General features: G+C 45.1%; 1 long non-coding RNA gene across 4 annotated transcripts; it reads left to right on the top strand.

The window, feature by feature from the left end:
• The first annotated feature begins 14319 nt into the window (after positions 1-14319).
• LOC114228015 (uncharacterized) lies at positions 14320-31994 on the top strand. 4 transcript variants are annotated; one of them, XR_008556216.1, is made up of 5 exons: positions 18590-18695; positions 23015-23141; positions 23841-24295; positions 30517-30660; positions 31692-31994. It is a non-coding gene; the product is annotated as an uncharacterized LOC114228015 (long non-coding RNA). The 4 variants fall into 4 exon arrangements; XR_008556215.1 differs by lacking the exon at positions 18590-18695 and adding an exon at positions 27684-27915 and having other exon boundaries at positions 22655-23141; XR_003614100.2 differs by lacking the exons at positions 18590-18695; positions 23015-23141 and adding an exon at positions 14320-14430.
• The last annotated feature ends 40095 nt before the right edge of the window (positions 31995-72089 follow it).

Raw genomic sequence — 72089 nt, forward strand, 5'->3', positions numbered from 1 at the left:
TCTGGAACAAGCAGGCTTGGCCCCTTTCTGTTAGCACGAGTTTCTCCCATGAGGAGAGTTAGATTCCTGACAGGCTCTTGTGTATCTGAATCTCATGATGGATGCAGCCACACTCCTACTATTCTGGTCACTGATGCTGCAAACCTGTTCTCCTGAGGCTTATTGGGCAAACTCCACATCTCAATGGATGGACAAGTCTCCCGACAAGAAGGTCCAGGAGCCTCTTTGAAAATAACTTAAAAATTTTATTGAAAAATAAAAGAGACAGAACCAGAAACAAGGAGGCATCGATCGGACTATCGGGCCTCAGAGGGAGGATAGGGGAGGGTGGGGGGAGGGGGGAGAGATCAACCAAAGGACTTGTGTGCATGCATATGAGCCTATCCAATGGTTAAGTTCAACAGGGGGTTGGGGCATCCGTGGGGAGGGGTGTGGGATGGGAATGGGGGGATGAAGACAAATATGTGACACCTTAATCAATAAAGAAATTTAAAAAAAAGAAGAAAAGAAAAATAAAAGAGAACATAAAGATAAGTATGAAGCTTAATAAATCATGTTGACATCTGTTATTAACATTAACCATGTTAAGAAACAGAATATTGTAAGGCCTCAGCTATCCCTATGTCATCCCATCACATCATCCATCCTCCCCACTCAAAGTAGCCACTGTCCCAACTTTTATGATAATCGCTTATTTGCTTTACTTTATACTCTATATTGGTTTGCTAGGGCTGTCATATTGAATTTCCACAAACTGTGGGGCTTTAAACAAGAGAAATTTATTTTCTCACAGATTTGGAGAGCAGAAGTCTGAAATGAAGGTGCTAGCAGAGCCATATTCCCTCTGAAGACTCTGGGAAATTTCTCCTTGTCTCTTTCTAGCTTCCAGCAGCTCCTGGCATTCTTTGGCATTCCTCAGCTTGTAGACATATCACTGCAATCTCCACCTCTGTCTTCATATGGCCGTCCCCCTGTGAGTCTCCCTATGGCTTTCTTAGGACACTAGTCATTGGATTCAGGGTTCACCCTAATCCAGGATGACCTCATCTTAATATTTTTCAAAGACCCTATTTCCAAATAAAGGTGACATTTACAGGTTCCAGAGAGACATTAATTTGGGGAGGGAGGGCACTATTCAACCCAGTATATACTCTTAACACTTAAGTACATATGCATCCCTGAGTACCCAGCTCCACTTTGCCTGTTGTTGAACTTTATAAAATGGAATCAGAGAGTATGTATTTTTTTGCATCTGGTTTCTTTGACTCAACATTTAGTCTTACAATATTTCACAGTGATATTTATTACATGGAGCTGAAGTATGCTTGTTTTCATTGTTTCATGATATTCTGTTCTATGAATATACCTTATTTATCCAGTCTACTCCTAATAAATAGTTGGGTTTTCCAAGTCTGGGTTTAATAGGAATATGTTCTATATATATTCTCTTTCATGTCACCTGGTATATATGCTCATGGGTATCTGCTGGTTGTATACCTGCAGGCTGAATAATGGCTCCCAAAGATATCAAGTTCTAATCCTTGGAACCAGTAAATGTCACCTTATTTAGGAAAAGGGTCTTGCAGATGTGATTAAGTTAAGGATCTTGAGATGGGAGGGCACTCTGTATTTTCTAAGAAAGCCCTAAATGCAATCAACAAGTGTCCTTATAAGAGGGAGATTTGACACAGAGAGGCAGAGGCAATGGGACACGTAGCAGAAATTAGAGTGATGTGGCCACAGTCAAGTTATGCCAGCAGCCACCAGAAGCTGGAAAAGTCAAGGAACTGATTCTCTCCTAGAGCCTCCAGAGGAAATGGGCCCTGCTGTCACCTTGATTTGGGCCCTGTAATACCGACCTCTGGCCTCTTAAAATGGGAGACAATAAATTTATATTGTATTAAGCCACCAAGTTTGTAGTAATTTTGCAGTTACAGTGGAATAGGAAATATTCATGGGTATGCATATTTTCAAAGTTAGCACATAATGCTTAACAATTTTCTTAAATGGTTATAGTTCTTTACACCATCAATATAGAGGAGTCACTGTTACCCATGTCCTGGGAGTGGCGTGGAAGGACCTAAGATGCAATTAAGTTACTCTGTGCAGGCTGTAAAGGTTTCAAGCCAGACACCTGCTCAGCATTTCATCTACATCGTTCTGAGACTGTTAGCTGTTGTGGAAATGAGAGTGCTAGTAGGGTTCCTGGCATTCGACCTCTGGCAGTGGTGAGCTATCCTGTCTGAAGTGAAGGACTGAGTAGGCACAGGAGCTAGAGCTGGTGTCCACGTGGCAAAACCAGTTCATAGCATTTAGCCAAAGCAGAAATTCAAGGATTTAGCTTTGTTAATTTAGAAGGTGAACTATGCTTCACCAACACAAAAGGTGATCTCTAAATTGCTCGGCTCAAGCAGTTAGTAGCTTTCCCTCTATTTGGTACATGTAAATGACTAAATGCATATCTGACAAGAAGTACCAGAGGATCTAAGAACAAATGCTCAGTCAAGGAGAGGGCAGCACGGAGTTAGCTCAGCAGCCACTCTACATTAGAAGATATAAATAACCAGAGAAGCTCCCCTAAGGGAAACAATACCTTAGCAGGAGGGAACTTGGCAGAAAAACAAGGTGGTAGTTAAGATGGTTTGGTCAGGATAATTTAGAGAAAAGAAAAACAAGAGAAAATGTATCAAAACAGAAGTTAATGCAGAGTTTCACAGACGTTAGTGTTCCACGTGAAATTCAGGTTTGGGCTACAGAAACAACAGAGGAAGAGGCCACACATGTAGGAAGAAGAATAGTTCAAAGCTGAAGTAGGTCAGGATGACACTTTTTAAAGAAAAGGATTTAAACTCTAGGTAAGTAGTTGCTGCCCAGAATAAATGATCCATCCAAAGAGCATGGTCAAAGACAAGGTAATCAAAAATGAGGCTTGCAGGTCAGAGGGCAGGTCTGAGACACAAATAGAACATGGCCAGCAATTCTTGAGCCTCTTGGGGATCTGCAGGGTGGCCTGCAGCAGTTCTTGAGGGTGATAGGGTGGTAAGAAAAGTAAAGATTTGGGGAGTACACAGACTTGAGCTCAGAAGCCAGCTCTACTATTTACAAGCTGTGTGACCATGTGCAAGTGATACAGCCTTTCTGAGCTTTAGTTCCTCATCCATAATTCAAGAACAATGATATTATAGGTTTGTCATTATGATTAAACTAGCGTTCCCATTGCAGGAAAAATCCTGCAATAGGATTTCCTGCTGCACTCTACCCCGCCTCCGCTCCGCCCTTGTCGCCCGCCCCGCCTTCTCCGCCAGCCCGCCTGCTTTTCCCTTCGCCCCCGGCCCTGACTTCGCTCCTCCCTTCTCCTTCCCCCCTCCCCCCGCCCGGCTTGCTTGCTTCTTCGAAGCTTTACTCCCTTCTGCATCTCTTGGCTTCTTTCGAGGCTGTCTTGATATGCAAATTAGCCGCCATCTTTGTTGGGGCAATTTGCATACTCGTCCTGATTGGCTGGTGGGCGTGGCTTGGCTGGTGGGCGTGGCTTAGGTGTAGCGAAGGTGCGGTCAATTTGCATATTTGTCTATTATTAGATTAGATGAGACAAGGTGTGCAGAGTGTCTCCTAGTGCCTTAACAAATGCGGGGAGTCCTCCTCTATACCACTTCTTTCTTGCCCATTTTCCTCCTTGATACATAGCAAGTCAACATCCTGGGACCAGTGAAGACTACAGCTTAGTGGTCAGGCAGATATCCACTATTCCTCTTGGGGACACTAATTTTCAAGTCCACAACAGCCAGATTTATTTCAGATCTCATTCCCTGGTGGGCTGGGAATTCTGATTTTTATTCTCTCACCCTATTCAGAAAAAAAATTACAAATTTGCCATGAATAAATAAAATCCAAAGATTGAGGGCTTCAATGACCCACTCAACATCAGCTAGAAGGGCAGGAAAGGCCGGCTCTGACAGTGGGTAAGTCAGGAGGAGCTTAAAAGTTCTTTTAAAGTACCAAGCATGGCAGGATTTATTTAGAATTGTGTTCAGAATCTTTGACAACATGAAATTGCCAGAATAGCAGATAGAGAAAGCTGAATGGATGACAACAACCTATAATCATGCCCTTTTTGCCATCTGTGACGTGTTCAGCCAGTACTTAGAAGTGCTCAGTGATGTGCTTTTGGATGATATTTTTGCCCAGCTGTACTGGTGTGTGTGCAGCAAGACAATGAGCAGTTAGCACGATCTGGTACAAACTGCTTAGAGAACGTTGTTATCCTGAATGGGGAAAATTTTACCCTAGAAATCTGGGATAAAACTCATAACTGCACACTTGGATATCTTCAAAACTACAATCCCACATGCACTTTTGACATGGCATCCCACTTCTGGAGAAACTGTTCCGCTGCCTTCACCTCCTGTGAGTGAAAACAGTTGGATACAATATCGCAGAAATCTGCAGATATCCATGATTCTATTCAACCAAGACCTGCGGATACTAGACAGCAAGCAACATTGGCTTCTGTCTCTACTGTGAATGAAGAAGCCAACAAAATTAAACCTTCAGCAAAATATCTCTTATGTGAAATTACGCAATTTGACTTGATTCCTGAACTTCGTGCTGTTCTTAGAAGATTTTGTTTTTTCTGCGAATCGGAGTAGTTTTTCAGATATCACAACCACCTGAACAAGAACTGGAATAAACAAGCAATGATGGGAACTCAGTATACATCCCTCTGTCTTTAACGGGGCCCTGGAGCTGAGCTTCCCTACCTGAAAAAATGGTTTCTCTGAATTTCAGTGTCTAAGGGTTACTGACTGGGAAAGTGCTTAGAACTGGAACTCAGTCTTGCAACGCTCCTATCCCTCTCAGTGGTGGACCCTGTGTGTCATGTTGAGCAGAAAGCCCATTTCCACAGTGTCAGCCATGCTCACAGGTCCTTCCCTGTCCTCTGTGGCAAGGAGAGCCCCACGTATTTTTGGCAGGTGTGGAGGTGAAACTTCTCCAAAGAACTATAGATGTAAAGATTTGAACTTCTGTAGGAAGTACAACTCAGGAGAGTTGTATTTTAAAGGATAAAATGTTTGTAATTGGGGAGTGGGGGAAGGAGAAATTATTGTTCATGGTAAAAGATATTTAGCAACTATGGTATTCTTATTCTGAAATTTTTGCACTCAGGCTACCTGAGACACAGGTCTGTAGTATAAAAATCTTAAACATGATATAGTTCTTCTTGCACTGTTTTATTTCTTTATTTTCTTATTCACTTGCTAAATACCCATACTATTCTGTCAAATGCACTAAAAATTTGGGTTGAACTTTTTGTCTTTTTTATTTTGTGGGGATTTTAGTGTTGCCCTTTTCGGGGGGTTGGTAACTTTGAAGGTTTAACATGCCCAGAGGTTGTTGTGGCTCAACAACAACAACAACAACAACATCATAAGGGTAGAAAAGATCCCTACTGACATGACCTCCTGTAATATACTTCTCTTAGGTTTTTAAAGATGAGCCATTAAAATAGGATGATCCTTGGACTGAACTTGAATCACTGCAAAATGAATCTAGGTTGCTGTCACTTTTTCTTATGGGTGGCGGGGCCTGATGTAGATTTTATTCTATGCACAGAACTTAATGTTGAATATATTAAAATAACTCTGGCATGGTTTGGGGATGTTAGATGTACTGGAAATGTATTCATACTGTGAATTGTACTCTGATGGTTAAAAATGACAATATTGTCAAGCATTCCGTATTAACAGTGGATGTAGAAATTTTTTCAGATGGATAAAATGTACTACTATTATATGGCACAGATGTAAAGTTTTCTATGTAAAAAATTCTGTACAACTTTCGGTACAATATTGATTCTCATCTGGCATATTCTAATCAGGTTATAAGTCAATAAAGTTTTTGGATTATTTAAAATAAATAAATCAATAAAAAATAAAGTACCAAGCAGTGTCTAAAAGTGAAGTGATGGGCATTTAGGCAGCTGAGAACCTCGTTCGGTGACCCAGGGACCTTAGCTAATTAGGAGAAGACCACCCAGACAGTTATATCTGACCAAGAGGTGTTTCCAAAAGATGGACAGTTTCTTTCTTCTTAAAGTCATGTATACCTCCAGCAGGTCCTGTTTATTCTGCAGCTTCTAAGTAATATAAAAAAAAATTTGCTGGATATCCCAACTTCTATTAGCAATTTGAACCAGGAGAAGTGGGAAGGAGAAACATAGTTATCTGTGGCATAAGAGTTGAAGTTCTAGACAAAACAAGAGCAGTTAAGATCACTCTCCATCTCCTGTTCCAACAGGTAACTTTCTTCATGTTTCTTATCTGAGTAAAGAACGAGTTCAGCAATTCCTGACTGAGGCTCTTCAACCTCCCAGCTGCTAGGCCCACATCTCACCCCCTGGAAGGATCTCAGAACTCCACCTACACTGACCAATTTCCCAAAAAAGAAGTAACACAAGGACCAAAACCCTGAAAACAGAAATATTGAAGAAAACATATTGCAGAAAGTTAATTTGTTTGGCATCTTGTTAGCTCTCTTCTGAGTGTAATACGGGAGGCTGTTAATTGCTTGATTTACTGTAATAGTCATTCTGCCTACAGCAATAAATAAAGTTAATTAATATAAGGTAACTCGCTGCCAGGGAGGCTAGTAATTACCAGAAAATTAAAGAGAAATTCTCTTTGTGGTAGCTTTAAAAAGGAAAAAAAAAAATCCACAATTTATTATCCTCCTTCTTACGTATCAATCTTCTTTTAAGAAAGTTTTGCCTTAGGCTTTCTGTAGAAATACCTTGGGTTCTATCATTTGTGTTCTTGTTTTTGTTTTTCTTTATCTTCCCTTCATCAAGATGGCTGCACATGGATCAAAAAGGAGTAAATGGAGTATCTTCACCTCCGGCTGCCGTGGGAAGCTGAAATGGTGTTAGAGCATGTGGGCAACCCGATGGAGCCTCCTCGCTGTAGACGGTCTTTGTTGTCAGAAGGGATCCATCCACCAGGAGAATATCTTGCTCTGACCTCCAACACATTTTTGTTTAGTTCTCCTTCACCAGGGCTCTTTCTTAGAACTTTGAAGTGGCATGCTCTAATGGAAGCAAGGATGGTCTGTGGAGTTGAAGACTTATGTTTATACTTAATAACTCAGAAAATTTTAAAATATTTCTTAAACATCATGAACACTCAGTATCCTATTCTTTGAAACTAGAGGCCCAATGCACGAAATTCACGCAAGAGTAGGCCTTCGCAGCTATGGCAGCTGCCTGGATCCGTCCCTCGCAGCCAAGGTGGCTGCCTCCATCCCACAGCTGCAGTCTCGGCTTCGTCCAGAAGGATGTCTGGAAGGACATCTGGTCTAATTAGCATATTATGCTTTTATTATTATAGATAGGAAACAACACTTTTTGCATAAGATTTATTTGGGGATTATATGAGATTGTTTCTGAAAAATATGAGCTTCTCTTCCTCCAGCTTATTCTTATATCTTTTCTTTTAAAAAAAAGTATGACAATTTTTCTTTGTTTTCCTTTGTGAGCTGGGTGCTGGATATTTTACTGACAAATTTGTTTCTCCCTTTGTTAAATATCCAGCATATATCATGTATACCAACCACATGTGACATCTTATCTTTGTTATCCTGAATTTTCCTTTTCCCAGTTTTTTCATTTGAATATTTTAAATTTTATTTAACCTTTTTGCATATATTTATGGCATCATCTTAAATTCTTTTTAGATGAAGAGTTTATGAATAAACACATGTGCACACATAAAAAATGTAACATACACATGTGTATGCTTAATGTATAGATGGTGTTAGTTATATTCAGCACTGTTCTCTTTTTCTTGAAACCATACACAGCACAGTATTGTTCCATAAGTGTCTTGGCTCCCAGCCAAAATCCTAAATCTCCTCAGATATGAATAGATTTTAATCTCAAATATTTGTTGAATTGAATTAAATCACATAGTTTGGTTATTTCCTTAATTTACAACAACTTATGTCCCAATCCTAAAATTACATAAGCCTGCCCACAAAATGTGAGATATATGGCTTGCAGAGCTAAAGTTCTTTCCAATAATAGTAGCACTCTTTTTTTTCCCCTTTGTGAAGTAATTACTATAACCCTTTGTAAAAAGTAGAAATCCACTTTTTTACACAACCAGGTTTTGGCAAGGCAATCTGTGTTGAATGAATCACTAGCTAAAACTTCAGCGGCAATATGGGTAAGATGAGTATTTTTGAGGAAAATGTAGGACAGTTCATCTACATATCCTACATGAATGTGACTAGTCACATAATATAGCTCAATAAAGACACACTGTAATACTTGAATATTGCAAATTAGGGCCACCATTCTTGAATCCTTGACACTGTACATGTTAAGCATTCTTCTATTAACAGCTCTCCTATTCCTCCAGCCATGAAGTTAAGTACTCAGAGAATTCACTCCTCCATTGTCCATCAGAGCCAATCTCTGATTAGGCCTCTAAAGCCAACAGTAGACTATTTGTTGAAGGCATGTGTAAACGCACTAAAAATTTTCCTCTTCAGTTAAGTGACCATGAGACTATAGGTTTAGGTTTAGAGTGGGGTGACAGTATGACAAGAGTAGATACACAAAAAATTAAGAGAGTGCTATACGAAAATTACATGTGTATGTAATAACTACTTGTTGAAGATCTCTTATGTGCCACCTCTACTTGACATTGGAGTCTTGTAGGCATATTGAACTATATGATTTGATGGATTTCAGATAATATCCAATTTATGATAGGCAGCTCAGATCACATGTCACTTATGTCCAATGGTCAGTTTCTAGCAAGCTAAGAACTGTTTCCTAAAAAGAAAGGAAATTCTCTGCTGAAGAAACATGGCATTGATACAAAATCCTAGGTGCCAAACTTGAGACTTTGTTCTCAAGTCTTGCTACAGGACCTATAAAGCATCTCAATGTATCTCTGACACTTTCATCATCTTGGATCTTCAGGACCACAATGCCCAGGCAACAGTGCTACTTACACTATAACTCAAAGTTGATAACCTGGCGATCATCTAAGATTGTCAAGCAATATATAAATGAGAGCAATATATCCAAATAATGTATCTGTTGTCTCCAAAATCCACAGAGACCTCCCTCTCAAAAATAGGAGAAGCAAAGACAACAACTTGTTCCTCACTATAAGGGTATATTTCACATGGAAGGCCCCTACATTTTCATGAAATCTGTTTCCTTCCCTCTGACATACATATATATCTTTTTTTGGTTAACTCTGAATAAGGACTGTAAGAGTATTAACCCTGCTGGGTAAAAGCAAACTCATATTTTTGTCTTGTTTTATTTTTCTTATAGAAATAGAAAAATAATAATTTTCCAGATGCATAGGATTATATCATACTCATAGTTTGTATGATTTGTTCAAAAATAGAAACATCTGGAACAGCAGCTGCAACTGGAGTCACCACTTAATTGAGTCACCACCGTCACATTCTCTAAAACTCAAGCTATCATTTTTCTACACTGAATATAGTAAACAGGGAGTTAAATGAGGATATGAGAGGAAACACTGCATATTAGTCAACTATTGGCTGCAATAATGCTGGATAATGTCTTATTCCAAAACATGGTTTGATTGAAACTCAGCTGGTGAGGCTGGTCTCTAGTCTCTAGGACCTAGGCTCCAGGCTCTAGCCTCTGACCTCCACCTCTAGGCTGCAGATTGATTTCAGGTTTCCCTTGCATGTTCTCCACCTTTTCCTTAAGCTAGCAACTGTCTGGGGTATGTCCTCTTCTTGGTGATTTATAGGACCAAAGTGCTAATCTAAATTATGAAAGCATAGTTCATTGGACACATTCCACTGGCTGAAGAAAGCCATATATGGCCAAACCCAAAAGTAGTGATTCAGTGACATATACTCCTTCCCAAGGGGAAGGAGAGTGTAGTGAATATTTGCTGAGCAATTATCCAATCTATCATATCACCCCTGCATATTCCAATCTTTAATGATGGTCCTACTTTTTTATAATTCCTGCAAGGTCGTGGCATTACTTATCGCCTGCTAGTTGAAGAAATAGCAAACTTTTTCAACATAATGGCCTTTACTCCATGACAAGGGCATGCTGAAAAGTGACTCAAGTTATAAGTGTTGAGAGTAGGAGAAAAGGTGAGGATGAGCTTCTAGAAGAATTATCTTCTTCTTACAAGATCATTCTTTCAAGTAAAGTCATTACAGGATCTTCAGTCAAGGCAGGAACATCCTAATTAGACAAGAAAAGAGAGGACTGTTTTGACTATCAAATGATGCTTTGAGGGACTTGGGGGTCAATGTACTTTAAATTATCTGATTCTTATATATCCCAATGCAAGTTTTAGAATGTTACTCTTTCCCAATAAATGCCTTAGCTTTAATCTGAGAAACAATGAATCTATGAATGCAATGGATATTATGCTTGATACTGACAGAATCAGATTTTGAGCCTGGTTTTGGTTGTCTCAACCTTAAATATGTAAGAAATCAAAGTATTTTGCACACTTACATAAAGTTCCTGGTTTTCAGCCCATTGCTTACTTGTAGAATTTAGGAGTTTGATTAATTCATTCTCTTTCTTTTGTCTTGCAGCACTAATTGAAAAATTTTTCCCCTTGCCGAAACCAGTTTGGCTCAGTGGATAGAGCGTCGGTCTGCGGACTGAAAGGTCCCGGGTTCGATTCCGGTCAAGGGCATGTACCTTGGTTGCGGGCACATCCCCAGTAGGGGGTGTGCAGGAGGCAGCTGATCGATGTTTCTCTCTCATTGATGTTTCTAACTGTCTATCCCTCTCTCTTCCTCTCTGTAAAAAAATCAATAAAATATATATAAAAAAAAAAAAAGAAAAAAAAAGAAAAATTTTTCCCACCCAATGGTGATTGATTTCTTCTTGCTTTTCAGATTGTTCCATGTAACTGGCCACTTGATGGACACATTATTATAGATGACCACAGATGATAATTTGATAAGCAGTTTTATCATGACAGGCCACTGTCAGAATTCCATCTTATTATGGAATTTGTATACTGTCAACTAATTGTTAGCACCAATTCAATGCCAACAGGAATCCCCAATTTGGGATGTGGTGAAAAAGAAAACTTTATTTAGTGCCAACAGCTCAATGGTAATACAGCATAGCTGTGGAAATAGCATTATTGTGGAACAGCTCCAGAGTGCAGATGCGAAAATAGCAAGGCCCTGAGGCTGCCCTGGACTCAGGCAACCCTAGGGCCAACCCTCTCTTCAGCTAGGCAACTCTGCCCCACCATGAGCCTCTCCATGATGGTCCATCTGCCCTGCTCCAGGCCATCTTTTTCCTCACCAGTCTATTCTGCTCCATGCTGCTGATTGGCTTTGAGGAGACATCTTTGGTGTTTCACCTACAGCCTGGAAAATGCAGCCTCCAGTTTTTGGTAGAAAGTACCCTCCCCAGCCAGAGGGGTGCTGGCTTATTATAGACAGAAGTCCCACTTCTGGTCCCTGATTGGTCAGAATAGAACTACTCTGATTGGTCAGAGCTGCACAACTCCCATTGGATGTGGGAAAGCCTCAGTTCTATTGGTTGAAATAGACTCCAGGAACTCCTTTAAAAGTGCTGGCTCTCAAGGCAGAAATGCAATGCAGGCAGCTTACTGCTGAGACTTCTCCAGGAATTCAGTTTGCATGAGAGGCTCTTATGTAGAGATGGCTGTTAGACTCTGCTTTTTAAATATTTGAGCCCAGTTAGCCACTAAGAGCCCTTCTTAGTAGGTGTCTTTTCTTTTTTCAGGGGTCACAATACTAATAGCCCTCAAATTTAATAAGACCAGATAATCACTACCAGGCCCACCCTTTATCTCCCAGAAGGATCTGTTTTCATTGATTAGTTCTCATACCAATTTTTGCATCAGTCATGGTTCTTAATTGCAAGCAACAGAAACCAACTTTGGTTAGTTTAACGGAAAAAAATAATTGATCAAAAGGAAATTGAGTCGTTTACAAAAATCTCTGTGAGAGTTAGAAAACCAGAATTGATGTCTACAAAGGCAGGAATGCAGCCCCGAATTACATCACAGAGCTAATCAGGGGAAACACCCAGTAGCCACCTCTGGGCACTAGATGCTGTAGGTGGTCTCACGTTTTACCACAGAAATTGGACACAAGTCACAAATGCCACTGTCACCCTTGCACACAGATGTGACTGCTGCTGCTCCTGCTATTGTACCACTCTACCCAAAACAGGTTCTGCACAGTCCTTTTTTCCTTTTTAGCCAGTTTACAGTATGTGTGTCTGACTGATGGAGTGAGGACATATATCTCTACTCAACTTGAAAAGTTCTAGAATATTGGTTATACAATAGCAGGCAGTTTCTCCCTCTGAGTATGGTAACGTCCCCCAATATTTGAAAGGGGATCAGTTATTGTGTGGCCAAAACAAATGTTCATTAAACTGAGACACAGGAGTCCTGCGAAAGAAAAGAAACATTTTATTGGATTGTCTGCATGTGTTTTGGGTGACATACTTCCTTTTTTCTCCAAAAAGTGTAGTCTATTCCTTTGCCAATCTGTGTGTGTATGTGTGTGTGTGTGTGTGTGTGTGTGTGTGTGTGAGAGAGAGAGAGAGAGAGAGAGAGAGAGAGAGAGAGAGAGAGAATCCTTGGAAACCTATCTTTGAATAATGTCACACACACACACACACACACACACACACACACACACTTAGATGCACTTAGATGTTTTAGAATACCTGCAATTGGCACAATTGGCACTACAATGGGCTTGATGTTCCCAATGTTCTTGTTTGGCTTATAAAAGCCAAACCAAAAGAGACATCTCATCAACCCTGGACAAAATGCACCTGGTACTTTCCTGGCGAGGCTGGGCCTGGGAATAGCTCTGGGGAGGAGGCAAACCACAAAAGCCTGGAATTTGTAAATTGCTGAGTCTGGAGGCTTGGTTGGTGATGATAGATCTCAATCAGGGACAAGACACAGCTCATAAGTACATGCCATGCTTGCCATATGCCAAACGTTTTCAGGGCTCAGACACCTCTCCATGAGTCAGAGATCCTGACAGTCGACAACTGATACAAATTGGTTTAGCAAAAGGGAATGACAGCTCTTAATGACCCCATTCCAGAGCCTTGTTGAAATGGCCTCTAATCATCCTGCCAGTGTGTGAGGGAGCTTTGATAAGTGGCTTGTGTGATACCGGCCATGCGACAACTGCTCTCAGCCAATGGGAGGGCGGTGGCGAGAGTCAGAACAAACAATGCATGAGAAAAGCATGTGGAGAATTTAGTAGGGTAGAGCGTGGGCTAGAAGAGACACTGGGATTGAGGTTGTATACCAGGTGCTACCTGGCATCCTCATCCCTTGAGCCATTCTACTCACTGGGAAACATTCCCAGACTAATTATAACATGGCTGTCAAGCCATTTCCCTGGACCTGCGACCCAAGACAGGGTTGGCTGGATGAGCACTGTGGGTTCTCACCCATAAGAGGCAATTTATAGATGGTTCTTGGCCTCTTTCATATGAACACTTGCAAAAAAAAAATGTAAAATACAAGGAGGGAGTTCATGCTCACCCTATGATCTGACCTACCATCAAATTGAATTTGTTACTCTGACCTCCCTCTTTATCCAGATGCCACTATTACATGTACTCCTCCATTCCTGGCACCTCCCCTCAAAAATTACCACCACCACCACCACCCCACCACCACCACCACCACCACCACTACCACCACCACCACCCCTCTCAGTGCATGCCTGCTTCAGTTCTATAAGAGAAAACCAGGAAGGGAGGTGAAACTAATTTTTGGGACTGTGGATGATCCAGGTCCTAAAGGTTCTTGAGAAATATTTTGACACTCTGGGAGATGCAAACTCAATAACACGTTCAAAAATCTTCACTGTTGCCATGTACTCTGAGAAAACTTCAGGCCATTCTTTAAATATTAGTCTTAACAACTGTCAGTAATGGCATTCCATGTTGCTTAAACCCAATCATCTTCTGTTCATTGTTAATCTTCACCATCTTTCTCCCCTTTCTATGTCTTTCTCTTCTATCTTTATCTCCTCTCCTCCCTTTTCCCCCTCCTCTTCCACCCTCACCTCCTTTCATTTTCTCCTTTCTTCTTCTCTCTTTCTCTCCTCACCTCTCTTCCACAAGCCCCTCCTCCACCCAAATCAAGCCTCTCTTCCCTTCAAGGCCAAGTTCTGAGCTGCCTGCTCTGACTGGAGTGAACCAGGACACTGAGTTCCAATCTGTTGCTTAGCACCAAGGTTGCTTAGATACATCTCTCAGTGACAAATGGCCTTTGGCTTTGACTACTTATGCATGTAAGCTATGCATTGAGCATCTCTGTTCAGAGGGACATCAGGCCAGAACCAACTTTCACAATTTCCTTTTGAGCTACCTGTGTGATGGTAAGAGTGGGGGTTGTTTTAAAGGAAAAGAGACCTGAAGTTTTTTATGCTGAACTATAGGAAGAATTTAGCTGCAATAAAGGACCCACCATAGAGTGAGGAAAGAAACAAAATCACCTGGTGAACACAGCTCTAGGCTGTCTTTATGCCAGTTTATGAATGAGTCAAAGGAAGTGCAGCCAGGATCCATAGAGACAAAGAATTTCTATTTTCTGCCAGTAGGAATCATCTCCTGTACTTATGATTTCTATTTGTAAGAGAAAAAGTGTTGAGGAGTGTGTGTGACAGAGAATAAGGGGTATGTTGAAAGGGGATGAGGAGAGAGAAAGGAAGACATTAAAAAGGACTTTTTGACAAAGCAAAGTAAAAATTTAGGGTCTCTTTGTATAAAGACACCAAGGCAATAGACTTGATGCCTAGTGTTTGGAGAGGCCATTGTTCCATATCATTCTGGATCTGTTTGGCAGTGACTGCTCCCACCACCCTGTTCTCATGTCCAGGCCTCACTTGGGTCTAGAATCCTTTATTCAATCTCTGTGTTCCATCTTGTCAGAGACTATGGTTGGGGATGAGAGGGACAGGGGAGCAGTGGGTGTGATTGGAATCATGTGCAAGGTTCAGGGAGGGCCAGACCAAACATGAGAATCAGCCACCGATGCTGGATGGGGAGGCAGGACAAACAAGCTCAGGGATCCAGTTCTGTGGGAGAGAAGAGCAGAAGGCTAGATGCGGCCAAAGGGAGTGAGAGATGGAAGAGTGGGAGAGAGGTGATGGATGGCCTGTGTCATTGGATGAGGGGAAAGGTGATATCCAATGTGGCTGGCAGAGGTAGGATGGTGGGGAGGAGCAGACTTCATTCATTTAGGGACATTACTACAGATGCCCACTTTTCCTACTGCTCCACCTGCTTGCTGAAGCATTTTTCCTTCTTTGCTAAGCAGTGATCATTACTGTCTTTTCCAAGCTAATATGTCCTTGTTGTGCACCTACTCTGCACACAAAGTCTCATATGTAGAGAACATACAAAAGGCACAGCCCCTGCCTGGTTGAGAGCTAGGCAGAGGGACAAGATCTACAGGAATGTACTAATGAGCTCACAGAAGAGGGGTGGGGTAGGCTAGGAAGAGAGAAAGAGAGAATTGGAGTGGACTTAGGAAGAAAAAAGGAGAGTTTTCGTGATGTGGCACTAAGAACTCACTGTTCTGGGCCTTGGATCGCATATCTGTAAATGGGAAAGTGGGATCACTATGTGACTTCAGAGCCCCCAGCAGAGTTCGGGTTCTGTGGTTCTAAGATGAGACCATACCCAGTATGTTTTGAGTTAGAAAGTGAGCCCGCAGACTTCACAGCATTACTTATGGTCCCTGCCCTCCTGAACCCTCTCTTTGCTCCTGTACTAAGTGTGGAGGATTATTCCCAGTGACAAACAGGCTTGGGAGAGAGATGTGTATAGAGGAGGAGAAAGCTGAGGTGACTTTTGTCAATATAGACAGGGGTTCTAGGCACCCTCCTCCCATGCTGCATATCCTCGGGTCAGACAGTATCTAGAAACTGTGGTGCGTGTCTACTTGTGTCAAACCATAGCCCTACTAGTGGCCAGCCAGGGGCCGAGCTCTCCCCGCTCCCTGTGTCTCCTATGTGAAGTCCCTAATGTACACTGTGCATCAACCCACGTGAGGCAGGAGACAAATCACCTGGCTAGAGACAAGATGATTGGTTACTCATTGCAGTCTCTCTGAAGTATGACTTTTGTGGCAGCCAGGTGAGGGGACTGGGGAATTGGGCTTCCAAGGTGGGATGGCTCTTGATTTTCATGAAGTACTCAGGATGGAAACTACACCTTCCATGTTTCCTGTGGCTACTGTCATTTGACCCAGTTTCAGTATTAGCACATTGCTGAAGTTGGATGCCCTGCTTTCTCAACAGGGTTACAGACCTGGAAAATGATTCCCAACCTGAGAGAAAGCTAAGGCTTGGAATGGAGAACTCTTTGCCCACATCACCTCACTGGTTAGAGGAATCAGAGAGACCTGGGCTCAGTCAGACTTCTGGTCCTTCAAACCAGTTCTGCACTCTGTCCATTCTACTGACTCTCACGAGGTCTGGGTTCCAAGACCCTTGGCAGTAGGCAGGGACTGATGGAAATGCTTAGGCATAATTGGGATTTCAGTGGGTCTGAATAATAAAGGTTAAGGGTATATGGATACGCCTCATCCAAATGGGTGCACTAGCGCCTCATCTCTCACATGTTGTGAGACCCTCTTTCTTTTCTGATCCTGGACATTAGCTCTTTGGTAGAAAACCAAATAAATGTTTTTGTTGGAATCGGAGACTTCTTGTTTCTCCCTTGGACTCTGCAGAGGTCTGTCGATTAGGGCACAAGCTTAGCAGAAGAGGAGAGGCATTTCAAAATACTCTTGTACTAAAGGTCTATGTAACCTTGAATAAGTCCCATCGCCTGCCTGGTTTCCTTACCTTTGAAATGTCAAGATACATCATCTAAGGGGCTACATGTTAAAAATACACATCCCCAGGGTCCTCCCAGGATATGTAGAGTCTGATGTCTGGGGCTGTGGTCCAGGAATCCGTGTTTATACCAGCTGCTCAGGTGATTCTGATGAGCATCCTGGTGTGCAAACTGCACTATGCATGACCCCCGAAGCAACTTCCAGCCTCACCTTTTATGTGTAGGCTGGTGTGAGGAAATATTTCTCAAAACTGAGAGGTTTATAGCCTTCGAATGTCCTCATCTAGAACAGAAGTAGGAGAAAGAAAAGCAGCAGATTTAAAGGTGGAAATTCCCACCATGGCCAGTTTGGCTCAGTTAGTTGGCCCGTGTTCGTATGCACCAAAGGTCCGTCGTGCATTTGGTTCCCGGTCAGGGCAAATAACCAGGTTGTGGGTTTGATTCCTGCCCCGTTGGGATGCATGCGAGAGGCAACCGATCGATGTATCTCTCTCACATCAATGCTTCTCTCTCTCCCTTCCTCTCTAAAAATCAATAAAATAATCTATAATAATAAAAGTGTAATATGCTAATTAGACCAGATGTCCTTCTGGACCACCTTCCCAATGAAGCTGGGGCTAAGAGGGAAGCCCGAGTCCCAGGTGCCAGAGGGAAGCCAGTGCCTGGCAGCCAGGGGAAGGAAGGCCTACTCTTGCAAGAATTTCGTGCATCGGGCCTCTAGTAGTAATAATAATAATAATAATAATAATAATAATAATAATAAATGAATTAAATAAAGGTGAAAATGTCCTGGGGCCCTATTTTTCCTTTCTAAGGTTCCTGTGGAATTCCATAGACTACTTCATGGCACTGAGTCTTCCCTTCTGAACCAGGTTGTCTGAATCCGTTTTGCTATTTGTCGTCATGTCCCTTGTATTTTTTCCCTTTAACCTTTGGCAAAGTCTTGTACAAAGGTGTCAGCCTTGTTGGGTCATGACTTGTCCAAACCATGCTGGGTCTTCAAAGGGAAGGACTAACCCCCTCCTCTTCACCCCACCCTCTGGCTGAGGTCATAGTCATGTGACTATGGGACACTCGAAGAATGTGACATTCAGCTCTCAGAAGCAAAACTGAATAGCTAGCTGTACTCCACCCCAAAGAGATTGTTCTTTCAATGTTTGCCTTGAGGGTCATGAAGTTTATTTTCATTTCTAAAGTGGCTTTTCCTTAGAACATTCTGGAGGGTGGATGGGGAAGATAATCAGATAGTCTGCACATTTCTGAGGGGACACTGTCAGCACAGCTGTATTTGAAGATTGCCTGGGACCTTGAAAGAGTCTTGCGGATCTGTAGCTGGTGGATGGGACCCAGGCCCCTGGAAGTGAGCCTTTCTCAGAGCACAATTCAAAAGAGCAGTGCCTCACGGAGGCCGGTACACCTCTGCTTTGCAAGGCCGGACTAGGAGGCTGCTCTGTGCCTCACTGTGGTTTCCTCTGTCCCTACCCAGGACACCGTGTTCCAGATTTCTCCAGAGAATGTGATGTATTGGAGAACGAAGAGCCGATGTCTCTGATGAGAAGGCAAATAGTAGCCATGGGAAGACTGGTTCCCCTCGGCCCATGAGTGCAATCTGCTAGTTGTGCCGGGCCGGCTGTGCCAGGAACACACCGAGCCAGCCCACCAGCCAGAGCTGCCGGAGCCCTTCTGTAGGAATGACCCCATCAGAGGAAGGGCGGGATTTTGAGGTTTGGGGTTGCCAATGGCTAACACTACAGCTTTAACTCTTCTTGCATGACCTCTGGGGCAGTGACGCAAAGAGGTAATTGGACAGTTCCTCTCAGCTCTTCTTCTTGGTCCTGAGAAGGTGGCTTTCCTGATTGGGGGTCAGGGGAAGGCCCTGAGTTGACTTGGCCTGTGACTCCCCTTTTGGAGGGAGCGTAGTCCTAGGAAGGTCACAGCTACCATTCTCTTGTGGGCTACCACCTGTGATGGTGCGTGTGCTTGGTGTGTACACATGTGCTCACACAGTGGACGCCCGTGGGGCAGCGGTGCCAGGTGGCACTATCCGCCCCTAGTGAGACAGGCCCGCCTTCTCTTCAGAGTGTGTCCCTCCTCTATCATTCACATCAAATGTCCCAGGCCTTGACTCCACAACACCTTCCTTCCACAGATGAAGCCGCTGATGCAGGCAGCCCCTCCAGCCAGCACTCTGCAGCCTGCAGCCTTGCGCTGAGTTCCGTCCTGAGAAATGAGAGGCAGAAAAGGGCCCTTCATGTCCCATGTCCCACAGGCAGCCCCTAGGACCTCCATAGGCTCTCTCCACATCAAAGCTGTTCTTTTGTTAAGGAAAAGGTCCAGGGCCCCGCTGGCCCCAGCTTCTCAGTGACTGTATTTGCTTGTTTCCTTAATAAGGACCTGGACTGCGTAGCACCCAGAAAGGTCAGGGCGCCTTCAAACTCATTCCCGTCCTGCCCATGGAGGGGGCAGCGCCAACCCGTGGGAAGGCTGCTGCTTTCTGCTCAGTGCCACCTGGAAGGAACAAACCCTCATTAGGAGGCTGCCCCCTGCTGACCCCGCGCTGGACTCCCATCTGGAAAGAGGATCCCTTCCTCCCGTCCTCTCCCCTCTCTCATCTTCCCTCCTGCTTTCCTGTTCTCATCGCCTCTTGTCCTTGCCTTTATTGGGGCTCTCTTGTCCTTATTTTCGGCATACCTTCTCCTGGCTCCTGACCTGGACCGCCTTACACACGCTAATGAGAAACTCTGCAAATCCTGCAGCCCGCCTCCCAGGAAGTGACAGTCAGCGCCACTGAATGCTCACCTCAGGGGCGAAGGCACAGGGCAGCGGGAAGCAGAGGGGCCCAGCGGATATTTTCCTCCTGCTGTGAATGTTTTCCCTTCTGACCTTCTAGCCTCTCACTTATTGCTCACATGCTTCTCTCCCGAGCCCGCAGCTGGTCCTCGGCTCCCCCACCGGTTTCCGTGGTGCTCCTGTGTGTGAGCAGCTTTGCAGCATGCGGGTGATTGAGAGGTTTGGCCGCCAGCTGCCAAGCAGGCATTCTTGCCTGGCTTTCCCATTTCTCTCGTCCCCTGGCCCAGCCGCCAGGTATGGAAACAACAGTGCCCTGGGTTTACACAGAGCCTCTCATCCAAGAAATCTCACTACGGTCTTGCCAGCCCATCTGATTACACTCATTTTTCTGGATGAGGAAAGTGTCTTTTCTGGAAGGGAAGTCGATTGCCAAAGGCTGTTGTAACCACCCTGGGGAAGGGCTGCAGAATTGGCCAGCAGCTCCCCCTCTGGTGTCTGGCCACCTGCTGGCCCTACCCTACCTTTGGGGGTGACGGGGGGAGGGGGTTAGGAAACCAGGACATAGGACAAAAGGCCCTGCCAGAGCAGGAATCCAGCCTTAAAAATGGGGGTGAAGTAAGATTAGGCACCTCCCTACATATCAGTCCCTCGTCTTTCTAGTTAAGTAACAGATAACAAGGACCTGTCACAAACTCCCGAGGCCCCATCCTCAGGATACTTAATTTCTGTAATCTGCTCCTTCTCCCGATTGTTACTCTTCTGTGACTCTGACCAGAGCCTTCCTGGCCCTTTTATAGGAGCATAAATGCTTCTCAGATTGCCTCCCAGCCACCTGGCCTCCTGCCTCATGCTGAGTCCGGAGGTCTCGTTGTTTGGGGTGAAGCAAAGGAACGAGTAGGAAGAGAAATGGACAGAAGAGGATGGGGAGATGCCAGAGGGAAGAAGGGACAAGACAATAAGGAGAAACAGAAGGAGGGGCCACGGAAGGAGAAGAGGTAGATTTGCTGTATTTGCAAAAATGACTTGAGTGTCTATTCTATGCAGGAATTCTAGACACTGTATTGGTCTGCTTGGGCTGCCATAAAAAAGTAGCACAGACTGGGCAGCTTAAACAAAGAAATTCAATTTCTCACAGTTCTGGAGGCTGGATATCTGAGGTCAAGGTGCTGGCAGGGTTGGTTTCATCCGAGGCGCCTCTCCTCAGCTTGTAAATGGCTTTTCCCCGGTGTCCCGGTCCACCCTCTGGACCTGTCCTCCCAGCCCTGCTCAGATCCTGGAGATTATGCCTAAGGCTTCCTTTATGAAGTCAATCCATCTCATATTCCAGCATCCTTATTTCCTGCTGCCTTCTGTTCTCCCCGGCATTATTGTCGTTTCCAAAGAGCTCTGCCTTCTCATGATGTGCCCCAAGTAGGACAGCTTCTGTGTAGTCATTTTTGCTTCCAGCGATGCATCAGGCTTGGTTTACCCCTATGTAGACAGTGACACTGAGGGCAGGTTCTAGCTTCGATCTTTCCTGACTCACGGGCCTAGCACTGTGCTGGCATACAGTAGAGGCCTGTAAAGACTTTGAGAGTGAGAAAGAAACCTTTGGAAAGAGGACTGTGTAACCACACAAGTAGGTCCTTATATTATCTATTGCCACCATTATTCTGCAACAAACAGCCACAATGTATCAGTGGTGAATGACAGTAAGTGTAGCTCCCAATCATGAGCTTGTGGGTTCATCTGCCCTTCACTAGGGTGGGCCAGTTGGCTCTGCTCCACATATCTGTCACCCTCCTGCGATTCGTGGGCCACGTAGGGCACGCTTTTCTTAAGAAGACAGCAGACAGCAGACAGCAGGCTCCACTGCTCAAGTATATCTCAAGACCCTGCTATCATCACATCTACTAACATCCCTTTGACCTAAGACTGAACCCGGCATCACAGAGTAGGGAAGCACACTGCACCCAGGATGAGGCCACGGTAAAGGTTGACAACTCAATTGGGGCCAACAATCTCTTATAGTCCCTCTTCTCACTTCCAGACATGGTTAAGACTCTGCCCTTCTGTCTCTTCCTGCATTCCCCATTCACAGAAATTGTGAAAGAATACCAGCCTTTTTCAGCTCTTCGAGGATGATGCAGAGAGGGCATCTCCTGAGTCATGGGGCCATGACATTGTAGAGGCTAGAAATGGAGTTACTCCTAGATCAGCGAAAGGGTTAACTCCCCAGCATCCAGCTGCAGAGAAGTCCTCTGTCCTTGCTGCGCATAGGACCCTGGGAAGTCATGCGTCACACTGAATTCAGAACTTCTCTGCAAGATTAGCTGGGCCCACCCCAGTCCCCAGCTGTGACCTGCATCTCCAGCTAAAGGAGAGAACTCGTAGCCTGCCACCTGGATGCCTGGAACCCCCTTCAGGGCTCCCCTGCCACACTCCCCAGCATTTTGCTGCCCAGAGAGGTCTTTTAAAATCTTTTAATTTAAAAGGACCCTTGAGCTCAGTCTCTGGGCAAATACAATCACAAGGAGGCATGGTAAAGTGACTTCTTAAGTGGGCAGCCCGAGGGAGAGCCAAAGGGCAGGCAGGGGTCGGAGGGACTTGTCAGAACAACCAACTTCAAGGGAACTGCGGTGGGGCACAATCTTAAGTGGCAGAGCCCGCCCGCACACCGCACACCTACTCCTACCCAAAAACAGTGAGCAAAGTGAGCAAAGCTCAGTGTCTGGGGGACATTTTCTACCTCATTAATGACAGATTTTCCCAAATAGACATCTGTAGGTGGGCACAGTGGGAAGCAATGCATATGCAAGCGATTACAGATGTACAGTGACAGTGAAACAGTCCCCCATTTGTTTACCTGTGTGCTTTTTAGAATAAATAGCCCACTGTCTTCCATGAGGATTTGATGTGAGTGGGTGTGTTTCTGGGACTACAAATCAGATACATCCTCAAACCAATAATGGCTGTACCACTTGACAATCAGAGGTGGGATCCCCCGGCTCTGCTGTTTTCAACATGAACTTGGGAAATCACTTAATCTTGCACAGTATCCATTTCTCATCTATAAAAATGAGGTTAATGACCCTTGCCGTGGAGGATGTCGGTGATGAATAGGCGAGATGATATACTTGCACTTGGCAGGCAACTTTGCAGTAAGTTCCTTCCATCTCGTGCGGTGGGGATGATGAAAGCGGATGCTGTCGAGGTTTCACAGGACTGAGAATTTGAAAGCCTGGAAGTGTGGGTTGTGCTCTGACACTTTGGCCTTCTAAGATGGGAATGGAGAGCAGAGCTGAAGCTGTAGCACTGCTTGGAGACTGGTGTTATTATTTTCCCAAGAGGCAATGTGGAGGATGTTTTCCCAGCCCAGAGGTAGAAGGTACCAAGCTGGCTGCGAGGAGGGGGAACACAGAGGAGCCAGGAGAACCAGGTCGCAAGGAGCCTGCAGCTGACACAGACAGTCTCGGTAGGTGGGTCACCACAACTCAGGACAAAGGCCGTTCTGCAAGACCACCCAGCCTCAGATGGCTCTAGTAGGTGGACTGGAGCACAGGGATGGAATCTGATGCTTTTAGTAAGAGTTTTCAGCATCTTGAATGTTGATTTAAGTACAGGGTTAGACAAAAGTAGGTTTATAGTTATGAGTATGCAAAACAGAGTTGTTCTTGTATTATTATTAATTACTAGAGGCCCAATGCATGAAACTCATGCACTTGAAGGGGGGTAGGTTTCCTCAGCCTGGCCTGCGCCTCCGGGGATCGGGCCTAAGCCAACAGTCAGACATCCCTCTTGCAGTCCAGGACCCCTTGCTCCTTACTGCCTGCCTGCAGCAGAGGCGGGATAGGCTCCTGCCACCGCCACTGCGCTCGCCAGCCATGAGCTGGGCTTCTGGCTGAGCGGTGCTCCCCTTGTAGGATCACACTGACCACCAGGGGGCAGCTCCTGTGTTGAGCGTCTGCCCTCTGGTGGTCAGTGAATATCATAGCAACTGGTCATTCAGCTGGTGGTTCCGCCATTCAGTCGATTTACATATTAGAGTTTCATTATATAGGATTGTATTATTTATTTGTATTACAACTGTAAACCTACTTTTGTCCACACTGTACCTCTTTTACATCTTTATATAAAGTAAATAGGTAAGTATTTTGCCACTTTTATTTTCTAGAAAAGGAGTCTGAGTTTAAAGGATCACGTAATATGCCTGAGGTCACACCAAGCCAAGTCTGTCTGCCTCCGAAGCCCATATGCCTTCAGCATCGTCACAGGTCTCTGCAGCAGCTAAGGTCATGGCCAGGGGACATAATGAAGTGAGAGCAGAAAGCAGATCCAATGTGGCACTTACAGAAATGCACACAAACATGACTGAAGAAGGAACTCAAAACCAGGACCCTGTGTAAGGCATGCTTCCTCCAGGATGGCCTCCCAGACTGCTCCAGCACTGGCTCTGTGCTTCTCAACACCCACCACACTTAGACCTGGATCCCTACAAAGTCCATCGTTGAACTACCCATCTACTGGCTTCTTGTATTGAACCATTTTCCCAAAGCAGAGCTGAAACATACACTTTTTCTCTAAGTCCCCTTGGAGGTTAACATAAACCTGAGCCCAAAAGATGTCAGGGTGAGTATTAACAAAAATACAAAAACAACAAAAAAGATGTTTGATGTTAATAGTTTTAAAATCCTCTGGCATTTGAATGGCAGCCTTGTTTCCTCGGGCCCCTCCAGTTGCCATTCTTTGCGCTGATGGTTGCTGTAAGCCCTGGGACCTTTGGCAGAGAGACACAGTAGCTGACTGATGAGAAGGAGAGCCAGGTGGTCCAACGGTAGAGAAATGGAGGCCTAGAAACTCAACGGCAGCCTCAAGCCTGTCAGCTCTTGTCACACTGAGCTGGAGCAGGCAATTGGTGCATAGGTGTCCTACAGGAAGCAGGGTGGTGGATGGTGGCCACCCTGCTGGCCTACACCCACTCTTGGGTGGTGTGGTATGACTTGAGGGCTGATGGGGGGAGCCACTTCCCTTAAAAACACTCCTAAAATTTTGCAACATCTGAAAGCCCACTATTCAGTTTAGTTTGTGTGTTTTGTTTTGTTAATCCTCACCTGAGGATATTTTTCCATTGATTTTTAGAGAGAGTAGAAGGGATGGGGAGAGACAGAGAGAGAAACATCAATGTGAGAGAGACACATTGATAGGTTGTCTCCCGCACATGCCTCTACTAGGACCAGGGAACAAGCCTGCAACCGAGGTACAGAATCAAACTCAGGACCCTTCAGTCTGCAGACTGACACTCTAACCACTGAGCAAAACCAGCTAGGGCTACTTTATTTTGATTTTTATGGTTTTCTGTTAAAAGGAAAGGTCATTCATTAAACTATTATCAAGTTGAACTAATGAATTCCCCTTTTGAAAGGCAACAAAGGAACAAAAGGGTGGAGTTCAGAAAATTGGGGGGGAGGGGATAAGAGGGAAGACCATGCCATGCCCTTGCTTAAGGTTTTCAGTGGCGATTCCTAGCTTCCTAGACGTTCCCTACTCAGGGGTCCCAGCCGCATCGTGCGATGCCCCATCCCACGTGCCTGGCCACATTGCAGACTGCCTCTCCAAACAGGCCACATGCTCCCAACTCTGGGCCTTTGTCTGTGCTGCTCCATCAACACAGAACACATAACTCATTTGTTTACAGGATTTAACTGCAAGCACTGCCTCTAGGAAGAAGCCTTCTTGTATCCAATCAAGTTTTGAGGTGCTCCTCCTCACACTCTACCCACCTGTCACTTGTGATTCTTCACTACCCCTTGCCCTCGACCCCTGGATGGGAGTTTCTCAAGGGCAGCCTAGTGCAGTGCCTGTGAGGACGAAGGAGTGACAGAGGAGAGGAGAGGATGAACTTCGAAGGGTGCCACCTGCATCTTTCTTACAGTCTTCCTGAGGACCGATCCCTGCAACAGAACCATTTGCCTTCCAAGCAAATAATAAGATGCACCAGGAAGAAAGGAAATGTACTTGATTCTTTGGGTGAATGATAAAGAACCCAGACCTCTAGCACTCCCAAGCCTGGCCTCACAAAATGAGGAGGGCAAGGTTTACCACCTCCCACCTACATATAACCTTCCCACTTGGAAAGATTCATTAGCTCTTTGAAAATCAAGGAAAATAATCCTTCTCCATCATTTTCATTCTTAACAAATATCCAAGGTTTTCAATGTCTACTAAAATCAGCTATTTCTCAGGATCTTAGACTAGGGGGAAAAAGCCACTTAATCCACCTGCCTCTCTCACCGGATTGGCGTGATGTCTAATACATAGTAGATATTCAAGATATAATAGTTCAATGAATGGCTGAAATAATGTCAGATGCCTCAGCCTGTTAGGATCAGAGCTGGTTCAGAGCCAGGCATCTTGTCCCCAGGTCAAGTTTTTCTCCTATGATAGCATCTAACCCTAATTGCAAATTCTGTCTCATCGCAACTGCAAAGTGTAACAATCACTTGCTTTTCCATTTAAAATGTGATTGTGTGCTATTTCAATTTCAAAAGCAAGACGCATGAATCATTGAGTCATTGCAAGGCAATGAATCATTGAGCAACAAAATAATGCACTCCATGTGGTGAAATTCGAGCTTATTTTCCATCAGGTGGACAAACACTATTTACTGAATAAAGATACAGTCCTAACTACAGCCTTGCCTGACTCTTGGACGTAGGAAATGCATGGCAGACCACAGTAGCCATGGTCTCCGAGGTGAGAAGGTGAGCAGAGGTAGGGAATATTTCTGTGTGGGCTAGCTCGAAAAAAATGGAGGCTGGAAATCTTAGGCTTCCTCTATTATTTTTGCTTTAAATATTTTATTATTGTAATAAAGGCTACCCCATAAATCTGAAAGCAGAAAGAAATATTTTGAAGACACGTAATATTGCTCAAATTCCTGACATGTCAAAGGGTCTGTCTCTCAGAATTCATTTTCCATTGCTGTCCAGGCAGTGGGTGGATGGTGAGGAATTATTTCAGAGAAGCGTCTATACAGGATAGAGAATGATGCTATGGCATCCCCTCTGGACCAGAGAGGTACAAGGGATAAGCAGCACCACACACCAAGGAGAGCAGCCCATGGCTCTCCGGGGGGCTTGATTGGAGGGAGCAGTTCCAGGAGCACCAATCAGGAAAGGGTCAGGGTGTCCATAGGACACCTGCAAACACCACTGGCAGCAATCATGGTGCTGCTAATGACGTGCTTACTTGCACAGAACAGTGGCCAGGAAGGCGGCTATCCAAGCTAACACCCCTTCTTCCCCTAGTAACTAGGTCCTTCTGACGCCAGGCCCGTGGCCCTCCTCAGCCAGTCCACTCAAAGTCACATGCTGCTGGCCCTGACAGCCCTGCTCAGCAGAGCACTGTGAGACAGGCATGCTTCTGGGTTCTCCAGCTCTCATTACTCCTCCCCCAACCTCTGCTCCCCACCCCTCGCCTTCCCAGTGACCTCATTCCCAGGAGCCTGGGACATGTATACACTCTCCATCTTTCTCTCTTATCCCAGCCATTGCTGAGAAGGGTCTGATCAATAAATTCACCATGGGATATAAAAGACTAATAAAGTTTAATAACTTGCCTCTCGAGGAGTATTTGCATTTTAACGGGAATAGCAGTCTAAGCCAAAGGAATTAGGCTGTAATGGTACAATTTCAGGCACCATCAAGCAGCTGAAGGAAGTATTTTTGGTGTGTGCCCTGGTAGATGCTACCTCCTCCAAGGTCAGCCAGTTGGTCAAGAGGGAGACAGAGCAAGCACGCTAGTGTCCTGGGCTTCTCCTGACCTCCATTCCCAGCACAATCAAGGACTGTATCTTCATTCCGTAAATAGTGTTTGTCCACCTGATGGAAAATAAGCTCAAATGTCACCACATGGAGTGCATTATTTTGTTGTTCAATGAATCATTAAACAACAGGCCTAGCTTTCCAGAGCAGTTTGCTCCTCCACTGTCCTGATTCTCTCTCATCTGTTGTTTCAGTCTGCAAACACTAATGAGCCTACTGTGTGAATGCAGATCTTCTATGCACATTGGCAGTTCCAAGGACCAGCAATAGCTTGGGGGTCAACAACAGGCCCTAAAGCCAAGCATAGTCTGGGCTTCCTGCCGACTCTGTCCCTGCTGCTGTGTGCCACTCCCTCCGGCTCTCTCCCTGACGAAGGCTGATAACATGACCTACATTTAAGGATTAAATGAGATGCTGCAAAGTTAGGTAATACTTGCTTAGTAAATATTTGATATTATTAGCATCATTTGAGTATCTATAGATTCCAATGGCCAGTAGCCCAGAACCAGGGATAGACATGCAATCCAAGATGCGGTGGAATTTCCTCTCATTCTTCCATGCCAACTGGAGGAGTCATGCTCCTGGAGAGGCTCATTCTTGGGAGAGGCAGCGAGGAAAGGTCTGAGGAGCAGCTAGTCTGGTGTCAATGGACCGAAGGCAGAAAGCAGAATAGAGGCAGATTGGGCAGGATCTTGAATTCCAGGGTGCAGTCAAGGTCTTCTCGAAGAGGTACCCCACCGGTGCTTTGAGAATAAATTCTGATGATGTAGAGATGAACCAGAGGCAAGGAGAGCAGGGAGGGGACTGCAAATGAGGCAGCTCAACCCTGAGACATTGGACAGATGCAGGATGGGAACATGGGACAGTGTGCTTTCTAGGAGCCTACAGCTCGCTCGCTCTCTCTCTCTCTCTCCCTCTCTCTCTCTCTCTCCCCCTCTCTCTCTGCCTAAACATTCCAGAATGCATTCATATTTAAAGGCTCCAGGTCATTGGATTGAGCATTAGTGCAAGAGCAAAATGTCTCATTGAAAACATTCTAAGGGTTTAGCTGTGTTCCGGGAAGTCCCCATTCCTTCCTCCCACCAGGCCAGTTCATGTTTCTCCTTCTTTTTACTCTTTATCTTCCCCCTGTTATAGCTGAACATCTTCCTGCAATGACTTCTCAGTCATGTGTGATTTTTCAAGTGCTGCCTAGAGGCAATACTTTGTGGGTGTCCCCTTCACCCCTCTTCTTTCTACTTCAACCAACTAGAGTTTGAGGCAACCTGTGAATGAGAGTGGCTGCCTCTACTATACCTAAAGGTGGGGTCATGCTTTCTGAGTCCGTGGGCCCCCGCAGGACTAGGGAGCCAGGGGAGGGGCATGGCACCCCATGGGTTACATAGGGCAGAGGGGCACAGAAAGGACATGGTCCAGCAGTACCCCTTTCCTCCTCCTAGTGCTGCCCTCAGGAATGGAGCAATGGCTGGAGGGGTCCAGGGGGAGGATGAGGTAAGGCTGACACAATACCAACGTGGAGTGCTCCTTCAAACACCTCACCGTGTCCTAGAAAATAAAGGCAGAGGGAGTCCTAACAAGGAACAGAAATCCAGTGGGTGTTTACACTATCCCACTAGACCAAGGCCCACTAGAAGACACATACTGGGTCTTATTCATATTTGTGTCCTCCATCCCCACTCCTCCATGCCCAGCCTAGAATAGGAATTCAATACTAAGATGAGGTCATTGGAAAGGTGGAGGGAGGGGGTGCGGAAGGCAAAGGGGGCAAGGGGTGTCCTGGGGAGATGCGAGCCTGTCCCCTCTCTCTCGCCCAAGGATCAGTGACAGTGTCTCGGAAGGGAGCAGTAATGGAGTTTTTATTGCTTGTGCTTCATTGCATTTGATCCCAATGCCAGGAGGTTATTGTTCAGATTTTTTTCAGGTCAATGCTAATTAACTTTATTAATGCATTTTTGGTGAAGGAAAAGCAATTGAGCTCGGTTCTGCTAATATTTGTGTGGCTCTTCACGCCGAGCAGCGAGCAGCGTCGGGCTTGGCATGTCTCTTTAGAATCTGGGGCTAAGAGGCAGTGACCTTTCTTGATGGAATGGCCCATAAAATTGAGAGCGGCACCCCCAGGGCCAGGAGAGGGCCATGTCCCAGAGAGAGAAAGCAAGGAGAGGAGAAAGTGGCATAAAAGGCCAAAAGCCATGGATAAATGGAAGGGAAAGAAGGGCAATGTGCCAGAAGGACCCTGAACTTGGAGTCTCCCCTCCACCCCACACATGGGACGTGTGCCTGTGGACACTCACTGAGTTTTCATTTTTTCTTCCATAAAATTGCCTTAGATTTTTGTTGGGAAGATAGATACTAATGGAAGTGCTAAAATATAGTATTTAACTTGGAGTAAGTGCTCAACATATGTTAGCTGAATTTTAATGGGATCAGGGTGTCTGAAGTGTGAGGTTTCTGGGTTCACTCATTCTTTCTTTAAATAAATATGTGTTTGGTATCTACTATATTCCAGACACATCAGTGATTGGAGAGGAGCATAAACAAGACAGACATAGATCCTAATAGGCCTTTATATTCTGGAAGGTGTTAAGTAGTGTCTCAGAATCACCTAATAAAAACTACTCGTAACATTATATTGTTATTGGACTTTGCTTAATTGCCACCTCCTCAGGCAGACTTTTGGCCCCATAGGGCAGGGACCATGGCTCACATTGCTTAGTGTCGCTGTCACAAGCCTCTGCCAGACATGGAATAAATGTGTTCTCCATAAAGTGGACAAGTGCACTCTGCTCACCCCAGGGTGGACATGGAGGCAGAGTGATGAAGCGGGGCCTGATGGCTCTCCCAGAGGAGGACCCCAAGTCCCCAGGAAAGGCCCTCTTTGGGATGACCTCTGCCCTTTGGGCCAGGCTCAGTTCCATGATGTTAACCTGCAGACGCTCAGAAAAGACCCTGCTACCTCCAGGTCTGAGGGTGGGGAGAGGTGGAAAGAGGTCAACCTTATATCTCAAAGCATCCCATTTTCTTAGACAGGAGCAAGACGGAGGTCAAAGGTTATGTTTAAAACTGAAGAACGGTGATGTCAGAAGAAGGGTTTCAGGCTGCATGAGTCTGAGAGCCTTGAAGTCCCTGAGTGATCCGCTGAGAGACTGTGGGTCCTATCAACACCAAGCACAGGTGAATCCTGTCCTCTCAGCCTCCAGAGGAGGGAGAGAGGGGCAGTGGGGGCGGGTCCCGGGGCAGGAAGGCCCTTGGCTAAGGCCAGAGCTTTGCCCAGGAGGCCAGCAGCACTAGGCACCTGTAGTATTAGAGTCCAGGGACTAAAGAGAGCTTGGTCACTGAACATTCCTGGTTCAGTTAAAAGAAAGTAAAGGGTGAGATAAAGTGTTTGAGGTCTCAGTGTTACAGAACAATTAATTCAGTAGGCACATTCTCAATAGTCTTTTCTCTCTGCCTCTCCTCTCTCTCTCTCTCTCTCTCTCTCTCTCTCTCTCTCTCTCACACACACACACACACACACACACACACACACACACACACGGCCTCTAGAGCCCTTAAATATAGTTCTATATAGTTCTATACAAATGGTCCCCACCCCAAATCTCCTAGAGCACAGCACCTGCACGGGAATGTGGGACCCAGGCACAAACACCTGCTCATGGCACACCCTCCTGCCCCTGGCAGCAGGTCCTGGGAGGAGCAGCCAGCAGGAGGCTCTGCTGCATTGTGCTGCTGATGGATTTTTTTTTTGACAAAACATCTTACCTAATAAAAGAGAAACATGCAAATTAACCATCACTCCACTACACCCACAGCCAATCAGATCGAGTATGCAAATCAACCAAACAAAGATGGAGGTTAATTTGCATATGCAGGCGGGACCTGCCGGAAGGGGACGTGACGCCTACTATGAGGGAAAGGGGGCCAGAGGGAGCTACTGGAGAGGTGCTTTGGACAGAAGCGAGGACTTGCCAGCTCCCACGGACTTGCCAGCTCCCTCGGACTTGCTGGCTCCGGACGGGCCGGGAGCAGGGATGTGCCGGCTTCCAGGCAGCTGGGAGTGAAGCCAGGGGAAGGAAGGCCTATTCTTGCACGAATATCATGCAACGGGCCTCTAGTAAATAATAAAATAGTCATAAAAACTCCGTTACAGATCGCCTGCTGACATGGAATGACTCATCTCGGTAATTCTCTTTCCATTTCCCAAGCATCTCCATAGATCACAGAACAGATTAAGTGGCCTTTGTCTGTGATTTGGAACATTTGTGCAGCCTGGCATGGACAGCACACGGCAGAGCTCAGCCCAGTCACTAGCTGCCATGTTGGGGAAGCATCAGCTGATGCTGGGAGGACCTGGGTTCAAGTCCCAGCTCTGCTCCTTCTACTCTTAACCTCAGGCAAGTTGATTGGCTTTGGGCTCCTCCCATGGGAATGAGAACTTACCCAGCTGGATCACATGAGGTCCATGCTGGTCTCGCTTGTTTGATCAATAAATAAATGCTCTAACCATCTCCGTGGTGCCTCTGAGGATTGATATTGACTCGAGTTTCCCTACTTGATTTCAAAAGTTCCCCTTAAAAGTCCAGCTTTGCAATTATTTACTTGTTTAAATTACATGAATTACAGATTATCTTGAATTCTGACACAAAAATTAAAGGCACCCTAGGGCATCTGAAAATCTAACCCAAGAAGATGAAAAGACAGAAATCCTGTGGCTAGAGATGATAACCTCTAATATTTGTATAGAAATTGTACCTTTAAGGTAATTTCTCAGAAAGCCAGCCTTCAAGACTGGCTGAGATGAGAGGAAGGCTGGGGTGAGGAGGCAGCCAAGCTTTAGAGCTGACCCACCCCTGCCGGGTGCCCAGAGCTGCAGACCCCTCAGTGGGCCCTGCCAGAGTGGGGCGGCCAGCTCCTGCATGGGCTGTGACTCCAGGAGACTGCCCTTGGCAAGCGATGCCACTGGCTTCACAGCACCTGGCACTGCACTGTCTCCGAACACAGGCCACCACCATGCGGCCAGCTTTGCTCACAAGGTACCTTCAGACCCACGCCAAATGCCCCAGGCTTCAGATACCCATGCCCCTCCCAAGCAGCTCTGAGTGTGAATCAGACTAAGTAAGTTCTTCCTTACACTCCATGACTCCCACCACCCAGCCTGCCAGGCAAGTCCTTTTTGTTTTATTCTCTTAGATTATATTCTTGGAAGTGGAATTCCAGGTGGAGAGTAGGTCTGAGGCTCTTCATATAAATATCTAAATTGCTTTCCTAATCCCCAGTGAATGAGAGTGCCTGTCCATCTCGCGCCTTCGCCAGAACTGGGCACCCTGTGTAGGCGCCTGCGCAGGGGTGCGTGTGAGGAATGGCTGGAGAACCTAACTTGTGGCATCAGCAGGGAACGCACCTGTTTGTGTTCCTTCTGGAACTGGAGGGGAGAAGCATAGGAGCGAATACATTCTGCCGTCAAAGGGCAAGAGGTCACCAGTGGGGCCCATTTTCCCAAGACTGATGATGTTATACATGATGGTAGTTTGTGAGGCCAGGCCATTCTCCTGGACTGCAGCGTTGGGGAGTGTGGGCCTGGGCTGAAGGTGGCAGAATACAGTCTCCTCCTGTGTTTCATGTTGGGGAAACTGAAGCAATGCAGTGGCTATAAGTTTCTCTTCCTCCTAGTGGGTCTTTCAAGACTCATTTTAATACAGGAAAACCTTGATTAACCAGAAAGTGAAGATACATGCTTGATTTTCTGATCAATCAAGCACTTGTTTTATTTTTTAATATATGTCAGTATAGTACTTTCTCTATGCCAAGTAATATGCTAATCATATTGCAAATATGAACTCATTTGATCCTCAGAGAAGCCCTATGCATGGGCCCCACTATGGCCTATTTAAAGAATAAATAAATGAAGGCACTTCTGTTGCTGGGAATGTGGCTCTATGTCCATGTGCTTACAGCTCCACTAGGCTTTCCTTTACATGCCGTATTTTAGTATAAAAACTTGTTATTGAAAAGCTTTAATTTTTTTACATATGCTTTAGCAAGTGAAGTGGAGTGAGAATGAAGTTTCCTGGGGTGATCTGAGACTCCCACGGGGTCCTGAGGTCATTGTGATGAGCTCCTGGTCTCAATATCCTGGCCTGGGATTGACAGACAGCAGGTACAGGGACCTGGGCCAGGTGTGTCCTGGACCAAGAGCCCTCCTCCTCCCACCACACGCCACCAAAAGTTGTTTTTGTTCTGTTCCATTTCTTCCTAAATCACTGCTGCAAATTTGCTTTTGGAGGGAGCACCAGGCTCTGAATTGAGATACACATCCATAAAAATCCCTGTTCCCTGACCCGTAGCTGGGGAACTTCAGTAACTCACTCACCTTTGCAAAGGTCTACACTTTTCTCATCTGAAAAAAATGTTGCCATGTAGCTCAGTGGTTGAGCATTGGCCCATGAACCAGGAAGTCACAGTTCATTCCTGGTCAGGGCACATGCCCGGGTTGTGGGCTTGATCCCCAGTAGGGGGTGTGCAGGAAGCAGCCCATCAATGATTCTCTCTGATCATTGATTTTTCTACCTCTCTTTCCTTCTCCCTTCATCTCTGAAAATAATAAAAATGTATTGTTTAAAAAGAAAAGGTTACCGCATTTGCAATGGTTAAAGAAAAGATAACTTATAACCACCTAAATCAGGAGTTGGAAAACTTTTTCTGTAAAGGGCAAGGTAATATGAAGGATATTATGTAGGAACTTACATAACAGAAGAGAAAACAAATTTACTCAAATTATTATTATATAGTAATAATAGTTGAGCACAAGTTTTCCAGTTTTATTGAGGTATGATTGACAAATAAAAATTATATACATTTAAGGGGTACAAATGATGTTTTCATATACATATACCTTGTGATATGATTACCACAGTCAAGCCATTTTTGTCCGTATAGTGACAGCACTTAAGATTTATTCTTTGTTAATTTTGAGCACAGTTGTTGTTTTTTTATCATACATGTCTACTAATCAGAACAAAATGACATTTGGGGGGAGAGGAATTGTATTTTTCTCAATTGTGGTTCAAAGTTCATTTTTCTAGTCATCAAATCCATTGTAAATGTTCTTCTGTAAAAACCTTAGTTCATAGCTTGTTAATAGGCAGACAATGGACCCAATCTGGCCCGCAGGCCATTGTCTGCTGCCCCCTGACCTAAACTCTTCTTGGTAAATAACGGGTATTCAACAATATCTGTTTCCCTCTCCCTGATGTAAGGTGATGATTCTAGTTTGCTGGTTTCCTCTTAACTGAATTACAGCTCTGTAAGTGGTGTCATGATTCCAAAACATTCCAAGACTTCCTTCTCAGTCATCAAGCCTCATTCCTGGCTCCCACCGTCCACAACACTGGAAGCAGCAGTTTTGTTAAAGTAGCTGTGCCTCAGTTTCTCTCCTTCAGAAAATGGAGATGAGCGTGTTCTTGGTGTTGTATATTCCTGCTGGGCCAATGGTGGATGTGGAGGTGGTATTCAACATGAAGAGAGAAGGAAAAACTGTATTCAAATAAATATCTGCTGAGAAAGTCTTTACAAAATACATAACTGTTAAAAGACTTATATCTGGAACATATAAAGAACTCTCAAAACTCAATATTAAGAAAACCAATAACCCAGTTTAAAGAGTGGGCAAAAGATTTGAACAGACACTTCACCAAATTAGCTTCAGTGATGAGAAATAAGCACGTAGAGAGGTGCCTGGTATCGGAAGTCATCAGGGAAGTGCAAGTGGAACCTCAGTGAGATACTGACACACTGATTAGAATAGCTAAGACCAAAAACAAAACAGCACAGCCTATCATACCAGCTGTTGGAGATTCAGAAGACAGAAGCTCTCATATCTTAATGATGGGACTGGGAAATAGTACAGCCACTTTGGAAAAGAGTTTGTCAGTTTCTTATAAAGTTAAATATACGCTTATCATATGACCCAGCAAATACCCTAGGTATGTACCCCAGAGAAAGAAAAACCTGTGCTTACACAAAAATCTGTGAATGGCTACAGTGGATTATTCATAAATGCCTTAATCTGGAAACAGCCCGATGTCTATCAACCAGTGAGGGGATGAACTGTGGTACATCCACACAACTAAATACTACTCAGCAGTAAAAATGAAGGGACTATGGGTACATACAATAGCATGACTGAAACCCAAAGGCATTCTACTAAGTGAAAGAAGCCAGATTCAACAGGCTGAATACTGTGTATTCATTTCATTCATATGACATTCTGAAACAGGCAGAATTATAGGGACAGAGAACAGATCAGGGATTTCCAGGGACTGGAGTTACAGGAGGGGTGGCTTACAAAGGCATGACAGAAATGTTTATATCTTGACAGAGGTGGTGGTTACATAACTGTATGTATTTGTCCAAATTATAGGACTGCAAAGGGTGACTTTTACTGCATTCAGTTTAACTCAATCAACCTGACTTTAAATATAATAAACTAGAGGCCAGGTGCATGAATTCATGCATGGGTGAGGTCCCTCAGCCTGGCCAGTGATGGGCCAATTGGGGGCCCATCTCACTCATTCCCAATCAGGCCGATGGGAGGTTGGCTGTGAGAGCACACTGACCACCAAGGGGGCAGCTCCTGCATTGAGCGTCTGCCCCCTGGTGGTCAGTGTGCATCATAGTGACCGGTTGACTGGTCGTTCGGTTGACCGGTCATAATGGTCGCTTAGGCTTTTATGTATATAGATAAGCACGCATCAGGTAGTAAAGGTGCTCTGCTGGCCTGCACTACATGCTACAGTGAGTGAGCATCATGCGAGGAACTGGTGAAAGGGCATTCCATCTGTGTGACCTGGAGATGTACTCAGCAAGCCTGAAAGGTCCTCTGGGGCCATCTGTCTCCTCTTCCTTGCTCCTCCCCCTTGTTTGCTTCCTCCTTACTCAGCCTCCTGTTTACATTTCCCTCGTCAGCCTGGGAGCCAGCATAATGACTTGCCCTGACTAGGGGGTTGTAATCTGGTTTTCCTCTTTCTAAGCACAAAAGAGCCCTGGTGGGTGGTGGGGACAGATATGGGGAGGCCTCCTTCCCATGTGGTCAACACCCTAGAGGAGGACTGAGGTGACAGGTAGCACTGGAGTTGTTCTGCAGGGCTTCCTCACTGTGATGGACAGACCTTTGAACAGGGGGCCTGAGGAGGTAGGAACCGGCCCTGAACTGCTCAAGGAGGCATGTCACCTACTCACCTCAGTAGCCAGGCTGGTGCTCCCTTGGATTCCCCTGTCCATGGGTGCCCACCTTCAGGAACAGCCTTCCCCAAAGCAGAAGATGGGTGCTGAACAAACTTCCGGCAATGAGGAAACTCCTATCCCTTCTCCATGGCTCCCTACAGCCCTAATGCAAGCATCTAACACTTGTTTCCATAACTCTGGTTTTCTAATACACACGTGGCCTTTTGAGAAATTGAAGAGCCGGCCAGTGTGGATATTATGTATTCACGTCCAGACCTCATACAGAGTTCCTGCCTTGTGTGCGAGTGTTACGAAGTTTCTCTGGAGGCTGATATCTCCATATTGGAAATGAGAAAACAGGAGCAGGAAAACACAAACGTGGCCAGACATGGCCTCCTGACATCTGCCTCAGTGTCCTGGGACAGCGGTTCTGAATTACTATGATTTTAGGCCAGTCACCACACTTCCCACCTCCACCCCAGCTGATTCCAGTGCCCCCACATTCTGCTTCATTCTGTCTACTCCGGAGAACTGTCAACATGCTCATCCTCCTCTCTGGTTTTCTCATTTTATCTCTCTCTCCCTCTGACTACACTTATCACTCCTACCCCTTCTGTCTGGTATCACTGGGACAGAGTATTGGGGCTCTTACTTGGTCCCAGGCAGCATTCAGCACTGTCCTTATATATTACTTAGTTCTCTCTCTGCAGCTCACACTCTTGTGCAACACCCACCGAGCCTTTAGGAGCCGTGCTGGGGAAATGGTCAGCATGACCCTCGCCACCTTGACCTTGACTCCTCCATTGGCCTTTCTTAAAGCAGAGCTGTGTCACTCAACATGGTAACTTCCCTTTGCTGACCCTCCAACCCTCTCCACTACTTCATCCTTTTCCTTTATTCCAATATCAAACTTTGTAAAGAGCAGAGTGACAAGCTGCCTCTAATTGCTCCTCCTCCATTGACACATCAGCCCGCTCTAACAGATTTTCTGCAGTTGCTCTCACTTCATCTTTTTCAATCTAGGTCATCAATGACCTCCACGCTGTGAGATCTACGCACCGTCCCTCATTTTATATGACTTAACTTTCCTGAAATATTTAGCACTGCCAATGACCTTCATCCTTAAAGCTCTCTTTTCCTGGCCTCTTTGGATATCACACCCTCCTAGATTTTTCCTTCACATTTGGCTACTCAATCTCAGCCTCCTTTGCTGCTACTATTTCCCAAGTTCTAATTTCCAGTGCCTGGAGGATAATTGCTATGACCACTTCTTGCCTCTCTCTCACTACCTGGTCACACTCACTCTCCTGGCTTTAAATGCATTCTGAATTCTGACAACATCCAAATTTGTATCTTCAACGTAAACCACACTACAGAGTTTCAGTGTGGTATACTTAATCATCTACTTGACATCTCTATTTGAACATATCATTATTTTGGTTTAACATGTCTAGGACTGAGTTTTTAATTACCATTTTTGATAACATTTTCATAGCTCCTCCTTCAGTCCACCCCATGTCAGTAAATGGAACCACTACCGAGTAAGTTGCTCATGCCAGAAACCTGGGCCCACTCTGGATTTCCCTTTCCTTATGCCCTAAACCCAATCTACTAACAAGTCCTATCAATTCTACTTCCAAAATACATTTGAAAGACTCAGCTTCTTTCCATCCACACTTCACTATCATCATTTGCCAATATTTTTCTAACGGTTCCTTCAACATTCTCTGTGGGAATGTCAAGCCCATCCCTCGTATCAGAAGACTCCTTTGGAAACATTAATCATATTCTCTGATAGAAGCTAGCCAAGGAGTGCACTGCTGAATTCATTCTTTCTTGTGCTCATATATGCAAAATGTTTAAGTGATTGAATATCCCTTTGCCTTCCTCTCATTTTTTAATTAGATTCCTGGAATACTTCCACTTATTGAAACTGCACCCTTCTTCATAGCTTCTCACCCAATGGAAAAGCTAATCTTATGGACAGAATTTGTTGATTGGGGCTAAGTCTAGCATGTCTTCTAACTGTTTTTTTCTCAGAACATTTTTTAGGTTGCAGTTTATAGTCAGATGTTAATTTTATATCATTCATTAGCTCACATGGGGAGTTAACTACCTATAAAAGAGCTGAGAGACATTGAAAGTTGTATAAGCAGCTATTGTTATCCATTCCATGTTATTCCCTCAGAGACTTATGGAAAGCCTCAACTCCATCCCAAACTACTGTCCTAATGACTTTGATCTTGTGCCTGGAATTCCCCCATTAAAATCATTCATATGTCACTGTCTTCAATGGGAAGCATAGAAATTGACTACCAGTCACTAGTAATTCAATATGGAATGCATAGGGCCTTATAAAAGGGACATCTAGCTGTGAAGATTTACTAGAAAAAGGGTAAGCACTAATCACAATAGACTAGCAGGTCTAGAGATGAGGAGAGACAGCACTGGAAATTCAGGATTACCATGCAAATGGCAGAGGGAGAAGACATGGCTGAAGTGGGAAGTGGAAGGGCAGACATGCTTTATGGACACTCTCAGCACCTTTACCATGTGCTCAAGAGTCCTGCTGGCTTATCTTGTAGCCACAGCTTCTCTTCTCTTCTTGATTCTCACCAGCCTATGACTTCTGTCTTCTCACTAGACAACAATCTCCTAATGGGCATATATGTTTACTCATCACTGTTCCCTCAGCAGCTCTCATGGTGTCTAGCAGATAGTCTCTCCTCATTAAATATTTCTTGCATTCAAGAAAGAAGAGTTGATGTATGTTATTTGTAGAGTAGATGGGGGGGATATCAGAAATAGAGTTATAATTAAACAGCATTATCATCCATCAATTCCTGAGTATGTCTATGTGCCTGGTCTATATCTATGAGCTTGTATGTGCCTGATGCCTATCAGACAAGGAAGAAAAACCATGAGCTAAGTAACGTACCACACACACACCTTTGTCTAATTAAGAACTTATATGTAAAGATGAATTTAGTATAACACTGTGTGCAGTAGGAGTTCTCAGAGGCAAAGAAAGAATGGGGTGAGCTGGATACACATCCACAGTGAAAATGCACCTAAAAATTACAGTCAGAGGGCAGGGGGGAAAAATGGCATTTTGGAAAAATAAGATGGGGAAACAGCCTACACAAAGATGCAAAGCTGGAACTGAGTGAAGCTGTCTTAGAGGCAGTGAGGGGCCACCTGGGACAGGTGGATGGAGTCAGCAGGCTGGGGCCAAGGAGATAAGCTGAGTGGTTGTGGATCACTGAAGGTCTGAAGAGTCAGGCCAGGAGTCTTGGTAGGGATGGGGAGTAAACAATCTAGAGCAAGATTCTGGAAGAACTAAGTATGAGATCTGTCATTTTAGTTTCTGAATTATTAAAACAAGAAGTTTGGACTAGAGAACTCCCCCTTTCCTCTCAGCTTTGATCTCTCAAGTGCTCAACTGGGAGCCTGTGTGAGTCCCTCCAGAAGCAGGATTTGGGCAAGCTCATTTGTACAAGATGGTTAAGACAGAGAGCAACCAGACTCCTTGAAACATGCCTTGGAAATGCCCCCCCACCCCCGACCCCCCGATCCAAATGCTTTGGCAGGGGGCTGTGTGAGGGCACTGAGTGTACAGGCTGAGGAGCCAGGGAGCTGGAATACCAATCTGTCACTTCAGTTAGAGCTACATGACTTTGGATCAGTCACTTCTCTTCCACAAATGCCAGGCTTCTATCTGTAAAAATTGGGGCATGACTACCTGTCTTCCCAAACTGAAAGTGTTCAATGGAAGAGCCTGACTGGAGTTACATAACTGGGTGCTTAGCAGAGACATGTCCCCAGTAAGCACCTGCTGCGGACATGGTGTGGGTCTCATGCTGTTGTCATGCCCAGTGATAGAAGTCACCATGACAGCCACACGCTGGGTCCAGCTGAGGACGCTGACTCCCTCCCCCAGTGCTCACAGGAGCAGACCCCTCATTAATGTGTTATTGTTCTTTCCCACTCTGCTAAGCCCATTGTTGGCAGTGACATTGCAGCCCTCTTATGCCTGGGGAGGAGGGGCATGGCAGGGCGGGTATGGGGGGAGCCTGTCTGGTGGCAGGGAGAGAGCAGGAGATAGTAATTAACAAATGCCCAGGACTCCAGCCTTTCTGAGGAGGGTGCTGCCTCCTCAGCATGAATATGCATGGCCTGCTAGGGCTGACTTGGAGCCTGGAGAGGGCATGGTGGGCTGGCCTGAACTGAAAGCCACAGGCAGGCTGGTCACTGGGGAGACGCAGCAAAGGCTTGCAGAGTGGACCTGAGCGGCCACTTTCATCAGCAGTGCCATCAGCCTTGCCATCACCCGGGAAGACAGGCTGGCAGATGTGAACATAAATACATCCCCCTCTTGCCTCACCTCAGTGCCCTGAGGAGCTATTAAGAGACTTAAAATTACCATTTCAGTAAATGGGGAGAGAGAATTGAAGAGAAAGAGGCTGTGTTTGTTAACTTGGCAGCATTGTGGACTGCACTGGCTCCTCTCTCTGTGGCCCTCTCAGGGGGTGGAGACGAGCTTGGTCTTCAGAGGTGCAGGAGCGACACCTTCAGATCCTGCCCTGTCTCTTGCTGAATGCCTGTTTGGACCCCAGCCTCACCCAAGGCAAAGCGAAAGACAGCACTGCAGAGTGCTCTGTGGTTCCAGGGGACGGGAAAGAGGCCAGCCCTGAGCCCCTGAGCAGGTGGCTGGGGCTAAGATGACAATTCATTTTGTATCCCTAACTCCTCCCAGTATAGTTGTTAGACAAATATTTATTTAGTTTAAATGAGTGATTTCTAGATGTTCAGTAAGTATTTGGTGATTAATGACTAATTGACCCAAGCAAGGCATTTTAATTTCCTATAAAAGAGTCAACTCTCTGGAAGGAGTCATTGACACCTAAGTGTGCCCTGTGCTGACTTAAGTGCAGATTTGGGTGAAAGGGAAGCGCACACACACACACACACACACACACACACACACACACACACACACACACACACACACTAGGGAGCACTCAGACATCACCACTCCAACGTGGGCAAACCTGTCCATTTCATCACTGATTCACACCATGAATGTTGATTGACCACCTACTTTCTGCATTGCTCTGTAACTAGTGATAGAGATCGAGCCAGGCAAGGGTCTACCCTCATGGCACCAACACTCCAGTGGGGAAGTCAGAATGTGAACAAGGAAATAAACAGGGCAATTCCAGATCTCACAATGCCCCTAAGGTTGTGTCCTCCCGGCTTCTGAATTTCTTCCCCAGCCCCCAAACACATGTAAAACAGCACAAGCTGTGTTAGCACCTGGCTTTCTTGGGTTCATGGCCAATTTTAATCTCTGAATTTTTATGTTCTTGAACTGCATCTCAACATCAGGCCCGGGAGAGCTGGCCACCCTGAGAGGGAGGAGGTGAAGAAGCAGAGCCCAGGTGTTGGAGTCATGCTGGAGCCTGGATGGCTCTCCATTGAGCTCCTTTTAGAATCCATTCAAGCAAGTCAAGGGGGAGGGTGTGAACAAAGGTCTAAAGTGGACTTCCTCTCCTCCCTTGCGAAGTAATCAGCTCATTCGGAAGAGCCACCTTCATGTGTGTGCAGCCTGAGCAGTGGCTCTGTGCTTAGAAGGTTCCACGCTCAGTTTAATGTACTGCAAGCACATTGTGAAATTCCTAATACATTTTGGACAAGGGACCTTGCATTTTTGTCTTGCACTTAGTCCTGCAAGTTTTGCGGTTGGTCTTGCCTTTCAGGGATTGGGTAGAGCTTGACTTCAGGTTCATCCGTCACCTTCTAGACTGCACTGTCCTCCTGTAGAGCATAAAAGGGTGTTTGTTCTGAGGCTTCCTCCAGGCCTGGTGCCCAGGAAGGAGACTTTGAATATCAGCCCAGACTAAATCACTTAGATGTGGGACCAGACTCTTGAGAAAAGCTAGCCCAAGACAAAGGTAAGAAAAGCCTGATTCAAAACTCATCCCTATGGAGGTGCTGTGTGATCTGAATCTCTCTACTGCATCTCATAGTGGGAGGTCCTGGGGCAGCTTAGTGGATGAAGATCTCAGGGTAATAAAATGTAAAACAAAACAAACACACTACCCTTCACACTCTGAGCTGAATGGTAGCCACTAGATCAAGACTGAAAGAGGTGGCAAAGAACGTGGTTTAATTTCTCCCACCCTTCCATGTGATTGGGCTCTTCTGGAAGCTGGGGACCAGGCTCTTTTGGGAGAAGGCTCGGTGTTGTAGATGCACAAGATTGATCCATAGGAAATTAGTTCGGATATGCTTGGTTATGCTGATGGATCAAGTGACCCCTATCTCTCAGTGTCTTAACCAAACCACAGTTCCTTCTCACTCAAACTCTGTGTCCAACCAGATCTGGCTGTGGGACTCTGTCCATTCTGGTCTCTCAGGGACCCAGGCTCATAGAGGCCCCATCTCAACATGTGCTCACATAATCACTGGAGCAGGAAGGAGGCCTGAGAAATTATACGTCGGATCTTAGAGCTTCCACCCAGAAGGGGCAGGTGTAACATCTGCTCACATTTTGTTGGTCAGATCACATCACAGGGTCATAACTAACTTTTATTATAATGCTGCCATATGTTCAGAAAAAGGAGAACTAGGGATAATTGTAACATCAGTAACTGCCACGTGTTTCGAGTCCGAAGCTTCTTCTTTCCCACCATGCCTGGAACCAAGGGAAAAAGTGACCAGTATCAGGATATCACCTCTTGTAATTTGGGAAAAGTCTTTCTATCCTTATTACAAGGGCTCTTCCCTTTCCTATTGCCCTTAGAGATTATGTGAGAACCAAATGAAATAATGGATAAAAATGCTCAGTGACATTTATTGAGTACTAAGAGCCAGGCTGGGTTGTAGTGTGCTGATCCTTGCTCAGAGCGACCACAGGGCCCACACTGCACAGATGAGGACACTGAGGCAAATGCAGCATGGAACAAGTCCATGATCTCACAGGATATCTCCTGTGAAGTCTAGGCCAAAGCCTGCTCTTAAACCTTGTGCTGAGGAACTACACACAAGAAGGAAACCTGCTAATAAGAAACTTCCACATGCGATCGTTTCTCACTACCCACTGGGAGAGCTCCGCCACTTCTATCTTTAGCTTCACTGGGGTTGTCAGAGGCCGCCAGGGAGACATGCATGTATTGCTGCTTTTTCCTGGGACCCCACACTCATAAGCAAACATCTGGGGCCCATTGGGTGTGGTATGACCTCATCAAGCTGTTCCTGACCTCAAAGGCCAAGGTGGGGTGGGGTGTGGGAGGTCTGCCTGATCCTGGAAACCTCCCAAATGTCAAGAAAAAAAAAGAGCATCTCCAACCCAGTTGGTATGGCTCAGTGGTTGAGCGTGGACCTATGAACCAGGAGGTCAGGGTTTGATTCCCGGTTGGGGCACATGCCCAAGTTGTGGGTTCGATCCCCAGTGTTGGGTGTGCGGGAGGCAGCCGATCAATGAGTCTCTTTCATCATTGATATTTTTATCTTTCTCTCCCTCTCCCTTCCTCTCTGAAATCAATAAAAACTATATTTTTATAAAAAGAGCATCTTCATTTGAGCCCTTGTCAAACCCAATCAGCTTCTCGTCTGACGTGGAGAATACCAACCAAGGGTGGAGCCTTCTGGCTCCCCGTTGTCCTCCAGGTCTCCTCCCACTTCCCACTTAGAAACCGCATTTCACTCTGGGCCATCTTCTGTAAAATAGCATCTGTCATCTGCCACGCAGGCGTGGCTCCAGGTGGGAAGGGGGCCTGGGACGATGCCTCTAAAAGGTCTCTAAGAGATAGGGTCTCAGGGGTGAGGAGGGTGAGCCAGGCAGGAAACCAGGCCTAACTCTGTTTAGTAGATGCTCCAGAGAGTAGAAGTGTTCTGTCCGACAGCGCCAGGCTGTGTGCATTGGCTGTGCGCTCCTCTGAGGCCCTTCTCCACGTGCCACCTCCCTATACCCAGATCAGTCACCACCAAGCTCAGGGGTCACATCTGAAATATGGTGACAATGAGGGAGAGCAGATAAGGAGGCCTATAGGCATAAGCTAAAATTTACACCCTCCGCCCATAACCCTGGATTAAGGCTACCACCACCCAACACCTCAAGACCATAGACAGAGCAAGAATTCCCCTTTGGGGCAAGATTTGAAGGCCACCAGCAGCTCTGCTTCCTTCTAAACAGAAAAGTCAATGTCTGGTCCCTCAAACATGTTGCTTTGGGTGAGTCAATGTCTTCTCTCCAGACATATTTTTCAAGATGTAAATTCCCATATTTTGCTCCCCCTGCCTCAGTGTGAATAGTGAGCAATTATGTAGCCACTTTCAGGCCAGCAACGCCCAGGCAACATGAGAGCTCCAGAAATGGAGATAGCAGTCGCCAGGGGAAGGGCAAAGCTTGGCCAGGCACCCTTCAGCTCAGGCTGGGAAAGGTCTTCCTTCGGGGGACCCCGGAGTATTGCAGGGTCTGCCTGGCAGAGGCTCCTGGCAAGGTGCCCAGCGTGCTCCATGACGTTGGAGAGGATGTTGCCAGTCTCAGTCTCCAGTGTCATTCCTGCATTGAAGGAGAGGAGAACTGAGGCCCAGGGCGGATGCAGCTCTGGGAAGACCAGACCCTGACTCTGACTCCATGCACCAGAGCAGAGCTGCCTCGGGACCCGGACACCTGGAATGGAAACCTGACTCAGCAGCCCCTCCTCTCGCTCAGCATCTGTCAAGGCCGCTGGATGCTTCCCACCAGGTGGAGCATGGGCCTGACCCAGCCTTGGCCCAGCTGCAGGGGCATCCCCTAGCCCGTGTGGGCCTGAGTCCCAGAGGCCTGTTTTGGGCAGCGCCTCCAGGGTCTGGGGTGGCCGGAGAGGGATCAGCTGGCCAGCCTGGGCCATTTATCTCATGAAGCCTGGCAGCGGGGGCCAGCACAGGTGCAAAGCTCTGCTCGGATCAGGAGAGGATTCCGGAGTTCTATTTAACCTAATTGGGCCAGCAAACCAGCAGTACAAAAAGCCAGGCACGCCACCCATTTTGTTCAATCCTCGCTTTGAAGTCTCGCCTCATCAAGTTTTTAAACATGAGATGCAGGCATTTGGTTGTTCATATTTAATGTGTAATGCAGGAGATCAAAGAGCAGATAGAGATGGAAAACATCGGCGCAGTTAAGGATTACTCTGAGCCGGGCTGGCTCCCCCTCCCAGAGCCCAGCCCCTGCTCCTTCCTCGGCCCCTTCTTTCATCTTCTCCTCCACCTCCTCCACTCTCCCCTGTCTTCTCCATCATCTCCTCCTCTCATCCCCCTACCTCCTTTCCACCGCTTTACCTCTCCATTTCCCCCCTCCCCCCTTTGCCTTCCCACCTGCAACAATGCCCATTACCACCTAAGCTCCTATTGTCTTTCCCAAATGAAGACTCTTATCTTCCAGGAAACCCCCTCCTCTCTGTCCCTCTCCATTCCCCTTCTCCCTTCCCTGTCTTTCTGCCATCTTCTCTTCGCCTCCTTTCCTCTCCCCTCTCTCAGTTCCTAGTTTTTCTCTCCCCCTTCTCTCTCTCCCCCTCTCCTTCTATCTCTCCTCCACTCCTGCTCTCTATCTCTCTCTTCCCTCTCTCTCCTTCCCTGCTACTAGAATCACCATGACAACGGGCCTCCATGACAATTACAGCCCAGACAGCATAGCCTTTTCCATCAGGGACTCCAATGCTTCCTCGATCTACTCCCCGACTCCTCAGCCCAGGCAGTGAATTAGTCTCTCTACCACTTTTCGAGGCCACAGGATAGACTTCACCACCAACCACAGAGCAGGGACAGCCAAGAAGAAGGAAAGGAGGCTGGGAGAGAAGGACAGAGGAGAAGCTGTCTGCTACCTCGGTGTGTGTGTGGGAGGGGGTGGGGGAGAGGCGGGGCGGGGTTTGCGGCGGGAGGGAGGGCAGAGAGGGTGTCAGCCATGGAGAAGGGAATTACAAAGTCTTCGGGGTGGATAGCACTGTCTCTTTTCCATCCTGCAGGCCTCAGTAGAAAGGGGCTCTTTCCTTCAGGTCAGGAGAGAGAGCGAGGAAAAAACAAACAAAAAAAGAAGGCAGCCAGTGTGGTGTGTGCTAGAGCTTTCTGTTCCAGCAACTGAGAGTGAAATAAACACAAGTCCAAATGCCTTTGCCTTTCTTAAGGCTCTTAATGCTCGATTATACCTGACCGGGAAAGTGTTTCCTGGCCGCATGTGGACTGAGCGTCTATGGAGCAGGCAGCAGTGGAAAGCAGAAAATGCAACAGACCCTGACAAGAACGATGCTTTTTCTTTCTTTTTCTTTTTTTCTGAAAAAGTGGTAATGTTTCTTTTGTTCCTGAGTAGCCAAACTCATGTGTCTGAACATATTTACTTTATCATGCTAATAGATTTTTATAGCTTACCTACAAGGGTTAAGTAACTGAGAAGATTAACGAATAATCACTTATCTTCACCATACCAATGACCAGCTGTACAACAATGACCAACTCAGACAATGTATCTTATTTCATTATTACTATCAAAAAAAGAGCAATAAAAATACCCATCCTGCATAGTTGAGAAAGTATTAAATAACTTAGTGTTTTGCAGATGGCAAATGTAAAATGTAAGAAATGCTACCTACAATTTATGAAATTCTACATAAATTTGTTTATTTAGAATTATACCATCTGCACATCAGTCAGTACCTCAGAGTCCATCTGGCTAATTTATCTAGCAGACAAATCCCAGTCAAACCGTTTTTAAATGACAGTCATTCAAATTTATGTAAACAGTCCCCAAAAAAGGGGGATCTATTTTTCCCAAGGTATATGCTCTGCATTTGGAAAGATATGCTCATTATCCTTACAGTCTATTTCTAAGACACATTAAATACGGAAGACTAAACATATAAATAACAGATCAAAAGAAAAGATGCAAAGAAACACAGCACAGTTAATTTCCTCATACAAGATGGAGTAAAGGTAAGGACAGAAAGGTCACGTGCTGCGGGCAGGATGACAGGCTCTTGGAAAACTGCGTCAGGTGGGAAGGTAGGCGAGTTTGGGAAGGGCGGCCCCCATAGCCTGGAGCAATCAGCCACCCCATGAAAGGACTCAAACACCAGGCTAATTAGTTTAGACTTTACTGTGTAGTTTACGGGGAAAGCATCGAAGATGGATTTCAGCTACTTACCTACATATTAAGAAGTCCGGGACATGGGTCATTCATTTTAGAAAAAGTGAGTGATGTTACTAGGAGTCCCCTGCACAGGGGAGAAGGGAGTTCTACGTGTGGCTGAGTGTAGATGCGGCCACACAAAACCACTGCCCTGCTAACCTCACTCCCAGCCCTGTCCCAGGAGCACAGGCACTCGGCTGCTCAGCCTGGCCACAGCAATACCTGCTGGCTTCCCGGCCACTGTTAGTTATATCATCTCCCTGCCTCATGTTTTTTTGTTTGTTTGTTTGTTTGTATATTTTATTATATTTTATTGATTTTTTTTACAGAGAGGAAGGGAGAGGGATAGAGAGTTAGAAACATCGATGAGAAAGAAACATTGATCAGCTACCTCCTGCACACTCCCTGCTGGGGATGTGCCTGCAACCAAGGTACATGTCCTTGACCAGAATCGAACCTGGGACCCTTCAGTCCGCAGGCCGACGCTCCATCCACCGAGCCAAACCGGTTAGGCTCCCTGCCTCATGTTCGATGCTGGACTGAAGAGCCTGGCTTTTCCTTTCCCAAATGCCCCAGGTAGAATAATGAGGAGGTGAGCTTGGAAACCAAAACCACGTAGAAGGCCTAGAGTTCACAGAGAATACAATCAGGGCATGCTATGTAAATAGCAATCACAGGGCAGAAGATAAGACAAGGTCAAGACGGCCTCTCTGGTGGGCTGGGTGATCTAGAAAGGAAGTAACTAGGAGGTAGTGTCATGCCAGGCTCTGCCACCTGCCAGCGGTGGGACCTTAAAGTGCCAGATAATCTCCTGAGGCTTCTGTTTCCACCTTTATAAAATGGCCCAAATCCAACGGAGCCTGTCCATCTCATAAGGGCAATGTGGATGCAAGTGCCCTCAGGATGGTCCAAGGTGCTGTTGACTCATGGTGGTGGTGGTGGTGGTGGCAGCTCAGGTGACTGGCACATCATGGCCAGAGCTCTTGCCTAAAAACCTCCCTGGTGTGAGCAAAAGACGTGATCCCTGCAGGCCTCGATTTCTACATCGGTAAAAAGAGAGGTTGGACTAAAGTCACTTTTTCTCTAAAATGTGGGGCAGTGGAGATGATTTGAGGTGGGGCATGAATACAGCATTCAGCTACATTTAATTCTTAGTGAGAATTTTATCTCCTTTTCAGTCATCTTTCATTCCTTCAAGTCTCAGCCTGGTTCAGTTTTTAGTTAACAGCTCTTTAATATCTGCTAATTTACCTTTTCAAGGAAGAAAAAGTAGGTCTCGGGCTCAGAACCTTGGCAAGCAGCAGTGCCTTCCAGAATGTAATGACATTGCTGAGTTCTCACTGCATTTCTTTTTTGCCTTTCATGGGAGGTAATATTGGTTTTCCATTTACTGTAATAACATAAGGTTTTCTTTCTGTACATGTTTAGGCATTAAAGGAAAATATTGCATCAATAATGATGCAGAGATTACACAGATGTGGCCAAAATCCTGGGGCAGCAGGAGTTTGGGAATTGCTGGGCGAGCTGGTCCCTAAAATTCCTTCCAGCCTTCTCTCGCCCTGACAGTCTCACTTTGCCTTTTGATAGGAGTGCAGTTCCCTCCATGGCAGGTCTCCACATTGGGAGGGAGGGAGGCCCCCAGGAGGCCCACACTTAGCACACGAGCAACAGTGACAACCCAAGGAGGACCTTCAAATGTTTCCCAAGCACGTTCATGTATGGCCACTCATATGATCTCACACACTTTACACATGACGGAAATGAGATCTACGTTACATGATTTGACCAGAATCACTGCCATTGATGACTCAAGGCTCCAACCACATTCCTCCAAAGCCCTGGTTCTTTCCAGAATTCCTTACTGTCTATCCTCATAATAGGAGACTGTCCATAACTCACGGAGATGCCAAGAGACCCGTTAGAGTTGAAAAATTAATGGGATTTCTTCACTTCGGGGAAAGAATCTGTCTCATTCAGACCCAACCCTGCCACGGATATTACACATCCTGCCTGAACAGGAGGAAAAGAGGCCAAGTCCCAGCCCTCTAGCCTTTCACTCTCTCACTGGGAAGGCCAAGGGGATCAGGGAAGAAAGACACAATTAGCATCCTCCATTGATATCACAGCTACTTTCATTTTAGGGGACATTTTTCTTGGCCAATAATCCCTATGCCCTTTTCAATTCACCAGTATTTCCATAATCCTTTAAATGAATCACAATGAAAGGATTATCTGCTCACAACATTGTCCACCTATAATGTGCAAGAGTTTAAGAGATATGCCTTGAACAGAAGATTATAATCTTATAGAAGGGATTAAAGTTGAGCACACAAATAACTATGATACAAAGCAGATATGATAAATAATGATGATGATTATGATATATTATAAAAATACACATTTATGAAGATTTAACTGTATACCAGGTACTAAGAACATTTCTATGTTAGTTTGTGTTTTGTGGGTTTTTTTTTCCTCTGCATAATAATCCTATGAAGTAAATACAGCAACATGACAGTTTTCAGATAAGGTGACTAAGGCTTAAATAAATAATGTATTCTCGGCCAACCAGTTCCTAAATGACAAAATCATACCCCAGGGCCTGCAAAGTCACCTACTCGGTGCCGGCTGGAGCTTGTTCTGCCCTGAGCACCTTCATCCTAGTCTATACCACCTGTACCTTCGAGTAGGCAGTGTGGCAATGTGACTTAGGGCACAGAGCTAGAACCAGGCTGACGGGCTTGAATCCCAGGTCTGCCACCCCCAGCTCTGTGACATTGAGGGAATTAAAGGCTACCCAGGACACAGCACATGTAAGAACTGGATGAGTAAAAGTCATTATTATAACATAGATATTATTAGTCTCATTTTATAGGCGAGAATACTATGATTCAAAAAAATGAAGTAACATATACAAGATTTTATATCTGCTCTTTCCATTGTTTAAATCAAGTAGATTTTAGGGGAAAGAGAAATTCATTTCAATCTAAAGAAGAGGGTGAAGGGAGTTAAGAGACTGAACAGATATTTTTCCAAGTCAAAGCAACATCATGAAAACCACTGCAGGGAGGAAAGATGGGGAATGGTCACTAGGTTTACTGGGCCCCTAGGAACAAATAGTAATCACATGGAAGGCCTGGATTGTCCAAAGGCCTGGCAAATTGTTAAAGGCTTTAACAACAGTTATATCAGAACCAGCAACAGTGTAACAGGAAATTATAGTCAGGAGAGACTAAGAAGTTGGTAAAAGACTGACTAGGCCCAGTAAGGGATTCTGTATAGCTAGTGGCACAAAAACTAGATAGGTGGAATTTATTTATATATGTATTCATTCAATAAAAATGTGTTGAGCGCTTACTATATAGTAGGTACTAAGGATACAATATGCAGTGAGCAAGACCCAATCTCAGTCTACAGGGAAATATGTAGAAAATCAAGTAGGTAATAATAAAATAATGATAAATATTATCATTAAAATAATAATAATAATAATAATAATAATACAATGATTAATATGACAGAATCATGTGGGAACAAAAACTAACCTACAAACTCCCAGAAGGCAATGAGAGCTGAATGAAGAGCACAAGTTCACAGAGGAAAGAGGTGAGAAGGTTATGTTCCAGGCCAAGGAGTGGCCTGTGCAAATGCTCTGGGGCATGATAAACCATGGCCCCTTTGAGAAGTAGAGTAAGTTGTTGGGATTGGATAGACACAGAGATAGGATGAGATATGTAGCAGAAGCTAGATCATCTAGGGCCTTTTATTCAGTATTAATGGATTTCTACTTTATGATAGAGAGCAAGGGAAATGATTGATTGGTTTTAGGTAGAAAAATCAAAAGATCAGGTTTATTATTGCAAAAGACCACTACCACGTGGATTGAAGGAGGCAAGAGTGATTTCAGGGGGACCCAACAGGAAGCTAGAGTTGTAGACCTGGTTAGAGAAGACAGTAGCTTTTATAGGGAGATTGCCATTGAAATAAAAGGGGGCTTTAAAGTAAGTTTAGGAGGTGGAATTGATAAGATCTGGTGATGACTGGACATCAGGGTGAATAGAAGGAGGAGAAAGGATGAGTCAGGTCTCTGGGAAGATGACACTGCCACACAGGAGCAGCAAGGCGAGGCAGGAGTAGTTGGGGGTGTAATTGTAAGGATTCTCCAGAGAAACACAAACATAGGAGGGATGCACACATGCACGCACGCGCACACACACACACATGCATGCACACACACACACAGAGGGGTGGGAAATGGCTCATATAATTGTGGGGCTGGCAAGTCTGAAATCTGAAACAGGCTGCAGGATGGAAACCCAGGGAAGAGTTGATGTTTCAGTCTTGAGTCCAAAGATAGTCTGAAAGCAAAATTGCTTTTTTTCCTAAGATCTTCAACTCTTTGGATAAGGCCCACCCCCATTATGAAGGATAAGTTATTATTTAAAGTCCTTTGATTTAAATGTTAATCACATCTTGAAAAATCCCTTTCCAGCAACATCTAGCTGGTGTTTGACCAAACAATTGGGCACCCTAACCTAGCGGAGTTGACATGTAAAACTAACTGTTACAGGGGAGAAAGATGATTTGATTTTAGATTATCCCTCATAGTGGGGCATCCTAGAGGAACTCTTGGCAAAGTTAGTTCAAGTTCAGATGCAGGTGGTAGATTTGGTGTCTTGTTCATAGATGCAACCATGGGAGGGAACTTGCCTTTGTGAGAGCCTGTGAGAAGGGAAAGAATATGACATTTAAAAAAGGCTATAATCCCCACCTGATATGGAAGAGGAGCCAGAGAGGAAGTATGAAGTGAAGGACAGAGAGCATTTCAAGAGGAAAATGTGGTCCCAGAGTGGTGCACTTTAGGGAAAAGGATAAGAGCATTCAGAAAATGTCATGGGTTTTGGATGCTTTAGTTGTTTATTGAACGAACTTGAAGAAGAACATATTTGAGTCCCTCCTGGTGCCAGGCAATCTCCTGCCAGTGCCTTTTCAACTAGTTCCCAGGCAGTTCTTTTGCATTTCCAGCTACCCTGGATTTTCCACTGGTGCATCACTCATCTTCATGATTTCAAGGAAGTGTTCTGGATCAAGCATGCTCAAAGCCAGCTCTTCCTTTCTTGTTAATTTGTACATCACAATGTGCTCCACATATTTTATGCATGCGACTCTAATTTCCCCAGGTAGATCTTTGGCTGTTTGGGGGACAGGGATTAGGCCTTTTGTACTTGCAGAGCTCATGGGCTTCCTCCAGGCCACATATACACTTCTGCATCTGAGACCTCCCACTCACATGACTGGCTGACCCACTCCCTTGCTGTCCTGTTGTCTCCCATTGCTTCTCTCTCTAGGTTGCCTTCTCAGCTGATGCCAAAATAACAAACTTTAAATTATAGGTGGCATCATATTCCTTCTCTTCCCTGATTCCTTCCTGACATCACCTCTGTCCAAAGAGAACCTCTCACTCCTCAGTGTGTCTCGTAATGGACCTTCAGTAGCTGGCCTAAGTCTTCTCTTCTCCTGGTTTATTTATTCAACATTCTTTTATTCTTTCCTGAAAAACAGAGGGTGAACACAGGGTGATTGAGAAAAATAGAAAAAGGTGTCTGTTCACATGGGCTTACACTCTAGCTAGGAAAGAAAAAATAAATAAATATGCTTTAATTGCAGGTAGAGAGTGATAAGAGCTGTGAAGTAACTAGAGAAAGATAAGAAATGGAGACTGAGTGAGTGAGTACTGCTTCATTTACAGAGGGGAGGAAGGCCTCTCTTGGAAGGAAGCAGGAGCAGAGACCTAGATTAAGTGAAGGCAAGAACTATGGTATAACTGGAAGGGGGAGTTAAAGTTAAAGGAATACTTGAGTAAAGGCCCAGAGGTGTGGTCGATATTTAAATGGGTGTCTCACCCTTCCATTTGAAGAGGCTGGAAAACCTGAAAAACAATTATATTTCTCAGAATCTCTTGCAGCTATGATTCTGGATATAAATTAGGTTTTGCCAAATCTTGCACACAATTTGAAAGGTGAAAGTGAGGCAGTGGTCTTCTTCCTGTGATTTCTGGTGTCACTCTGGAAAGGTCATGATTGTCTGCAGTGGTGCCTCTTTGTTCTCTGGCTTCCAGAGGCTGCTTCGGTGGGTGGTGGCTGCTGCTCCCTGGAAACCCTATCCATAGCTCAGATCTCCCTAATGCAACACCTGCTCCTCCCGTTGCTGCTTCAGGCCTGTGGGGAGCAAACACTTTCCACTTTGCTGGTTCCTGGTGCTTCCCCATGCCTTGTTGGTGCTCCTAAACTTGCCCATACCTTTGCCCCAGATGCTTTCATTGAACTCTCTTCAATTACTCTCCAGGGGCACTATCTGCTTCCTGATAGGAATTGGCCAGAGAAAGGAGGTTGACTGAGGTGGAAGATGGGGAGCTTTCCAGGCTGAGGGGCCAGAGATGTGAAGTGAATAGTTCAAAGGAGCAAAGAGCTTTTGAGGAATAAAGAAAGGGTAAGTATGGTGTCATCCAGTGAGGATGGAGTGAGTGAAGGCTGGTGTGCTCAGCAGAGGCCAGACCTTCAGGGCCTGGGTGGCCACACAGACACGGTGTGAGTGGCCAGGCCCAGCCAAAAACCAGGTGTCTGATTCTGAGACAATGCTCTTTCAGTCCTAACCCACTATGACCTTCAGGTTTTGCAGTCTCTATATGCTTCTGTATTATCCTCCCTCCTTAGTTCCCCCTATTTTCCCAGAAATTCCACAGTGATAAGTGGGTCTAAAGAGCCACCTGAGGAAAAGGAAATATGGCCCAGATTTCCCTAATATTCCTTCTATCCAGAGCTGTCACACTGTCAGGAGAGAAGAGCTCTGAATCCCATCTGCAGCATCTCAGGAAGATGTGCAAGGTTGTGTGATTATCAAGTTTAGCATTCCAAGAGATGGCCAGTTTTCATTTTCTTCTCCCAGGCTAGCCCACTGCCTGGGCAGCCAATGTTTCTTCTCGAAGCTCTCTATTGCTTTTCCACTGTGCCTGCTGCCTGCAGCCACTCCTATGAAGTGCCAATGAGAGGTACGTGACAGGTGTGCTTGATCCTGTTGTCCCCTCAGCTGTTAACACACTTGGGTGTGATGATGGCATATTTCATCAGACTTAAGAGCTATCATCAAATCTCTCCATAACAAAAAGATTTCTAAGCTGCCCTTTAAAGCCTAAACCTCAGCATCATCTATTTGGACGTTCAGTGATGTGTCGGTTAATCCAAAAAGAGTTTTGTTTCACAGGATTGAAGCTCTCATGGACACTTGGTAAATAAGTAAGAGTTGGGACCCCAGGGTCTCTGGGAAAACTCCACCGCTGTTATGGGAACCCCTTCCCTCCACCTTGCCCCATGCGACTGTCTTGAAAATCTTTTCTTGGCTAAATTGGAACCTCTGCAATTCAGAATCCTTGCCATTTTTAACTCAATTTGAACTCATAAAAAGTCTGTAATTGTGGAATGTTAATAAATGAGGAATATTTCCTTTAACATACATAGAGCCCCTTTCAATGTGTGGTCTGTTGGAATGAACAAATAGGCACCATGTAGGATCCACATATTGGAATTACTTGAGGGTCAGACTCAGGAACTGTCAAATTATTAGTATCTAAGTGCCTTAAGGGCCCTCCATGAAATCTTGATTATTCTGTTTATCAACACAATGAAATGTTGAAATCGTAGCCAAACTACCCATCCTTCTAGACCAATTCAAGCCTGCTTCTTCTATCAGGATGGTTCTGTTCTCACTGATCTCCCCCATCATAATTTGCTGTTGAGCTTATTTTCTACCCCACTCATTTGTCTCTGGCTTATTAGAACAGTAAGATGATGAAACTTCAAATATGGTGAGGACTTCTTACTTGGGAGGTATTTTGAACATTGACAGCATGTTTTTGGTTCTCATAATAATTATAGAGCAGGAACAGCATGTGGTGGAAAGAGAGCAGAGATGCAGGAAGTCCTGCCACACTGGGGACAGTCCTGAACAACAGAGAACTACCTCGTACCCTACACAAATCATAAACATCCCACTGGACACTCAGAGACTGGATGTTTGCCTTTGGGGTGGGATTTCATACAGGAGACACACTGCCATGATGCCTGGTCACTACCCCATCCCATGTTACAATATTAGGCATTATTTTGATGTGACATTTATAAACTAGAGGCCCAGTGCACGAATTCCTGCACGGGTGGGGTCACTCAGCCTGGACAGCGATCAGAGCAATTGGGGTCATCTCACCCAGTCCCAATAGGGGCTGATTGGGGCTGGCTGGCCTGGGGGAAGGACCATGGGAGGTTGGCCAGCTGTGGGAGGTTGGTTGTGGGAGTGCCCTGACCACCAGGGGGCAGCTCCTGCATTGAGCATCTGCCTCCTGGTGGTCAGTGCCCATCATAATGACCAGTCAACCAGTCATTTGGCCGACTGGTCATAATGGTCACTTAGGCTTTTATATCTGTAACTAGAGGCCTGGTGCATGAAAATTCATGCACTGGAGGGGGTGTCCCTCAGCCCAGCCTGCCCTCTCTCACAGTCCAGGAGACCTCAGGGGCAGGAGGCGACCCAGCAATTAGGGGAAGGTGACACCTCCATCACACCTCTGCTGCTGCCACTGCCGGCAGCACAAGCCTCAGCTGGCCCTGGTTATCTGAGCCTCAGGTGGCCCTGGGTGGCTGGGAAGCTGCCATCTGAGGCTTGCCTGTGCCTTGGGCCAGCCCTGTGCAGCTGGGGGGCTGAGGGCAGGTCCAGCTGCACCACGTGCCTGCCACCCCCCCAGAGGGGCTGAAAGGACTGGGGGACTCCAGGGGGGCTGAGGGGACTGGGCGCCACCATCTTGTAGCTATGGGCACCACCAGCTTTGTGATGGTGTGACAGTCAATTTTCATATTCCCTCTTTATTAGATAGGATAATAAAAGTATAATATGCTAATTAGATGGGACGTCCTTCTGGATGACCTTCCAGAAGAAGCCGGCACTGCGAGGGAAGCCCAGGTCTCGGGTGCCAGAGGGAAGCCAGTGCCAGCAGCCGGGGGAAGGAAGGCCTACTCTTGCACAAATTTTGTGCATTGGGCCTCTAGTATATAGATAAGGAACAGCTCATTTGTGAGAAATATCATGCTTCCTCCTTTTCTCTATTTTCCCAGACAGTAATTTGAATTGGTATGCTGTCTTTGCTTCAATTAAAGCCTTTTCCTCTTTCTCTTTTCATATACAAATAAGTCTGGTCTGTTACTAGCCACATGTTGTAGATACCTCTGCTCTTTCATTTAATGTACTTCTTGAATAGAACGGCTTTTGATCTCATGTCTCTTAAATCCAAACATATTCATTATAAGCAGGTGCAACTGTCTGAGCACTTCATTACATCAACTATAGAAGCTATAACTGAATTTTTAGATTTTGAAGTAGTTATTTACTTTAAAATATTTTTTTTAATTTTTCTGTTATAGTTATGGCATTATACTGATTTTTATTATGTATGTAAGTATGTTATAATATCTGAAAATTTCATTTTGATTTGGTAAATGAGGCATTACAAATTATTTGTTATAAAAGGGGATATTAAATTCAATAAGTTTGAGAAGCACAGATCTATTACAATCCCTCATTTTATAGAGGAAGAAAGTGAGGTTTAGAGAAATTAAATGGCCTGATCAGTAAACTGCTGATCAGGAATTAAAACCCTGATCTAACTTTCAGTCCAGTTTTCTTATTTTGTTCTCTAATTTTAGCTGAATATTGAGTAGCTCTTATTACCACAGTAGGATTATAATCACAGTCTCCTTGAGAACAGTACATCCCTTCCTTTGTAATCATCATAGCCACTAACACAGCATTAGGCATAGAGGAGTTACCTAACACACACTTACTATATCAGTTGGACTGAATTGAATTGCATCAAATTGAAATGAAACTGTTTAAACCAAATCATGGAATGTTAGTGTTTTATGGGAAGCAATGCCTTCTAATGTGAAACAATCAGAGCCATCAGTTCTAGGCCAGGAAGCCACTGTTGTCACCACTGTATCAGACCCACCTCTTCATCTCCTGTCCTACCCCTCACCTGTTTCCAGACTCCTGCCATGAACTACATTTTCACCTCCCCTCTCCCCACAGCTGACCGTTTTTGGTTCAAGGCTCTTCCCAAAGACCCACCAACATCCATCTCTGGCTTTCCACTTACTAGTCATATCCTTTGGGATACAGACTGAATTCAGTGCTGGGACAGGTCCTCTAGACTCTAAGAGATTTTTCAAGGAAAAAAAAAATCAGTTTTTCCTTGCTCACATTTTTTTTTTAGGTTCTGAATTAAGTTTTGCCAAGTGTATTAAGAAATTATACAGTGAGGCATTTAGTTGACATGTTACAGGAGCTAATTTTACATGTCAAGGGGAATGGCACCAAAACACTGATTCAGAAGCTATATTCCAGGAGCAGATTGATTGTTCTATCTTCCCAGTAAATGTACATGTGTGCATATTTGGTTTAAAAAATTTTATTTCAATCTGATGCAAATGGGAGAGAAAAGATCACTCTTATTTGGCCATACCTAATTAAGCTGCCAAAATTGAAATGAGTGGCAAGGAGATGAGAGATGCATAAAGAGTGTCAAGAGCTATTTGTGAAATGGTGGGGTCAGGAGAGTTGTGACCAGATAGCATGACCTACAAGGATAAAATTATCTGGGATGGTGATGAAAAATATGTCATGGGTCTGGACACTGCATAGAGCAATCTAATTAGAAATAAATCCTGCTTTCATAGATGACACTCTCAAATACACACACACACACACACACACACACACACACACATAAACACACACCACTGTCATCACTACCACCACCAGCAGCAGCAATAATAACAGTAACCACAATAGTTCTACCTTTGATGTAGATGAAAAAAATTATGAGATCATCGTTTCCACCAACAACCAAAAGAAAATAAATTATATTTCTAAAAACTATCAGAGAACTGGAGACACAAAGAAGTCTAAATGAACTAAAAAGGAACTCGGGACATTCAGACCTTCCCAAGATCTCCAAAGCCTAGGAGAATGGCAGCAGGACTAAACACAAACCCCCAAGTACAGAAAACAGCTGGTAGGATTTGATGGCAATGAGAACTCATGAAATGACTCAAACCCTGTCTTCTTAGTTATAAAACACACAGAGATCTCCTGCATTCCTGAAAGCTGCTGGCTCTGCTATGAATCAGAGGCAAATTTCCAGAACCTTGTCTGTTGTGAGATCTCAGTTCCTGACTAAAAGAAAATGCCTATTTGGTTTCCAAGGTATTTGAATCCAGCGGTGAGCTGGATAAAACTAAAAGGGTAACAAAGCCCAGACCCATTTCAACCCAGCCTAAACCACATCAGATTGACTTAGCCCCCACTCTCATAGTGGAACAGAAAACAAAAAGAGGAAAGCTTTGTGGAAACAAACATTATTTACTTCAGTTTTTAGTGTTCTTTGTGTGCTATAAGAATACAAAAAGGCAAGAAAATGTAACCCAAAGTCGAGACAGGAAACAGTCTATAAAAGCAGTACCACAGATGGCCTGGATGTTGTAATTATTAGACAACAACTTTAAAATAATTATGGTAATATGTCAAAGGATCTAGTGGAAAAGTAAATACATGTGTAAAGAAGGGAAAAGGTCAGCAGAGACAAGAACACTATAAAAAAGAACCAAATGTAAATGCTAAAAGTAAAAAATACATTATAAATCAGGAATTTATTATGTGGGTTAGCCAAATACTGAATGCAGAAGAAGAAAAGGTCAGTCTTCCCACAGTCATTTCAGCAGAAAGTGTTAAAACTGAAAACACAAAGACAAAAACAGGTGAATAGAACCAGAACAGATCATCATATGTTGTATGATACCCAATGTTTTAACATACAAGTAATTAGAGTCCAAGAAGAGAGAAAGAATAGGATAGCAAAAATATTTGAGGAGCAAAGTTAATAAACTAGTGAAAGACATCAACCCACAGATCTAAAGTCAATGAAAACCTAGCAGGATAATTACAAAAGAAAGCCACACCTAGGCACACTGCAATCAAACAGCCTAGCATGAAGATAAAATCACGTTCAAAAGGAGCTAAAGAAAAAGATACAATACATCCTGGGAAATAATGATGAAAATGATGACTGACTTTTCTCCAGAAATGACAATGGAATGACATATTTAGAGTAAAAAAAAAATGTTACTGTTTCTTTCCGTTTTACCTTCTCATTTCGAACCAAGACATCACTCCATGCCTTTTATATAAAGGGAGTAAAGTCAAATTGCCAGAGGTTCCAAGTCAATCAATACATATGAAATCAAATTTTGGTTGCCAATCTGGGACATGCCTCTCACAATCCAGGACTGCTGGCTCCCAACCACTTGCCTGCCTGCCTTCCTGATTGCCCCTAACCACTTCTGCCTGCCAGCCTTATCACTCCCTAACCACTCCCCTGCCAGTCTGATCGACGCCTAACTACTTCCCTGCTGGCCCGATTGCCCCTAACTGCCCTCCCCTGCTGGTCTGGTCATCCCTAACTGTCCTCCCCTTCAGGCCTGGTTGCCCCAAACTGCCCTCCCCTACTGGCCTGGTCACCCCTAACTGATCTCCCCTGTAGGCCTGGTTCCTCCCAACTGTCCTCCCCTGCAGGCCTGGTCCCCCCCAACTGCCCTCCCTTGCAGGCCTGGTCCCCCCCAACTGCCCTCCCCTATTGTCCTAGAGTCCCCCCAACTGTCCTCTCCTGCAGGCCTGTCTTTCCCAACTTCCCTCCCCTGCTGGCCTGATCACCCACAACTACCCTCCCCTACCAGCCATTTTGTGGTGGCCATCTTGTGTCCTCATGGGGGCAGCCATCTTTGACTACATGGGGGTGGCCATCTTGTGTTGGAGTGACGGTCAATTTGCATATTGCCTCTTTATTAGATAGGATACTCATAAATACAGACAATAAGGGTACAAAAAGTATATGGAATCACAACTGTAGACTCAGCTACTTCTATAAAATAGTACAATGTGTTATTTTATGCTAATTAAATATATTACTGATAATATTTTGAGAAAATTTTGAGTAAATATTTTAGGGAGGGCTAAGCTGAGCCTGGCTTCCACCTGCTTTTGGTTCTATGTGTACAAAGAACCATATTAGATTATTAATCCAGAGCAGATTTTACTTTCCTTTTCTTGGCAACACAACACATGAAACAACACAATTCAAAAGAATTTCTCAGGCATTTTGGTGACATCACTAACAGAGATCAATTTGCTGTAATATTCAGAGGTAGCATGGTACAGTGAAAGACGTATTGGTTTAGAGCCAGGATTTTGCCCTAGGCCTCCTAACTCTAAATCCATTTTGCGTGGGCATTGTGTGACCTTGGGCAGTTACCTTCAACTTTCTGAATTGAATTTTATCATCTGTAAAATGAGGCCAATAATTCCCATTTCACAGGATCATAGAGACTCAGTAAATGCCAACTCCACAACCCCTTTCAAGCCTCAACTCTACTTGGCAAACCAAAATTTGATTTCATATATATTTATTGACTTGGAACCTCTGGCAATTTGACTTTACTTCCTTTATATAAAAGCCATGGAGTGATGTCTTGGTTCAAAATGAGAAGGTAAAAGGGAAAGAAACAGTAACATGATTTGGAACTTATAAAGCCACACTGAAGGAGCCACTGCAAGCACAATGACTCAGGAGCAAGTACAAGTCTCTGCAGATGCTCTTGGTGCTTTCAAATTCCTGGGGGTCAAGTCTGGCAAATAAAAGAAGCTTCATAAAGTCCTAGAAAGCCCTGGAGCGTGTGCAGGAGGAAGGGAGAGAGGAATCATTCCCTCTTGCCTGATTCTGTGCAACCTGGGCAGCCAGAGGCCCCCACAGACCTCCAAAGGAAGGCCTACCTCTGAGCCCCTCCTTTCCCACTTACATCCTGTGAGGTTCCAGGCAAAGTCCCTGACTTCCCTGACCTTCAATTTCTTCCACAGTGAAATGACATCAATAAAACCCACCATCTTGGGTGGTTGAAAGTAATAAATGAGAGCAAGCATATAAGGCAAAGGCTGAAAACTAGAAATGTTTGGGTCAAATCTGGTCAGATGATATATTTTGCTTAGCCTGCAGAATAATGCATAATGTTTCTTTTTTTTTTAATTATTGGTTAATCATCTACAAATAAGAGATTTCACATTTTAAAAAATCTATATTTCTGTCTTCTCTTGAAAATATTGGAAGATCTGGTAATCTTACACCCATATTTCTCCAAAAGATTGACCAGTTAAAGTAGTAACTACCTCTGTATGCAGGGCTTATTATCTCTAGATCTCCTCAGACCCCACCATTCCTTACTGTCTCACCTGCACTGAAGGCCAATTCATTCATTTCTATTACCTGCCTGGCCCACTAGTGGTGTAAAGAATCTGGCACTACAACTGAGGGTTAATAAATTTTGCACTCTTCCCTCTACCTTGGAGATCCCATGACCAAGTGGGGTTCAGAGAGGAACACAAATGGCAGAATCATTTCCTAAAGAGTCAGATCCTTCTCTTAACATAACCAATTATCCACATTTCAAGAAAATAAAGAAAGAAATGGGTATCAGTAACTCTCTCTTCCCCTAGAGACGCAGACTTCTTTCTCAGCAGGTGGGGGTCAGTGCTGGCTACAGAGGAACATCATGATGCATTAAGATAAATTTAGAAATCATTTCCAGGAACCTGGGGTCTTTCTCTGAGACACCATTTGAATTTGATGCACTTTTCCCTGTAGGAGGGAGAAGTGTGGGGCCTGTGCTCTGAGGTTTAGGAGGAGGGGTGGAAATCAGAAGCGATTCTGCCACAGAGATCCTTGAAATTCACTAGTCCTTGACTCTTGCCCAGATCCATTAGTGCAAGTTTCATTAAAGGAAACCACAGTCCTCCAGAGGCTCAGGCGAGAGGGGCAGAGTCTGATTTCGCCCTAGGCACTAGGAGCTTCAGGGGAAATTTGTAAAGAGGTGGGTAGTGGGGGTCTTGGAAGGAATGAGGCATGGGATTTTCCTGGGATAAGACTTCTTTGAGCAAATGAGTTTATTATTACAGCACAAGAGAACTAGAATGCATTTGAAAAGGAGTGAGGCAACTGGATTCTGCAGCTCAGCCCCTGGCTTGCCGCAGCAGGTTATGAATGTATAAATCACACAGGCAGGTGAGAGAGAGTCACTGGGAGTCAGTGGCAGGTTGGTTAAGATGAAAAGCATTTATAAATCCAGGGCTTCAACATCTGCCATCTACTGGTATGATTAAAAATTCCCTGGAGCCGGGCCAGTGTGGCTCAGCAGTTGAGCGTCGACCTATAAACCAGGAGGTCATGGTTCGATTTCCAGTCAGGGTACATGCCCTGGTTGTGGACTCAATCCCTAGTAGGGGATGTGCAGGAGGCAGCCAATCAATGATTCTCTCTCATCATTGATATTTCTATCTCTTTTCCTTTCCTTCCCTCTCTGAAATCAATAAAAATATATTTTTTAAATAAATTAAAAATAAAAATTCTCTGGAGGCATCTGACCTCTCTCTTTCTCCAGAGCAGCCAGCGATGGACATCATGGACAGCTAGCATCTCTGAGCAGACCTTTGCAGCTGGCAAAGCAAGAGACATTGAGTCAGGAAGGAGCCCTCACCCAGGCAGCCTTTCCCAGCCTCTTCCCTGGCCTCAACATTCCAAGCCATAAAAACTTGAATAAAGACAGTTGGAGTCATCAGCCCCTGCCCTCAGGGTCTCTGATCATATGACTTGAATCTGATTTATTTCCTCCCTTCATGAGGCCCATGGCTGAGGTCCACAGTGGGGCAGCCCCTAATCTCCCTACACTGGGATTCTGCTGGTAACTGGAATTTACCTTAATAATAAATGTACCTATTATTATTTTAAATACCGTATTTTCCAGCGTATAAGACGACTTTTTAACCCAGGAAAATCTTCTATACTCCCAGTCATCTTATACGCCAGAAAATACGGTATATTTTATTGATTTTAGAGAGAGGAAGAGAGAGGAATAGAGAGACAGAAACATCCATGAGAAAGAAACATCAACTAGCTGCTTCCTGCATTCCTCCTACTGGGGATCAAGCCCACAACCCAGGCATGTGCCCTGACTGGAAATCGAACCTTGACCTCCTGGTTCATGGGCCAACACTCAACCACTGAGCCACACTGGCTGGCCAGACTCTACCTATTATTTGTTGACAACCTACTATATACCAGTACTGATAAGTACTGATGTTTTTCATGGATCTGCATAAAAACCCTACTGAGTGAACATGCACACTTTATAAATGAAGCAACAAAGATGTGTAGTAACCCACGCCCAGTCTCCTGAATACGTACAGGTGCCCCAGGTCTGTCTGCAGGTGGAGCTATGCTCTGGGTCCTCTGCAGGCTGGCCCGCTACTGCCCCTCAGGCATTCTCCTCCTGCCAGTTGGTCTCCCTGTGTTACTCCACACAAGGGGATGCTTCTCATTGCCCAAAGTCTCTAAAAGGTTTGCCTGGCTTCTTCCTCTCTCCTACCTCTCCCTGATCAGGCACGCATTCTCCTTGATCCCACCTGCCATCATTTCCCTCTTGTCCCAAATTGCTCTGTCAGCAGCTCCTGACAGTTCAATGGACACCCCAATACTGCTTCTTTCCTTTCATTCCCAGGCTTGCTTTGTTTTTCACTACGTCGTATGGTTATTATAAAGGCAGGTCCCTCCCTGATGTTCCTATAAAATACTAATGTCTTTAGCAAGAGATGGCAGAGAGAAAGCCTCATCATCACAAGAGGCAATTTCTGCCTGTATTGACGATGTGAAGTCAAAAGGGTGAGCTATTCATTGCTTATGCATTCAAGCCTGACCTCAGTTATTGGGCAAATGGAAGAGAAAGTAATTAGTTTCTTTAATGACTCAAAAATCTACCCAAAAAGGGGATGTGGGTGGGCAGTGGTGATTGTTCAAATCAGCAGGTTTAGGAGTTTAATTTCTTTGTATTTATAAAGCCTCAAGACCTTTCTGACATGCTTCATTATAATACAGTGGCCCAGCTGGAAGAGCCCTATTTTCAAGTTATGAAAATGATAAATTAGTGAGACAAAGATTATTTGTTTCTTGAGCTGCTGTTTGAAAATTCTGGGCATAGACTTCTCTATCACAGGGCAGAAAAGTGACAATAATTTGTTTCCCTCTGTTAGAAGAAAAAGTGGAATGTTTTCCCCAAACCACGCTGACAATGTCCCTCAGCAAGTAAGCCTGGCTCTCCAGCTCAAGCCCCCTCTAAGATTAATGACACTGAAAGGAGGCTGGGCCTGAGCTCCCTGGGGCTCAACGTCCCCCAAGTCCTCTAAGCATCAGGATTTCTGGAAGTCACTGGTGAAGTCAGAAAATGATAAGTCCCTTTGCCTGTATTTCATTTCATCTTTATAGCAGACGACATGGCATCATGGGAAGCAGGTGGACTGGGATCCAATCCCAATCCCATGCTGAATCAACACATCACTCAATAGCTCTGCACTTGACCGATAGCATTGAACCTCTAGCTTCACCCTGCTGGGGTTCGGTTCCTTTATCATACCCAACTTGAGTCTGTGTATAGTAGTTAACCATATTCTCCAAAACATGGAATTAGAAACTCATGCAGATTTCACTTTGATTTGATGTGGAGTGAAGGAAGAGGTGGGTTTCTGTTTGTTTGTTTTATGTTTATAAAGATTTTTTTAAATTGATTTTTAGAGATACAGAAAAGAGAAAGAGAGAAAAACATTAATGTGAGATCTAAACATCTTTAGCTGCCTCCTGCACAACCCCTACTGGGGATCAAGCCCACAACCTGGGCATGCGCCCTGATCTGGAATTGAACCGGCAACCTTGTGGTGCACAGGACGATGCCCAAACAACTGAGCCACACGGGCCAGGGCAAGGAAGAAGTTTTACATGTCACACAAAACAACAAAACTGTAATGGAATTTCCCATCATTTTTGAAAAGGCTACAAAACATGATCTATGTGAATGGGACACCGTGGAGAAGTGCTGGGCACAGCCTCCCAGCCTGACCTCTTGTAAATTTTTTATCCTAATAGTTCTTTCCTCCTGGCAATGGTCTCATTCCTGTTCCCTATAAATGATAACTTCTAAACTCATTTATCTGATATAATCCCCGCAGCTTTGGACTCTACCTTCAAATGCTACTGATAAAAAGCTTGTTAATTTGCTCAGGGAGACCCACTGCATTTCCCACATGTCCCTAGAGTGTCTTTCCATCCAAGAGACTTGTCAAAGTATTCATGCAAGACCCATGCCTCCCTGAAAGGAGGGTGTGGAGGTGCAGGTGCTAGTGGGCTGGCGACAACTGAGAGAAGAGCTTTCCATGTGGCTCGCACACCCGCCAGAGCTGCAGACACATCTGCTTCCGAGTGTTTGCTGAAGCTCTGGGGTGTGTGGAGAACGCCCACAAATGAGGATGAGGCCCGCCAGAAGGCACCGGACAGCTTCGCAGGGACCAGCAGCCTCCGGGTAGAAAGGAGTGCACATAAATAATCAATTGAGCCTCAGAACCACAAAGCATTGCTGGGAGCCTCCTTGGTTAATAAAGAAGCTTGTTTGCTGGTGTTTTGAATAAGACCCAAACAGAAAGAATATGTTTGGAAATTTTACAAATTCAGGAATTTCTATTCTATAAAAAGGGTGTTTTAAACTGCAAAGGTCTTTTTGCATACCCATTTCACTTAATTCTCACGACAATTCTGTGAAGTTATGTATCACTTGTTGTCACTATTTTACAGATGAAGAAAAGGAGGTTCAATAACTCGAGAGGGTGCACATCTAATAAGACATCAAGCCCACTGCCCTCCCACTCTATCTGTGTTTGTGTTAGTTATAGTCTCATGCTGTGTTGCAAAATGACCCAAACTTTGCCGCTTAAAAAAGCATCTATTTGTTATCTCGCAGTTCTGTAGGTCAGAAGTCCAGGGCTATGTTCTCTTCTGGAATCTTTGGGGGAAGAAACTGCTTTCAAGCTCATTCAGTTCCTTTGGGTTGTAGGACTGAGGTCCCTGAAAGAAGTATGGAATATGTAATTATTAGCTGAGTTGATAAAATATTTGACATCTATTGTTACAGAGAGACCAGGAAAATGATATCAGGAATAAGTAAGAAACTTCCAAATCAGTAATCCATTTAGGAAGAGAGAGCATGAATGCACTTAGGCAATCATAGAAAATTTAAAAAATAAGTGAAGAAATCTTGGGATTCGGGAAAATGAAAGACATATTTTTGGCAGGAGTAAAACATAAATGAATTGATAGCCCAAAAATGTCCTGCCTCACACACCTCCAGTCCCACTGTTCAATACGTGCTTTACTTTGTCTATTCTATGCTCTTTCCAGCTGCTCCTGCCATCCTCAGGATGCCTCTAGGAAGAAGTTGAGGCAACTATGCAGGACAATACCAGTGTCCCACCTTGTGCCCTACTTGGGATAGGTTTGATTTCCCAAAGCTGATAGAAGGAACAATATGACATGCCTTCATATAGTTTCCCATGCCTTCATTCTCCCCTTTCCTGCCCCACTGCTCAGACACACACACACACACACACACACACACACACACACACACACACACATTCATGCACAGGTTCAAGTATGCATGCATGCACAACAATGCTATCAGAAATTAATTGAGGCTTATTGCTTTTTTACCCAATCTCCATGACCCTACCCATCTCCTGGCAATGATCTCCATCTATCTGGAGCTAAGCCATGCCCTCGAAGAAGAATTTCTTTCCTGACACATAGACGGAGGGTACCTATTAACCACAAACCTAGACCCCAAAGCCTTTTTAAAATTGATTTTAGAGAGGGGAAGAGAGAGAGAGAGAAGGAAACATTGATGTGAGAGAGAAACATTGATCCGCTGCCTCCTGCACATGCCCCAACCAGGGATCAAACCCAAAACCTGGGTATGTGCCCTGACCAAGAATTGAACTTGCCTCCAACCAACTGAGCCACCTAACCAGGGCTGGCAACGCCTGTGACCACATGTGTGTGTGCTACATAGGGTGTTGGGTTCTCTGATGAGATGATTAGACTGTAACTCCTCCTCTCTGTGTTGGAGACAACTAAACCTAGCCAGGTATAAAACTCCTGCACTGGCAACAGTTAATCATCTCCCATCTTGCATTGTGGCTTCTGCACCAAATGCCTGGCACAGACAATGTGTGATGAAGGAGTTGAGAGGAGGGCAAGTATAGGTGGGCCAACCAGCTTCTCTGAGCCTTGAATGATCTGTTTTGTTTAGTATCAGGAGAGGTGGGAGGCAAGGAGACCTTTCTATAACCCAGACAAGGGATGTTAAGGACTTAAACAAGTAGGAAAGCAAAGAATAAAGATTGACCAGATAAGGTTTGGTGCAGACCCCAAGGGAACAGGGATGCTGATGAGTGCTGAGTTGTCATATTGTGTGTCTTGGGCAGGAGTTGCATGTAAACTAGAGTGTCTGTCTCCAGGGGTGGGAATAAGTAAGAGGTGTGGATTCATATTCTCACAGTGATCGGGGGGGGGGGGAAACAAATACCAAAAATGAGGCTGATAACAAAATTCTGTTATGTAAACCAACATACATGCACACACCCAATAAAACAAGGACACACACTCGGTACAGAGAAGTTAGGTGTCTAGACTGGTGAGGGGGATAGGAGTGAGGATCAGAGTCTGAATGGGGGGAAATCGACGGGAGAGGGGCCTTGTCCTGAATGATGTAGATAGTGCTGAGAGCAGCAGTGTATGGTGAACTCCACTCTGCATGAAGCCAAAAAAGAGATAAATACTCACACACACACACACACACACACACACACACACACACACACAATTCTTAAAGGCAAGCAGTGGTTGTTGGGCATTATGAAGTATGGCATGCAGGTGAAGGCAAAGGAGAAGAAAGGGAAAGGTACAGCAGGTTTTCCCACCTGGGTAGCACCCCGCCCCTGCCTCCTTCTCTTCTCCCGCCTTCAGGTCTATATTCACTTGCCTTGTCCAGTGACCACATTTGAAGAAAATAATCTTAAGAAACAGACCAGCCTGGGTATGAATCACAGAAACATTTTTGAGCCTCAGTTTTACTCTCTGTAAAAAGTGGAATAATCATATCTACCTCACCTAGTGATCCTAGGGCTCCCATGAGCTAATAGAAGTGAACGAGTCTAGTGTAATACCTGGCTCAGTAAAGAAAGTATCCCTTTCTTATTGTTCTGGGCCTCACACCCCAAGTTTTGTCCAGTGGCCCCTGCTTGGTCAGTAACAGGAGTGAGAGCAGAGCTTTGTAAATGATGCTGCAGTGCCAGCTCAGCCCTGGAAGGCTCCGCTTTCTGGAGAAAGCACTCTGGGCTCAGCGCACACCCAGCCCCTCGGGGCCCCTGGGAAAGCCGCACGCAGGCCTGGCTGTGTGCCCACAGCTTAACAGCACTCAGAGAGGCTGAGCTCCTTCCACCCAACTCAGCTGCACTTTTTATCTTTTTTATGTGTTTGAAATGTTACACTAATTGTGATGGATGTTCTCTCTGTGCTCACACTGAGGGGCGAATGATGAAGCCATAATGTAAGGTAATATGTCTATTAAAGATTTAAAATAACCGCCTGCTGGATGATTCCTCACTCACCAGCAGATTCAAGCTCCTTGAGAAGGAGTTGGTGCTAAATTAGAGATGGCGATAAGGAGGGAGAGGAGGAGGGGACTCCAGGGCCATTCTCCAACTCCTGAGGTGCTGCCAACTTGATCTGCCTTTTCGCCACTTAATGAAAGGTCAGCTGTTTCACCAGGCTCAAGACTCATGGGTGGTCGATGACTTTGGCAACTCTCGACCTAGGAGCAATGTTAACTGTACTGCTTAGTCGTGAATTAATTGTCTTTGTCTCGGATGCCCAAACCCATGTTAGTGCCCTGAGTTATGAGTATGTCATTAGAAGTGGTTTCTGGAGCTGTCTGGTCCCCAAATTCCAGAAGCAGATAAATCTTGGACTAATAGGACCAGATGAACTCTTTTTGCGAAGTACACTCTATCCCTGGCGAAACAGGAATCTGAAATAAAAAGCTATCAGACCTTTGGTGTCTTTCTGCACCTGTCTCCCTGTCTGGTGGTCTCTCTTTTACTAAAGAGCAAGAGGTGCATGTTCACCCCAGTCAGCACCTTGGGGGTATGTGGCTGTAGGTTCACTTTAGGAGAGACAGCATGTCAATGATCAATAGTCCAGATCTTAGTCTTAGCTCCACTCTAGTCCAGTTCCTCCTCCTGGGCTCCAAAATCCTCTGAACAGCCATGAAAGTCTAGCTTCCCCCTCTCATGATTCATGACCCACTATTCCCTTCCTTTCTAACCAGCCTCTGACTTTTACCATCTCCTCTTTCTCCTTCCCCAACTCAGGCCCTGCCACGAGTGCCTGCCTCTCCCCCTTCTGCCTCTAATCCTGTTTGGACTTCTAGATAGACATGATGAATATGGGAGGGTTAATATTATCCTATCCTAAACCTATTGAAACTAACATCAACAACAAACAAAGTTATTGCCATCAGCAACCAGAAATGAACAGGATATGATCTCATGGGATAAACTTTTAAAAGTGGCTCCCAAGTAAATTAATAAAATGTTAGGAGAGGCTCATCACAGGTCCTCCCCACACACAAACCCAGCAGGTGATATGAGGTAAATGTTAGAAGTTAATAAAATCCCCAGAATGAACTTGGAAAGAGGCAGAATTACAATATGAGTAGGCAGACAGGGCAAAGGTAATGAAATGTTCTCTCAACAAGAATTTTTCTCTATCACTGCAACACAATGATCACACCTAACATTTTTAGTAACTACTGTAGCATGATGATGAGCCAGTATACCTAGCATTCTACTTGAGACCCATAAAATCTGTGATAATATTAGCTGTGTGGTATATGTAAGAAAACCAGGGAAAATTTTACCATCTCAACAGAGACAGAAAAAGTACTTGGATTTGCCTTTTTTTTTTTTTCCAGAATTCCAGTCTAAATTAGAGGAATGATCTAAAAAAGCCAGCGATCTGAATGCCTCAATGACCTGAACGACCAGTCGCTATGACACCCACTACAGCCAGCAAACCGGCCAGATTGGGGGGAGGCGGGGCAGTGGCTGGCCAACCTCCTGTGGCCACTCTCTCTGGCCAGCCTCATCCCTGATCACCCACCCCTACCCCATTAGGGGGCAGAACCAGCCGGCCAAACTCCTGCAGCCCCTCCCTCTGGCCACCTCCACCCTGGATGGGCCTCCACCATCCCCATTGGCCCGAAGCCCCTCCCCCAGAGGGCCCCACCCCTAATCACCCCCCTACCCCAGTGGTCGGCAAACTCAGTAGTCAACAGAGCCAAATATCAACAGTACAACGATTGAAATTTCTTTTGAGAGCCAAATTTTTTAAACTTAAACTTCTTCTAATGCCACTTCTTCAAAATAGACTCACCCAGGCCATGGTATTTTGTGGAAGAGCCACACTCAAGGGGCCAAAGAGCCACATGTGGCTCACGAGCCGCAGTTTGCCGACCATGGCCCTACCCCAATAGGGGGTGGGCCAACCGGCCAACCTCCTGCAGCCCCTCCCCCCTACCCCAGATCAGGCCCAGTACCCAAATTGGGAACAGGGTCTGCCGACCAATCGCCCATAGGCCCCTCCCCACAGCCGGCCCAGCCCTGACTGGCCCCGATTGGGACAAGCCGGCAAGACCCCACCTGTGCACACAGTTCATGCACTGGGCCTCTAGTTTCCACATAAGAGTATTATATGCCATTGATATCATATGGAGATCCCTAACATAGAATTGTTGTTTTTTAATCTCAGAAGAAAGACTAGAATTGGCTAACTAGAATTTATCCAACAAATCTTCACTCAGTGCTAGGCAAAAATTTTGATTGACTCTAAACCATCAGGATACTGAAAAGTAGTAAGAACATGATGTCTCTCAAATTTGGCTTAGAGGGAAAACCAAAAATGTCTCAATGAGATGGGAAAGATGTTAAGGAGAATTTATCCACGCCTCACTATCACAGTCAAAGTAGCCCACACTGGGCACATCATGGTGACTGTGGAAACTTATCATAGAAAAACCAAAAGAGAAAGCATCGTGACCAAAACCAGAAAAACAGCTTAGGTGACAGAAAACAT

Source organism: Eptesicus fuscus, chromosome 6 (genome assembly GCF_027574615.1).
Source record: "Eptesicus fuscus isolate TK198812 chromosome 6, DD_ASM_mEF_20220401, whole genome shotgun sequence".
Taxonomy (NCBI): Eukaryota; Metazoa; Chordata; class Mammalia; order Chiroptera; family Vespertilionidae; genus Eptesicus; species Eptesicus fuscus.